Source organism: Telopea speciosissima, chromosome 4, assembly GCF_018873765.1.
Source record: "Telopea speciosissima isolate NSW1024214 ecotype Mountain lineage chromosome 4, Tspe_v1, whole genome shotgun sequence".
Lineage (NCBI taxonomy): Eukaryota > Viridiplantae > Streptophyta > Magnoliopsida > Proteales > Proteaceae > Telopea > Telopea speciosissima.
Window position 1 is genome coordinate 45,415,249 of NC_057919.1, and position 72,089 is coordinate 45,487,337.

The following is a 72,089-nucleotide window of genomic DNA, read 5'->3' on the forward strand; positions in this document are numbered from 1 at the left end:
TTCGGGAATTATCATCCTAAAAGTGACAAAATAACAAAAACTATGTCTATTGCTTGCACGACAAGGACCCCACACATCTGAATGCACTAAGGCAAATAAAGAAACACTATGGGGCATAGAACGAGAGGGAGAAGTAGTGCGGTGATGCTTACCCAATTCACAGCCCTCACACACTAATTTATTTAAAGACTTAAACTGGGGAAAAAAAACTTGTAACCTAGATAAAGACAAATGGCCTAGCCTACAATGCCATTGAAAAGAAGACTCTCCACCAACAATAGTAGCTGCAGCTAAAGCAAATGGGGGCAGCAGCATGCAAATAATATAGTCCATCTTTCTCACACCCTCCACCAATCGTCTTCCTCATGTGAAGATCCTGAAAAACACAGTAAGAAGGAAAGAAGGTTACCAAACAATTTAAACTTTTAGTAAGTTGACTAACAGAAAGAGGGCTTAAAGGGAATTGGGGAACATGTAAGATAGAAGAAAAAGAAACATTAGAATTAAAAGGAATAGTACCATGTCCGGTAACAGGAGTAGAGGAACCATTGGCCACAATAACAGGAGGGGTATGAGAGTGAGGAGAAATAGAGCTAAAAACAGACGATTTACTAGTCAAGTCAGCGGAAGCCCCCGAATCAATGATCCAGGGCATAGAAGTAGTGGAAAAAAGAGCAACAGGTGTACCTGCATGAGCTAGAGTGGCAGCAAGGGTGGATGCCCCAAAAGTGGAAGTGGATGACTCCAGACTCTTGATGCCACGCATGAGTTGTTGCATCTCATCACGGATGGTGGTAGAAGAATCTCCCATAGTCGAACCAGCCTTAATATCACTAGGTGTAACAAAATCAGTACCATCTTCAGAAGCTGCATGATTGGCTAAGTTTTGAGCCCATTTAGGTTTCCCATGCTTGGACCAGAAAGTATCAATAGTGTGATTTGTCTTCCCATAATAAGAACACAATCAGACTGCTTTATCAATATGCTGCCACCAGAAGTACGACCACCAAAGCCAGCTCCTCTACCTGAACCACAACCTCTAGTAGTAGTGAAAGCCAAATTTTCCTTGGGGTTAGTTTTAGGCTTGGAACTAGGAGAAACAATACGCTGCAGCCGAGAAAAAGTGTCATTCAAAGTAGGGGGGACAGATTCACCGGCCAACAGATGTCCTTTAACAGCCTTAAGACTAGGACTTAAACTAGCCAGAAACTTAGAGACAAAGTACTCATTCCTTGAGCCTTCAACTTTTCAATGTCAGTAGTAAGAGGCTAGAAAACGTTCAACTCTTCAACCATGCCCTTAAAGGCACTGTAATAGTCTTGGAGAGGCTTGTCTCCTAACTGAAACTGAAACAATTTCTCATAAAGATCGAAGATCCATGTCATACTCTTCTCTTGAGAGTATGTCTCCTTGAGGTCATCCCAGACTCCCTTCACCGTGGTGTGAAACATAACATTCGCAGTGACATTCGGCTCTATGCTATTCCATAATCAAATTAAATTAATAGCATTCTCCTTATTTCAAGTGCTGTAGTTTTTAGAATCAGGTTCTGGAGGAGGAGAGGTAATGTAGCTAAGCTTGTCCTTAGCTATTATGTAAACCCGGACAGCCTTTGCCCACAATAAGTAGTTGGAATTCTCCTTCAACTTTATGGATGTAATCTAAACATTAACATTGTCGTGGAGAGTCTTCAAATCAGCCATAGTAGATAAGCTTCAAACAATCAATAGAACAAGCACACAGGGTAATCAATTCTGAAGTAATAGAAGTAAAGGATTAGCAACCAATAACAGCAACTCATAATAAAGGACAGCCAAATGCAGTAGGAAAAGGAGTAATAGGTAGCAGCAACCCCACACTAGACAGCAGCAACACCACACTTGATAGAGGCAGCCAAGGCAGGGAACAAAGCAGAATTGATGTCAGGGTTATTGGGTGGAAGAAGAAAACCTTCAATCAAGCAGCACCATCAATCGAAATAGATTACAATAACCCCTAGAAGCACTAAGCATCATATAGAAGCAGGCTTGAACCATAGAACATCAAACCAAACCTTCCCAGAGAAAATTGATTATTGTCAGGGTTTTATTCTGACATCGATTTCAGCAGTCTTCAAAAATAGTTGAGGGAGAACTCCAAGTGGTCATCAAATAAGGTAGATAGCAGTAGAAATCACTCCATTAATTCTTCAAAGGAGTGGAATTACATCATAGAAGGGGCAGCTATAGGTGGCTGCACACCACAAGCATAAATCGATTAAAGAAAACCAGAAGAAGATCGTGAGAAGGTACTCCAATCTGATTAGATAAGCTCTGATACCATGTTATAATACCAGAAACTGAACAACCAGATTAGAGAGAAGAGAAGAGAAGAAAGAAGAAGGAGAAAGAGGAAGAGAGTACAAACCCCAAGATAGAGGGGACCTGCAGTAGAACTTAATGTTCTATCGCAGGTCACTTAATGTATTACTTATAATAAAAGGTGTTTTGGACAAAACTACCCTTACATCAACTTAACACTAAAAGATAGATATAAAAATAAAGGAAAACCCACAAAGATCTATTTGCCCTTACAACTATTGACTTCAACAACCCTTATGACAGTTCTACCCTTGTACCCATATTACAACAGGTGGTCATAAAAGGAGGAGGGTGATGGGTAGGGCTTGGAGGGCACCACCACCAGCAGCCTAGGGGGTGGGTCGTTGCAATAGGTGGTGGGTGTTCGAAGAAAATGAAAGCGTGGTTTGGGGTAGGGATGGTCAACTCTTCGCTTTAATATGCAGGTTGATTTGGATAAAGGGAGGAGGAATGTGGAAAGATAGGAGAGGAGCCATGAGAAATATGAAGCCCCCAAACCCGAGGCCACCACCAAGCAGAAGGAGTGTCATATTGTTACTTGGATCTGAGAGGTTCCTTCTTACTTCCTCTATTTCAATTTGATTTTGTTTCCATTTTCATTTACTTAAGCCCCATCCTTCTAGTGTGTTCTTCTCAGCCTTTGAAGTGTGGTCGTCGATGGTGGGCTTGGAGAGTTTGGGGTGGTGGATGATGATGATGATGTTGTGATGGTGTCTCTGATTCTGCTTTCTCCACTTTAGTGGTGGTGGGATTGAGGGTTAATTCCATGGTTGGAACAAAGGGTTGTAGGGGTCTCAGTGGAGGTTCAGGCGATGATGAGAAGTGGGTTTACAGGGTGGAGGTTTTGGTGAAGGTGCTCGAAGGAAGACGGGTGATGGGTGGTGCAGGGAATGGGATTATGTTGCAAGGAAGGGAGAGGCAGGAAAGTGGGGATAGGATCAGGGGTAAAATTGTCAAACAAAATAGGTAATGGAGGGAAAGACACTATGGTGGCTAATTTTGTAAACCTAAACTCAATGTTGAACAATTTTGTTAAGTGAAAGATAAAGTAGATAGTTTTGTAAAGAGAAACTAAGAAGTTTTTTTTTTTTAATAAACTTAAACTCAAAAGTGACTAATCATGTAATTTTCCCCTTTTTTTTTATTTTGCAAAAGTTAATTTTGGTAGCTATTGATGATGGTGGTGATTGTTGATGCCAAGGTTATTGGAGCAGAGGGTGGTGGAGCAACAAAGGCAACTCAAAAGAAAGGGTGAAGCCAATACCAAATACAATAATCAAGATTAGCCCTGATACATAGGAGGAAGACCAAACAGAAAAAAAGCTGACAAATAGGAGAAAATCGAAGGAAGTTCACCAGGGAAGAAAGTGAAAACCCTTACAACAACCGTAACTGCTTGGAGCAATTTGAATGTGGGGTAGAGAAGCCTTGATGGTTAGTACCCAAGCTTTATTAATAGAGTGAATGAATATCCTTGAATTAATGAGTAATCCCAAAGGGATATATATACAAGATACACATTGTGAGATTCTAGATCTCCATAAAAAGGAAACCCAATATTGGGTGATACAAATTATTCAGCCATAACCGATTAGTGTAGACTTCCCATAGTTGGACGGATCCATATCACATGTATATCACATGTGATGATAAACCAAGAAAGGAAGGTAGGATCGGTGGTGATCTTTCTCTCAATACACCCCCTCAAGATGGAGAATCGGGCAACCAAATCTTCAGCTTGTCACGTAGAGATTGAAAATGGGTATGGGCCAACGGTTTTGTTAGAGTGTCCACAATTTGATCCTGAGAAGAAATGAACTGGACTTGTAAATGCTTCTTGGCAACCCGATCACAGACAAAGTGAAAGTCGACTTCAACATGCTTTGTACGAGCATGAAATACCGGGTTTACGGACAAGTATGTGGCACCAAGATTGTCACACCACAGAATTGGAGGGCCATGAAGAGGATACCCAAGTTTAGTAAATAAGGACTTTAGCTAGATCAGTTCAGCTGAGGCATCGGCTAGAGCTTTGTACTCAGCCTCCGTAGAGGAATGTGCCACTGTATGCTGTTTGCGAGATACCCAAGAGACAAGATTGGGTCCAAGGAAAATTGCAAAGCCTCCAGTTGATTTTTGATCCGACCCATCACCCGCCCATTCAACATTAGTAAACGCTTGTAGAGAGCGAGATGGGGTGCGCTCAATCAGTAACCCTGCCGTTTAGGTGCTTTTCAAGTAATGAAGAATGCACTTTACTAGCTGCCAGTGGTCTTCTGTTGGAGAGTGCATGAACTGACACGCATGATTAATAGCAAAAGATACATCTGGCCTTATGAGGGTCACATATTGTAGAGCACCCACTGCCAACCTGTACTTGGTGGGGTCAGACATCGACACACCCCTTGAATTAGAGAACTTTGTAGTTGTGGCCATCGGTGTTTTCACTGGTTTACAATCCACCATTCCTGTGCGTGTCAATAGGTCAAAAATATATCTTGATTGGGTCAGAACCAGCCCCTTAGCAGTGCGATTGACCTCAATACCTAAGAAGAAATGTAAATCCCCAAGATCCTTGATGGAGAACCCCTGAGAGAGATGGTGTAATAGAGTGGATATCATGGATGGGTCACTTCTAGTTATTATAATGTCATCCACATAGACAAGAATGTAGCAGGTCTAGCTAGCTATGTGGCGAATAAATAAGGAGGTGTCTGTCTTTGAGCCATTGAAGCCCAAACTAACCAAAAATTCTGACAGTCGATAGAACCATGCACGGGGTGCCTGTTTGAGACCATATAATGACCAATGCAGTCGGTAGACATGATTTGGATAGTCAGGATCAGTGAACCCTTGAGGTTGGGCCATGTAGACTTCCTCATCTAGTGTACCATGGAGAAACGCATTTTGTACATCCAACTGACGAATGGGCTAGCCATTGGATACTGCAATAGATAGAACATACCGAATGGTGGTGGGTTTGACAACCAGATTGAAAGTTTCACCATAGTCCAAACCATGCTGCTGATGAAAATCCTTCGCAACTAGGCGCGCTTTGTAGCGCTCAAGAGACCCGTCAGCCTTTTGCTTTATCCTATACACCCATTTATTGCCAATGAGATTCATCTGAGCAGTGCGGGGAACAAGAGACCATGTGCCATTTCTCAGTAAAGTATTGAACTCCTCTGCCATGGCCTTACGCCATACCAACACTTTATTAGCCTGTGAAAAAGAGGTTGGTTCAATAATAACTGTAGTGGCATTTAGTGCCTGTGGTGGTCGCCCATGAGAGCGGAGTCGCATTGGGTGTAGAGAGGCGGGCTGTGGTGGTGATGGGTCAACTGTGGGAACCGGTATTGGTGGTGGTGGTGGTGGGTGGTCCATATAGAAATCAGCCACCGGTCTGGTGCACAAAGGGGGAGAGGTCAATGCCAGGTTAGGAGAGGGGAGAGGTTCAGTGCCTACGGTGGTTGGGGTGGGGGAGGCCAGTTCATGATTTGGTGGAGACGGTTGGGTGGGTGAGAGTGGCAAAGGCTGCAGTGGTTGGGGTGATAATGGTAAGGGGGGGATCTCGCAGCCGTGGTAATGGAGGAGGAATAAGTGGAGCTCATGCCCATGGTTGTGTGTAAGCGGGCATAGAGCTAGGGGAAACAGGGGGAGGCGATGTGGAGAATGGAAAAGACGTTTCGTCAAAACGCACATGACGGGCAATTATGAACTTAAGGGATTGAAGATCAAGGCAGCGATAACCCATATGTGAAGGACTATAACCAAGAAAAACACACGCCGATGACCTATAATCCATTTTATGTCAATTAAAGGGACCGAGATATGGATAACAGAGGCACCCAAAAACTTTGAGAAAGCAATAATTAGGGCGCTTATGAAAAACCAACTGAAAGGGAGAAATTCCAAAAGAAATCGATGATGGCATGCGATTAATTAAATAGATAGCGGTTTCAAAAGCAAAATTCCAATATTTTTGAGGCACAGATCCATGAGCAAGAAGGGAAAGGCCAGTCCCAACAATGTCTCAATGACGTCTTTCAACTACACCTTGTTGCTCATGCGTGTGTGGGGCAGGAAGACAGAGAGAAATTCCCAGTTTTGAGAAATAGGTGGGAAGGGAACGATACTCACCCCCCCAATCAGTTTGTAAAGCTTTAATCTTCCTACCAAATAAACGTTCCACATGAGCTTGGAATTGCGAAAAAATGATGAAAACATCAGACTTACGGACTAAAGGGTAAAACCAGATATACTTTTTGTTGTCATCCACAAAAATAACATAGTAACGATGAGTAGAAATAGAGGGAGTGGGCGAAGGCCCCCAAACATCACTAAAAAGCAAGTCCAATGGAAATAAACTATGACTAGGAGATGCAGGTAAAGTAAGACGACTGGCTTTGCCTAACTGACAAGCCTTACAAATTTTATTAAAACTAGAAGGATGAGAAGGTAAATTATTTTTTTGAAGCATGACTTTTAGGAGACGCTCATTTGGATGTCCAAGACGCTGATGCCAAATATTGAGGGAACCACGAACAACAGAAAGGGCAGATGGTGAGGACTGAGAACATAACACATATAGGCCATCCTTACTCGGGCCAGATAGAAGTGCTTCCTTGGTTACCTGATCCTTCACAGGAAAATTGGATGGGTGAAACTCAAAGAAAACATTGTTATCCTTACAAAATTGCTGAACAGAAAGAAGGGATTTAGAGATGGTTGGAACACGTAAGACATTATGTAAATAAAATGAACGAGAAGACAAAGAAGGGATAGAAGTACAACCAACATGCGAGATCTGTAAACCCTTACCATTACCTACATGCAGCTGATCCTGTCCATGATAGTCATCATACTGAGATAGAGACTGAATGTCAAGAGTGACATGGTGTGAAGCACCAGTGTCGGGGTACCATGTAAAAGCGGTTGATGGATGTGGGGTGGGTAAAAGTGGAGGGTTATAGGGTGCGGGTGGGCTGGGATATAAATAATGGGCGGATGGGTTGGGAGTAGGTTGAAATGGATAAGGGGAGGTGGTGGGGTATTGGGATCGATAGAAGCATCGATCAGTGGAGTGATTCATTCTTTTACAAATGGAGCACCAGAAATGACCATAACCTGTAGGGAGAGTGCCACAGCCACAACCAAAATCGCAACCACCATGATCACCATGCCCACCACGGCCTCCACGGTTTGGAGAGCTTAAAGAAACGGGGTTGCCTGGTGGGGTGGTTCGCTGAACATTGTTGGCAGTGATAGGTGTTGGACTTATAGGAGCATCAGTTACAGTAAGCTTCTTCAAAGACGTGCCATGAATGAACTCATGACCCAATAGCATGGAATGAAGATCATCATAACTAATCAGATCCATCCGAGTAAGAAGTGAGGACACCATGTATTGAAATTCAGATCTGAGTCCCTGATAGATGTGAAGATTGAAGGAGCTTGGACGCAGCGGATGACCAACAGCAGATAGTTCATCGACAATTATTTTTGCACGTTGCAGGAAAAGTGAGACTGACTCATCAGGCTTTTGCTCAAGATCATTCATGGCCATGTTTAAAGACATCAAACAGCTCTCTGAAGGAGAGGAGAAAGCCGTTGATAATGTGTCCCAAATTTCTCGACTGGTTCACTTGCCAACAATGAGGGGAAACACCTCCTCAAAGAGGGAGGAGACAAGCAAACTGCGGATTAAGTAATCCTGACGACGCCAGGCAATGGTTGCAGTGGGGTCTTCTGGACAAGGAGTAGACCCATCGACATGCCTAAATAAATCTTGACCATCCAAGAACGGTTCAACTTGAGTTTGCCAAAAAATTTAATTTTTGGAAGTGAGTTTGAGCGAGATATAATGATGGGCATGGTGTAGAGAAGGAGTGGAGAGGGAAGAGGGAACCTCAACCGTGGCGAGAGGGCTGGTGGCTGAGGCCGGACTGAGTTCGCCTGCCATGAAGAAGAAGATAAAAAAAAAAATTAGAAAGAGCTCAATGGAGCTGTTTTGGCTCTTGATACCATAATAGAGTGAATGAATATCCTTGAATTAATGAGTAATCCCAAAGAGATATATATACAAGATACACATTGTGAGATTCTAGATCTCCATAAAAAGGAAACCCAATATTGGGTGATACAAATTATTCAGCCATAACCGATTAGTGTAGACTTGCCATACTTGGACGGATCCATATCACATGTATATCACATGTGATGATAAACCAAGAAAGGAAGGTAGGATCGGTGGTGATCTTTCTCTCAATATTTATATGGATAAAGTTAGTGAAATTTGATCTTCCGAGAACCTTAAATTATGAATGTAGGGTAGAGAATCTTGGGTGGTTATTTGAGGCCAGATCTGATTTCTCTTTAACGGTATATTCAATGTAGGAGAAACGACTGGTGATTGAAGGAAAATTGGTGGATGGAAGAAGTGCACAGATCTGTCTCAAAATTCTGGAACAATGATGGTGTCTTCTTCTTTTAGTGGTAAAAATTTTTTTCAGAATATGTTCCTTCTCCACATGACAAGAAAATTTAAACTCCCCCCTAACCCAAAAATATAGTGGAATGTAACGCTCAACAAGATTTGTCAGCTTTGCACCATCTTGTGGTTCTGTATCCTTTTAAGATACTTCGTTACTTTCTTGTTTGGAATATTTTCCTTTCACATCCTATTAGTCATCAAACTCTAAATTATATTATTGCATTCATGTATTCTAAAGCTCGGAATTGTTGCCAGGTATGCTAAAGCTGGAAATTGTTGGCAAGTTGTACAGCAAGCCTAGGAGAGATGAATAGAAGACCTAGTTTTGTAGTAGAAACCTATGGGATTGTAATAGATGGTGATGATGTGTCACAATGAGTGTGTGTGTGTTCCTTACTATTAGATCACATCCACAAAGATCCAAATAAACCAAGGTTTAGATCATACCTGAATGTGTATGAAAGCACAGTGGAAGAAGGATCAATAGCTAAGCTTATGGTTACGAGCACACGACAAAGCTCAACGATCTCTACGAGTTTCTCCTTAGAGAAATCCACACCATAAATCCTTGGGCAGCAGGGATGGAAACCCAAAAGAAAAACATAGAACTTGAAGAGAGGGAGAGAAAGTGTTTTCTATCAACTGCACTAGGGTTTTAGGCTATCTTAGATATATAAAGCCAAAAACCCTAGACTTCCCCTTTTAGATCCCCACTGGGATTCTAACAGAGAGGGGGGAGAGGAGTTGGTCACTTAAGTGACCGCCTCCCTCTCCCTTGTGCAGGTTTGGTCGGTCTGCCCCTTGTGGGCAGTCTGGACTGGGCCCGTGGCCCATATCATGTTACATCTTCCACTCACCCACATAGGGCGCATAAGTTTGAGTATGCCTTCAAGTTTCTCTCTTTCCGTGTTTGTCCTTAATGCAGGAAATGGGGAGTGCGACCTGACGAGATTATACAGTGTAGGAGTACTATATCAAACTTCTATCTAGCCAACATAGTACATCACTCACAAACAATCTCGAAATACCCCAAACGATCCAATTACACCAGATCTAGCACTCTCGACCCGTCATGATGAGCAGTGCTAACCCTTTGTATGCAATGTACTCATGACTATGTCGATCACAAATACGACAAGTCGCCTGAGCAATGAGTCACAAAACAAAGGTGTAATATCATATGGTTTTCCCTGAGCCCTTCATGTCAACCCAATTATCCCCAACAGCTTTGCCAAACATTTCCCACTGGACCGCATCACCCATGATTCTAGGGAGAACATCAAAGTAGCGTCATTGGATGTCCTCCTCATGACATTGTCTCAGGTGATAAGGGTACTGTGGGATTAATATAATCCACGTGGCCTACACAATGACGAAGTAGGGATCCATTCAGTCACTCTCACTATTCGTCGGTATAAGCACATGCAGTATGATATGCATGCTATGGCGCAACTCCCACTGAGGTGGGTATGTCACTCATAAAAATATAAACGCCACGCGGATCTTAGTCTAGTCGCTGTTTCAAGTGCCTAACTTGAGTTTCTAGCACAGTCACTCTCATGGTTTCTACTTAGAATCTCACATCTAGCTATTTAACAGGCTACTTAGAAGTGTGGTATCTTCCAAGTTGGACCAAGTAAAGGTCTCATCTTAGCTCCGACAAAGGTGCTGGCAAGCACACATGCTTATGGGCTCATCTCGCTTGTTATCCTCAATCGCCGAGGTAAATCACCCATGTGAGTGGGTCGATTCAATGCCTGGTGACATCTTTACAATAATGAATGTATACACACAAAATTGCTCAAACAAATATATACTCATTAATACATGTAAGAGGAATACTAATAAATGTCCATCTATAAAAAGTGTTCCGAAAAAAACACATCATATCCGCTTAAGTCCCATGTTCCTAACATGAACTAGGAAAACATCTCTTGAAATGGGCTTTGTCAAAGGGTTAGCCAACATATTGCCAGTGGAGATGTGCTGCAGAACAACTTCACCTTGTACGACCATATCTCGAATATGATGATACCATATATCAATGTGTTGGCTCTACCATGAAACTTGGGGTCCTTCGCAAATGCAAGCGTTGTCGTGCTGTCACAATGTATAAGCACAACGTCGTCTGAGTGAGCAGAAACACTAAGTCTCTGCAAGAACCTTCTAAGCCAAACGGCCTCTTGAACTGTTGCTAAACATGCAATGCACTCCGACTCCATTGTGGATAGGGCAATGTAGGCCTGTTTCTTGCTACTCCAAGTAACAGCTCCACCTCCTAGGACAAATGCATAACCTATCACGCCCCCATCCCAAGCTTAGGAATAGGCACAGTCAAGAGGGTGATTAGGATGGCACACATCATCCCATTTCCTACCAGGATCAATGACACAGTGTCCTAATCCATAGTCAATAGCCAAGGACCCACCCAAATAATTACAATTTAATAAAAAGAAGGAATATTACATTAAAAACAGAGTTAATACAAGCAATAGCAATAAATATATAGCAGTTACTATATGTTTAGCTGGCTAGGTGATACAATAATAGTCTAACACTGTTTGCTGACTAACCATGATGTAACTACTCAAAAGAATTATAAGTTATTGCAGATAATGTTCATAATGGGCACAAAGCCCCATAAGGATCAAAAGAGGGGACAATCCCCAACAATATCATGGCCCGTAGGCACAATCATCATAGGGGCAGCCGTCGCTATGTTCTTCTGACACAGCCTCAGGTTCCTCCATGCCAATACTATCATAATCTGTCGGCTGTGCCTCTAGACCAGCCAGATAGCCACCATCTGCATCAAAAACTAAAAAGGTGTGTACACAGGGGGTTAGCTCCACTAAGTCAGTGAGGGGAAAGGGGAATGCACAAACACACAATCACACATAGTCCATGATGCATGTAATGTTAAATAGATTTTCCACCTAACAAACAATCTAAATTGGGGTTTATGCTACAATGATAACTCGGGAGACACTGTGGGTTACTTAACTTATTGCTACAATGAAACCTCAATTATCACCAGGGAGCCTATGCCTGTAAAAGCCATCTGGCCACCCAATGGCAGACCCTGATGATCAGTGGTCATCCCTGACCTGGTCTCCCTCCCCCACAGGCAACAAGGAGCCTCGATCACCCAACACCCCAACACCTAAACCCCTGTTGTTAAGGGTCGTAGCATGGGAAGGTAAATCCTAACCGCAGATATACTACATGCAAGTCCTATCGTCCCGAGAGGTATTCCGGGTGCATCAACGTCCCATTCCATCTAGTACCCGGGTACCAGCACGGCACGGTGCATACAGACCAGGATGGCAATCAATAATTGTCACGCCCTGATTCTCGAACCACCAGAATCTATGATCAGAGCGTATAAATATGCTCCCATACTATCGCCAGGATCATAGTTGCAGTAGTTAAGCTAACTCATCCACACCGCACAAGACATGAATAATCAGGAGAGAATATAATATAATTAAATCAGAATAATGGAAGCTAAATGATAATATAATAACGTAACGATCAATGTTTATCCCTGTTCTATAATCCACCACAACATACTCGGAACCATGATGACATCCCATCAGGACTTATGTATTACATAGTATATACATAATACATTCTTCATGATGGGATCAAAATAATGAAATAGTTAGTATCCAAAAGAAGTAAACATCCAAAAAGGGGCCACCGGCCCAATCTCTCAAGAAGCTACTCTCCTAAGTAGCAAGTCTCACAGTAGCAATCTGGTCCATGCTCCCCTTCCTCAGGGCCCACCAATCCTCACCACTGCCGCCTTCAGGGGCCATGGGCTCTGAGCTGCTTGGCTCCACCAAATCTGCATCATAATCTAAAAAGAAGTTTCCACGAGGGGTGAGCTCCCCTGAGCCCAATGAGTAAATCTAATCATGCAAAGGGTTAAAATATGCATGGATGATAATGTTATGATGCATGAATCAATGATTACATGTGCACCTAACTCTAACCTCTAAGTCAGGTATAGTGCTACTGCAACACCCTAAGTAGTATCCCCGACCCCCCATCTCTCACAAATGGCCTATCCGACGATGTCAAACCCGAGTTACGTAGGGAGCCTACCGGTCCCGGTCCTCGTTCAAACTCGTCGGTCCCAGTACCTCAACCAAAATCGCTGGTTTACCCAGCAAACCCCCAAGGTTAACCCCACTACCACGGTTCCGATCCTTGATCGAAATCACCGATCCCAGTCCTCAATCAAAATCGCTAGTTTCCCCGTGGGGGGTCATCCAACACGTAAACCCCTTTTGGAGAGGGTCGTAGCACTGGGTACTCAATGCCTAGCCAACAACATCTACTGTCTAGTGGTGTACATACACTATACATATAGATTCCATCATTATCAGATCGCACAACATTGTCATTCGCAATATACATCACTATACTCTCAATCAAATATCACATCATAACAATTATTGAAAGTAAAGTGCATCCTAGTGTCTACACTCAACATGGGAGAGTCTCCATTATCAAATAATAGATTTCCGATAAGTAAACATACATGTACGTGTATGGCAATCATATAATGAAATGCAAGTAGGTTTGGGTATCCGATTTCCTCACCTTGAGAATCGGTTCGATTGAGCCATGAGTGATCCAGCGGCTAAAATGTGAGTCAACCCCCATGTTTGGGTGCCCTAGATGCACAAAAAGACACACAAGAGACTAGTGCTAAGGGCCCCAAAAGGGTAGGAATCAATAGGGGTTTAAAAGTGTAAAAATTATAAAATGGTAGGAACAAATTGGTAAAACAGTAGATGCATTTCTGGACTGTTCCTACCATTTTCTCCTACCACTTTTCACTGAGAGAAAAAGGTAGGAAGGTAAGGCTTAAAAAAGTAGGAAGGGCACCTGGGCTGCTCCTACCATTTTAGCCCGATTGCATCTACCTTTTTACATAAACAAGTTTATATTGAAGATTTGGGTTGGGGCTTTGGTTTCATGGCTGAAAAGGATATGTCCTAGGATCATGCCATACAAATCTTAGCTAGAAATGTTACCCTAACCTAGGGTTTTAGATCCTATCATCAAAAGGGTTTATAAATCCAAGCTCACACATGAGATGGATGATAGCTTTGGGAGCAATGAACCCTAGCTTATCTATCCTTGTGCTAGAGTTGGCATTGATGGTTTAGGTCACCAAATGGGGGATGGAAACATTCACTTACCACATCAAAGAGGTTTTTAATACCTTCCATTAATGGTTCCTCCAATAGATTGGTGAAGCCATTAATGGTAGGACACCACCCACAATTTAAGAATATAGGAATTAATGGAGATGAGAGAAATGATGGAGGTTAGGTGGGGGACTTACCAAATGGGGATGGTGAGTGAGTGAATCCTCCTCCCTTCCTCTCTTCCTTCTTCCTCTCCTTTCTCTTCTTCTCTTCTTCTCTTCCTTTCTTCTTTTCCCCCAAATCGATTTAGATTTAGTGTGAGATGGGAATAGTGGTTTTTGACCTTATCTATCCTAAAAGGTCCCTAGGGCATGTTTGGTTAGGCGTTGGTCCTTAGGTCTAAATGCTCTAGGGTCTGTTTGGTTGGACACCAAATCTTAGGTTCAAGTTCAAGTTATTGGGCCTCAACTTTATGAGGCCCACAGGCCATCTCTATCTTTAATTAAAGGGATGATACACATCCAAGCCAATCAATTATCTTGCTTTAAATGGAGTATAAGAATAATGGCTTACTCCTAGTCGTCGTAAAGCGGTACATCGAATCGGCCGGGCCCCGCGGGTCTGCCTGTGGAGGGTAAGCCAAGAACTCTCCTTTGTTGACAAACTTCCCCCTGTCCTCATCGATGAACCTATCCTCGATGACCTCCCCCGTCTCAAAGTTAACGATCTTATGGGACGGTTTGAGTATCATTGCCCATAGCTCCCTGGAGTACACTGCCGCCGATTCTACACAGGTTTAACCAGACCGGTTAGATCGGGCTTTAAACTGGGGTTTGGGGCACGGATTTAACAATAATTATCATAAGCATTTCTGGGGTTCCGGTACCGGCACACCCGGCACCGTAACCCGATACAATAAAGTAAAGTAAACATATCCATATTTCATCAATTCGTATCCAACATAGTTTATATACAAAGATGCAACATGATAATAATGGATGTAAGCATAAGCATAATCATATGGCCTATATAATTTATATATATATATATATATATAACAAGCCCAAACATCACCCAAAATCCACTCATAGTTTGCTTGCTTGTTGTTCGGTGTATTCAGTAAGATTTACCTTGGTACACGCACTCCCGTACAAGTTACAAAATCTGAGGATGCATGAGAACAAAGTTAGAAGTGTATAGGTGAGTCCTATGAGGGGTCCCCATAATTTATTTGAAGTTTAGGTCAAGACAGCACGGGCGGATGCAGGGACGGAGGCAACTAGGTGAGTCCGTTCCTGGCTCCGTCCAAGCATTCAGTGAAAAATAGATGGAACGGATTCACGGACGGAACTTCCAAGTGAATCTGTTCGTGCATCCGTCCAAACCCTGAGACATTCTCGAGAGCGAATGGAGCTACGGGCGGAGTTACCAAGTGAATCCATTCGTGGCTCCTCCCAAGCCAATCAGCTAGGTTATAACGGATGGACCAACGGACGGAATCACGACAGTGGATCCATTCGTGGATCCGTCGAATCTCTCTTTAAGATTTGGAAAGATTTCCATCTCTAGCCTTCCACTCTTGAGACTATAGGGTCCTTAGGGTTAGGGAGGTGAGTCCATTCCTTCATTGGGGGTCCAAAACATCTAGCCCTTCATAGGACTTAGAGGATTTTAAGGGATTGGAACCATCTCCGGGTTTTCCTAAACTTAGGTTTAGGTCTTTATGCTTTGAGAAGCAGTTCAGGCCACCAAAGCCATGAAGGCAGCAAGGGAGAGAGAAGTAGGTCTCAATTTAGGAATTAATGAGGGATATTGGGTTCCCAAGAGGAAACCCTAAGCTGGGAATCGATCCCAAGGGGATCCCTAAGCTTGAAAATGGAAAAGAGGGGGAGAAGGGGAGAGCATTCACCTTAAGGATGAGCCAATAGATGGCTTCCACCTCCATAACTCCCTCCAATCTTCTCTTCAAAGCCTTCAAAGCTCTCCAAGCTTCCACGGTTTGGGTAGGTAGGAGAAGTAAATAAGCCATAAATGGCTAGGCTTTGCTCTTATAGTTAGCTCCCACTTAGGGCCTGTTTGGCTTGGGGCTTTAGGATTAAAACTCATTTAAATGCCAACTTAGGCAAGTGGGTCCACCTAAATAGCACACACACAATTCGAGGAGACCAAGGGTGGGGTCCACCTTGTCTAGGTGCCTAGGTAGGATGCCCAGGGCACCGGGTGTGGGTCCCACAGGAGGAAAACACCCAAAAGTCTAAAATAGTACGGACGGACTAACGGACGGAAGCAGTCTTGTGAGTCCGTTCGTGCGTCCGTTACTGCTATAAAGGGCAGAACCCTAAAGAAATTGATTGGGCTTTAGCCCATACTTTAAGGCCAATAAGGGGAGGGTATACTAACATTCACAAGGGCAGTATCTTACCCCTCAACCGTCACAACGTGTCCTTTGTGATTTTGAAGAGTTTCCCGACCGCAATGCTAAGCTCATCGCCGAAAGAGGTGTCTAAGTGTGGGGACACATGAAATGCCTTTCGGTACTCTTCACTCCGGGGACCCGTGCTAGGAGGATGGTTGACAAAATCACCGTCAATAAATCTCCCCCACTGCCAGTTGAGGAACCTCTCTTCCACAGGCAGGCCTATGAACTGGTCAATAATCTTGTGGCTAGGTTTGACCACAAGTGAAAACAACTCACTAGCGTACACGGCACCAGAATCTACATGTCACAAGAGAGAGAAATTATAATTAATAGTAAATCTGGGCGCGGATGTAACATACCCCGAAGTGGACTTGCATTCATCTCTATCACTATCCCAATCAGCATCACTATTGCTCCTTAGTCTCAAGTCTGAACCACTAAAGGTGAGCGAGAGGTCTATAGTCCCACGTAAGTATCAGAGGATTCTCTTCACTGCCTGCCAATGAACTAGTCCTGGGTTGCTCTAGCAATGGCTAACCATGCCAGCAGCAAAACATATATCTGGACGCGTGCACATCATTGCGTACATCAGACTACCTACTCCCGCCGCATAGGGTATTTTGGATATTTGGTTTCTTCTTACATTAGTCTTAGGGCACTGGTCTAGACTCAAAGTGCATGCCTTGTCCATTAGAGTGTCAATGCGTTTTAAGTTGTTCATAGGGAATTGCTCCAGGACTTTCTTTATGTAAGTCTCTTGAGACAGACTAAGAAGTCTCCTAGGGCGGTCCCTCACAATCTTCATGCCAACCCAAAGTTGGCCTCACCCATGTCCTTCATCTCAAAAGTAGGACAACCACTCTTTAGTGGCGACAATCATCTCAATGTCATTCCCAGCCAACAAAATGTCATCAACATATAAGGATAGAATAAGGAATCCTGCCTTGGACTGTTTAACATACACGCAGTGGTCCTCTTCAATCATGTCAAAACCTATAAAAGTAATGGCATGATGAAATCTAGTGTACCACTGCCTAGATGATTGCTTAAGGCCATAAATGGAACGTTTGAGACAACATACTTTACCCTCTTGTCCCTCCTTCTCAAAACCCACGGGTTGAGCCATAAAGATCTCCTCGTCTAGTTCTCCATTGAGAAAAGCAGTTTTAAAGTCCATTTGGTTGAGCTCCAAATCCAACTTTGTGACAATGGCTAGAATGAGGCATATAGAGGCCATTATCATCACAGGGGAGAACGTCTCATCGTAGTCTACACCCTCTCTTTGGGTATATCCCTTCACCACAAGGCGTACTTTGTACTTGTCAATTGAACCATCTACCTTGCACTTGACCTTCAATATCCATTTTTTTCTGATGGCTTTGCATCCAGGTGGAAGGTCAACTAACACCCAGACTTGGTTCTTACTTATAGATCTCAACTCATCATCCATAGTAGCTTGCCACATTTCCTTAGCTGGAGAGGAGAGTGCCTCACATATTGAGGCTGGCTCACCCACATCCCTTGGAACACAGATAAGGGTGTCCCCCTCAATCTCAAAGCGATGATGGGGAACGTGTCCATGTACACTCCTACGCGCAAGGGGATCTTGACCAGGTTATGCGCTTTCACTAAGTGGCGTACTCCTACTGGGTTGATGATCACTCTCACCCTCTCTGGCGATCTCATGATGAGTTATTGATTCCTCACCCTCTCCAAGAGTAGGTGAAACATTTTCATTAGTCTCTATTTTAAAGAGATCAAGATCTTTGCCAGTGTCACTAATACTAGGGAAATCAGTCTCAAGAAAATCAACATCGTGGGACTCAGTCTCGGTCATTCCTCCATCTTGATGTTCACCACACATTATATAGCCTTTTGAGGTATCAGAATATCTTATAAAGATATTCTTTTTAGCTCTAGGACCAAGTTTCCCAAACTTATGGGAGGTACTATGAACATATCTTGCACACCCCCATAGTTGCATATACCCCAAAGCGGGTTTTATGCCTTTCCACGATTCATAGGGAGTGGAAGGAACTGACTGTGATGGCACGCGGTTAAGGATGTAGGCAGCGGTCAAAAGAGCATCCCCCCAAAAAAATATTGGGAGGTTGGTCTGCGCCATCATTTATCTAATCATACCCAATAGTGTTCTATTCCGTCACTCTGCTACGCCATTTTGTTGCGGGGTGTAAGGAATAGTTAGCTGTCTGGTGATTCCTTTTTCCTCACACAATTCTTTAAACTAGTCTGACAGATATTCGCATCCTCGGTCAGTGCATAGAGTTTTTAAACTCCTGCGTTATTGATTCTCAACCTCTGCTATAAAGCGTTTGAAGCAATCTAATGCTTCATAGCGATGAGCAATCAAGAAGACAGAGCCATATCGCGAATAATCGCCTATGAAGGTAAGGAAATAAGAAGCCCCATGACGTGCCTTCACATTCATTGGTCCGCAAATGTCCGAATGGATAAGCTAGGGTCTGGGTTGCCCGGATTACCTTTCCAGAGGGCTTCCAGCGGGCCTTACCAGCTAAACATGACTCACATGTTGGTAGGTTGATTTTAGCGAGTGGGCCAAGAAGACCTTCTCTAGCTAACCGTCTCATCCTATCTCGACCTATGTGTCCCAGTCTAGCATGCCATGTAATTGATTTCGAACTAATATCAGTATTAGTTACAAAAGACAAAGAAGCAACCACAAGACTTATCAAATCTACTTTAATAAAACCATTCTCAAAAAAATATTGTCCAAAATAACTACCATCCAAGCGTATCTCAAAAGTATCAACATCAAAAATAAATGAATAACCTAAAGTCAAAAGTGCAATAACAGAAAGTAGATTATGCTGGATTTTCGATGCGTATAGCACATCATGAAGAAGCATGACGTGCCCAATGCGCCATGTGAGCTGATAGGTATCAACTCTTCGAACTGCTTCACATGTGTCATTCCCCATATAGATATTTTGGGCGCCATCTGAAATCTTTCTATAATCTACGAAACCCCCTCGATCACGCGCTATGTGTCTTGTTGCTCTTCTATCCATAATCCAGTCAGATTGGGTTTGGGCAACCAAAACATACGTACACACAAAAGTACAGAGAGAGAGGGGTAGAAATGGTACCTTCTTCGCTTCAGTGCAATCACGAGCGAAGTGCCCCATCTTCTGGCAGTTATAGCACTTGACCTTAGTGATGTCTCTCTTTCCACCTTGCTTGCCACGTTTGCGCTTAGAGGATTTACCTTCATTTGGTGCAGCGTTCTAAGCCTATCCCTGATTCATTGTGTTCCATTGTCTCTTGCGTTTAGACCCAGAAGTCTTGCGCTGACCCGCTTGGACGACAAGGGCATGTGATTGGGTCGCCTCTAGGCGCTCCGCCTCTAACTCCACATGAGCGGCAATCTCATTGAAAGTTTTGACACTGTTGTTATGTGTGAGAACCACTTTCATTTGGGCCCAAGAATCAGGTAACGTCCTTATGATGGCTTGAACCTGCTGCTCATCGCTAAGGTGTACCCAGCATCACCTAATTTCCAGGTTATGTCTTTTACAACCCTAAGGTGTTCAACCATGTTGTGCTTGGGATCCTTCTGGTACATTTCAAACTTTTAGGACATGGCCCACTGTTTGTAAGAAATAATTAATCATAAGGGTACGGATCAATCGTAGCTACGAGTCGAACTCAAGGAGATGTACACCACTCTATCTTACTCACTTTAAAGCAATGCAAAATGAACCAAATTAAAGTGTTAAATTAAACTAATTAAACTAACAAAAATTAACGCATCCTAACTCACAAGCATCTAGCGAATTGAATTGGCGTCCTAACACACAAGCATCTAACCTATCAATACTAATGTGGATTCGAAGGAATAAATTGAAGCCACACATCACAACCACATAAAAAAAAAACAAAAGAAGAGATTAGAGAGGGAGAATGAGACTAAGAGATTAGAGCTATAAAACCCGAAGGTGCTTGAATCGGATTGAAATTGCTTGCTTCTCATACTTGAAATGGCGCTACCAAATCTGAAATTAAAACAGAAATAATTAAATTAAAATCCTAACATAATGCATAATGATGATAGTAAATAAAAAATAAAACCCTAAAAGCATGATTGAATTAGAGAGGTAAAGAATGAAAATAAAAAAAAAAATAATGGAGAATGAAAATTCCTAATAGAATGGAGGGATTAATGGAGATAAGAATACTAATAAAATAAAACTATTTGAAGAAGAAAGAGGTAGAGAATAAGAAGAAGAAATTAGAAACTAGAAGAATTAAAAGGTTAAGAAGAAGAAGAACATAAAAATAAAAATAAGAAATTGATACTCCCTTCTACCAAAGTTAAAAGTGCATGAACTAATTAGGCTTTGCATGAATATAGTTGAAGAAGCTTGAACACTTGAACAATCCTTGCATGGCTTCCTCTTCCAAGTCTCTAATTCTTCTCACTAGAATTACCTAGGCTAGAAAGCTTTAAAACTAAACTAGAATTAAATTATTACAACCCAATTGAAGACATAAAGTTAAAGCATGAATCAAAAGCATTACAAACGTGGAATTGAAATCATAAACTCAAACTCGAACTTAGAAAGCCAAAAACTAGAAGAAGAAAAGAAGAAATTTCACTAATTAATTGAACAAGTTTACAAGCCCAAGGCTATGGGTATTTATAGGGAGAAGGGGAGAGAAGAAGAGAGCAAGGGAAGAGGGAGAGGGGCTCCACGGTTTTGGGGCCTCTCTCCTTCTAAAAAATGTGGAGGAGAGAGTATCCAACAATAAGGGAATATTCCCTTCTCCTTCCTTTACAATAAGAGTTGATCCCCAAGAAAAAATAGAAACTAAGAGAGATAAGAATCTTAGCTACATAAACCTTCTATTTTTCAAAAAAGTAACTTTCTAATTCTAAACTTGTGCTTCCTTTTCTTTGTAGGAGTCTTCTCCAAGCAATGAGATCAAGGCATCTTTGACTTTTCAACCTTCCAAGGATGAGAGAATCTTCTCCAAAAGCAATCTAGCCATAGTAAAATTCTAAAAGTGCCCTTGGAAAATTGGAAAGAGAAAGTGATGACTAGGTTTCCACTCAACAAATAATACAATACCCATCATGTCCTCTAAAAATTGTGGAGCCTTGTGTGAGAGGAGAGATTTTAGGAGAGAGGGAAGAAAAAGCGAAAGAGATAAAATAGAAAAGAATAAATAAATAAAGATATGGGAGAGAGAGAGATAACGTGGGAGGGGGGAGATAAAATAGGGTGGTGAGAGCCGTGAGTGGTGGTGTGTGTGAGAGAGAGAATAGGAGGAGAGGTGGAAAGGAAGAGATGGAATGTGAGTGGTGTAAAGGTGAGAGAGAGAGAGGCCGTGAGTGGGAGAGAGTTGTGGAAGTTTAGGAAAGAGGGAAAGAGAATTGTGAGTGGGATGGATTATCTCCTCTCTTTTTTTTTTTTTTAATTTCTTTTTCCTCCTATCTCTCCTACTATTTCTCCTTTCTTTCTTGCGTAAATCCCACTTGGCCGATCCTTGCTTGTAGCCCACTTTCTAGTCAAACTTCTAATTTGAATATGAAATTCCTCCTTTGTCCTTGGTTGCTTCAATGAGAATTATTCCCATCCTACCCTTGGTCACATGTGATTAGGTGTAGGTCCCATGTGGCTTTTCTCTCTCCTCCAATAGTGAAAAAATACAAAAAGAGGGTAAATGCTTGAGAGGATCTCAACCCTTGATCATAATTGTCTTCCTTGATGCCAAATATAACTCTCCAAAAATTCAGACTGGCTCGGGCTTGCGTTTCAGCTCATTTCTGGCCCATTATTCTTTTACGGCCCAGAAACGATAATTGCTTGCATGGAGGCCGAAAAGGATGCGAAATTGAATTCCTTCACGTCCATCTTGCTCAAAATTTAGCTCTGAACACAGCTATGCAAAAATATTGGACAGCTATACGTGTGAATTTGGAGATGTAGCCCCCGATAGTCCAGAATAGCAATAAATAGCCCAAAAACCTGAAAAGCACAAGAAAGCGCCGAGTAACTCTGTCCAGTGTGGTAAAATGTATGCTTTATGCCCTAAGATTTCACACATAAATGTATTCATCAGATTCCCCCACACTTGAACGTTACTTATCCTCAAGTAAACAAAAACAAAAAATGAATCTAGAATGTAGAAATCCTAACTCACTTTCGTAGGAATCACGGTTGCACTTAGTATGTGCAACAAGCCTTTGAACCCCTAGGTTACTCCTAGTGGACGAGTTGTGTCTCGTGGGTGTTTGCAATGAATATACACCCAAAATTCAATAAGAAAGAATGCTGCAAATTTCAATCATGGCATAAGTAGGAAAGTGCACATAATCCCCAAAAGTGCTCAATTAAAGATAAAGGAGCCAAAGGTTCCCCCATACTTGAATTTTGTCACCCCACATCAATTCAAGCAACAAGCATGCATCAAGATTAAGGGATCTCCTCATATTTTCTGAACACTACTCACCTTCAGGTAAACCACTCATAGCATCGATGGAACCAAAGACTTAGGTTTTGAGCATTTTTTACCATACTTTCTTTTCAGGCATTAAGGCAGTAGCTTTTCTTTCACAACAGTAAACTCTATTTCTACTCCACTACTGTTCTCTGAATGACATGGTGGAGCATACACCAGACACCCAAGTACTTGGTAGCTTCGCTTTTTGCATGTATCTATAAAGACATTGAGACATTGATGCAAGAGTTTTTTTTTTTGAGTTTCCTTCCAAGGAATTTCGAACAAGTCACCCTGCTTCCTGAGGCAACAGTGCCCTGTCTAGTGCCAAGGAATTCCACTTTCATTTCTTTCTTCTTTTTTTTCTTTCACTTTCACTTTCATGCCTTACCTTGCCACAACAAATTGGTCTCAACTACTAGCCAAAAGATCAAGGGATCCATAAAATACATAGAGAAATCTAGCCATCAAACGAAATAATACTCATATTTTTCAACTCAATCCCTCTCACCGGATACAAACCAACTATCGTCCTTGAAAGGGATTTTTTTATTATTTCGCATGCTACGACACCTAATTCCCTCTTTCTCTCGTTTCACAATCAAAAAAAAGTACACACAAAACCAAACTACCGTCACAATCAAAATTTACAAAATTCACCAATTAAGTCCTAAGTCCAACACACACCCCCCCACTTAATTTATGCAATGTCCTCAATGCATGCAAAAAAGAAAGAATAAGGACAAGGGAGGAGATGAGGGGGCTTACTAGATATAATCAACAAAGAGGAGCATCAAGAGTCATGAGCTCTACAAAAAGTGCTAGGGCCAACAACAGAAATCTCAATCCATGGCCGGTAAGTGTAAAAAGAGCTTCAGAACCAGAAAATACTCGACCATGAATTTTAGTAAAGCGAGAAATAACATGAAAGTTAAGCACAAATGATAAGTACCCAACAGAAAAATCTGTCCACATGGGACAGTGGAAAATGGAGGCAGTGAAAAATAGTCCATGTAGACATATCCTCCCATTCCCTCCCATGGTCAATACAAAATGCATGTTATTATCGCAAAAACCAACCAAGAATGAATTGCAGTAAACATTAAAAGGATCATGAATATCAGTAACCTCATCAAGATAAGCATAAAAAATGGGAGGTTTACTCAAATCAATCTGAGCAATAAAATTATCCTCCCCTTGCAAACTTGGTTTGCCGAATAAGGGTCACGATAATATGCTTGAAGAGCATCATGACTAATACTGTCTTCCTCAATAAAATCATCAAACCTAGGAGGTTTGGACCAATCAACATACGGGACAATCAAATCTTCAAAATGACAATTATCTGGGTTTTCCAAAGAGAGAGAGGGAGATCGAATTTCCTGGGTTTCTATGCTATCATGAAAATCTAATTCTAAATCAGTAGAAACACTAGGCTCACTAAGATCAGGAATTTCAGGCAAAAGTTGGACTTCCCCAGGTAGCTCATCAAACTTCGCTTCACTAACATCTTCAGGAGACTCAATCTCAATAAATAAATCATCTTGAAAATCATCTTATTGGGAGTGACTCTCATTAACTTCAAACTGGGGTGGTGGACTTTCAACATCATTAAACTGGGGATGGGGCGATTCTTTCTGAACTGGAATCTAGTAACATGGATTAGGTTCAGGCTAACTAGGTAATTTACCCGTTTCCTCCTCCTGCATCATGGTGATCAGTTGAGAGACTTGCTTCTCCATGTTATTGTGGCTTGTCATGAGAAGGGCTATGCGTTTATCTAACTCACTTATTCTAGCATTCTCACCCATTTTTTGAAACTTAGGGGGTTGTTGATATGGTGCAGGGAGAGGTGGCTCATTGAAATCCAATGGAGGGTTGGGCATTGGAGGACCAAACCGACCATGAAAATTACAATCCCTATAAAGATTAGGGCATCCTTTCACAACATGGATAGTCTGGGGGTGCGATCAATCAAAATTTCCTAAAGGCCTATAGTTGGGTTGGGGAACAAAATTATACTGGGGTGGTGCAAAGTTATTCTCTAACTCACTACTTTGGGCCATCCTAGCCCGTTTAAACCTTTCCCCCAAAGTCATATGTGCCTTAGCATGGTTTCACCTTTCCCCCAAAGTCATAGGTGGAGGTGCACCTCCCATTATTCCAAACATGCATAAACTAACTACCTATCCAAAATTGAGGTCTCCCTAAAACTTTTTTTTTTTTTTTTTTTTCGGTTTTAAAAAGAAAAAAATAAAATAAAAGGACTAGGAGAAAAAAAAATCACTAACAACAAAAGCACTCACTTTGTTGCTAACCTGTTATCAAAGTTGGTCACTTCCAAAGATAAGTCACATGTTAATCCACCCAACCAAGTCAAGATGCAGCCCTATGAGGGATACCAAGATTGGCTGGGGTTGGGCATATGAAAAATTTTAGATTGAGCGCACATTCTTTGAAACAGAAGAGAAACAAGATGAGGTTTTTTTTTTTTTTTTTCCTTTTGAAAAAGAAGAGGAGAAAGGGAAGAAACTAAAGCATTTTGAATTACTTAAAAATCAGAAAAATAAAATGGACAATAATCTCCTTGGCAACGGCGTCAAAAACTTGTTTGCAGGAAATAATTGACCGCAAGCGTATGGATCAATCGTAGCAACAGGTCAAACTCAATGAGATGTACGCCACTCTATCCTACTCACTTTAAAGCAATGCAAAGTGAACCAAATTAAAGTGTTAAATTAAATTAATTAAACTAACGAAAATTAACGCATCCTAACTCACAAGCATCTAGCGAATTGAATTGGCGTCCTAACACACAAGCATCTAACATATCAATACTAACGTGGATTCGAAGGAATAAATTGCGGCCACACATCACAACCACATAAAAAAAATCAAAAGAAGATATTAGAAAGGAAAAATGAGACTAAAAGATTAGAGATGTAAAACCCGAAGGTGCTTGAACCGGATTGAAATTGTTTGCTTCTCACACTTGAAATGGCGCTACCAAATCTGAAATTAAAACAGAAATAATTAAATTAAAATCCTAACATAATGCATAATGATGATAGTAAATAAAAAATAAAACCCTAAAAGCATAATTGAATTAGAGAGGTAGAGAATGAAAATGAAAATTCCTAATAGAATGGAGGGATTAATGGAGATGAAAATACTAATAAAATAAAACTAATAGAAGAAAAAGAGATAGAGAATAAGAAGAAGAAATTAGAAACTAGAAGAATTAAGAGGTTAAGAAGAAGAAGAACATACAAATAAAAATAAGAAATTGATACTCCCTTCTACCAAAGTTGAAAGTGCATGAACTAATTAGGCTTTGCATGAATATAGTTGAAGAAGCTTGAACACTTGAACAATCTTTGCATGACTTTCTCTTCCAAGTTTCTAATTCTTCTCACTAGAATTAGAAGCCTAGACTAGAAAGTTTTAAAACTAAACTAGAATTAAATTATTACAATTCAATTGAAGACATAAAATTAAAGCATGAATCAAAAGCATTACAACCATGGAATTAAAATCATAAAATCAAACTTGAATTTAGAAAGCCAAAAACTAAAAGAAGAAAAGAAGAAATTTCACTAATTAATTGAACAAGTTTACAAGCCCAAGGCTATGGGTATTTATAAGGAGAATGGGAGAAAAGAAGAGAGAAAAGGGAAGAGGGAGAGGGGCTCCACGGTTTTGGGGCCTCTCTCCTCCTAAAAATCGTGGAGCCTGGTGTGAGAAGAGAGATTTTAGGAGAGAGGGAAGAAAAAGAGAAAGAGATAAAATAGAAACGAATAAATAAAGATATGGGTGAGAGAGAGATAACGAGGGAGGGGGGAGATAAAATAGGGTGGTGAGAGCCGTGAGTGGTGGTGTGTGTGAAAGAGAGAATAGGAGGACAGGTGGAAAGAAAGAGATGGAATGTAAGTGAAATTAGGAAGGAGGGAGAAAGAAACGTGAGTGGTGGAAAGGAAGAGATGGAATGTGAGTGGTGTAACGGTGAGAGAGAGAGAGGCCGTGAGTGGGAGAGAGTTTTGGAAGTTTAGGAAAGAGGGAAAGAGAATTGTGAGTGGGATGGATTATCTCCTCTCTTTTTTTTTTTTTTAATTTCTTTTTCCTCCTATCTCTCCTACTACTTCTCCTTTCTTTCTTGCGCAAATCCCACTTGGCCGATCCTTGCTTGCAGTCCATTTTCTAGTCAAACTTCTAATTTGACTATGAAATTCCTCCTTTGTCTTTGGTTGCTTCAGTGAGAATTATTCCCATCCTACCCTGGGTCACATGTGATTAGGTGTAGGTCCCATGTGGCTTTTCTCTCTCCTCCAATAGTGAAAAAAATGCAAAAAGAGGTAAATGCTTGAGAGGATCTCAACCCTTGATCATAATTGTCTTCCTTGATGCCAAATATAACTCTCCAAAAATTCAGACTGGCTCGGGATTGCGTTTCGGCTCATTTCTGGCCCATTATTCTTTTACGGCCCAGAAACTATAATTGCTTGCATGGAGGCCGAAAAGGATGCAAAATTGAATTCCGTCACATCCACCTTGCCCAAAATTTAGCTCTGAACACAGCCATGCAAAAACATTGGGCAGCTTTACGTGTAAATTTGGAGATATAGACCCCGATAATCCAGAATAGCAATAAATAGCCAAAAAACCTGAAAAGCACAAGAAAGCACCGAGTAACTCTGTCCAGTATGGTCAATTGTATGCTTTATGCCCTAAGATTTCACACATAAATGTGTTCATCACCCGCAACCTTGTAGTTGATGTACCGCTACATTCTAACTTAACCTGGTCCCACATAGACTTGGCAGTCTCGCATTTCTTATACTGACCGATGAGATCATCGTGCATCGAGCTTAACATGATAAAGCGAGCACTACGGTCTCTCTTAAACCAAGCCTCATAGGCTTCCTTTTCTTGACGTTGACGGGCGGTAGTACCCTCATCAGGTTTAGCCATTTCAGAGGTTAGGGGTTCAAGGTAATCTTATTCATTAAGTAAGAACTACATCTTATGATGCCACATGTCATAGTTGGTTCCATCCAACTTGTTGCCTTGGTTAAGGTCAGCAACAACGTTCTTGGTGGCCATCACTAAAATGTGCAAGGGAGGACATTTAGTATACATCCACACAAAAAATAATTTTTGTTCAAGAAACCCTAATTAAAATTAATGGTTCCCTCTTCCACATGGTGAGACCGAAAATTTTGCTAGGCTCATAATCAAATCTCACAGTGCGTGGATTTGGGAACGTATAATTTTAATTGATTTCGAATAAAAAGTTTGGAGGAAAGGACATTTCCAGACCATAATTTAATGCGTCATACATCGGGTGCGCAAGGGACTCACATAAGAGACCCAAATTGGTACTTGAAATGATGTGCCGAGTCGATACAAAATAATGATACGCAGTGCAGTAGCCTCCCTTTACATGACTTCTCAAAAATTAAAATATTAAAAATTACAACCAACTCTTTACATTCAAGAATCCTACTACATCACTACTGGGGAGCACCGCACTCTGTATCATGTCCAGTACCAACTCTATTGTACATACATCAAAACATATCCCTTATAACAAGCACAATTATTCCATCTTATAAAACATAGCATTTAGGGTTGCATGTGATGGGGTTTGACCTCTTACCTGTATGGTGTGAGTCAAATAAAGTCATACCACCACGGGAGGATAAAATTATCAGTTTAAATTTGTAAGTACATAATAGTAAAAATAAAAAATAAGGACAATTAAAACCAATTAGGCATGCAATCACAATGAAAATCCAATTATAGAAAAAGTAAGAGGGTGGGTGAAGAGATTCCCATTTCATCCATCTCCTTCCCAAAAAATCCCCTAAAAACAGATCCCAAAAAAAAACAATTTTGCTCACGGGTGCGGCCAAAACAACATTGCTGCAAAATTTTTATTTACCGTAAGGTTTTAAACCCTTTATGCATAATCATTACTCCCATAGACGAAACAAATTCACGGCCTGTAATCAAAAATTTGCTTTTGACTTTTTCAAACAAAAATCTTAAGCAAAAATAAAAACTTTTGTAAAAACAGTGATTGCTTTTCAATGCTTTTGAAAAGTAATCATTGTGAAAACCCTTTTTTTTTTTTTCTTCTTTTCCTTTTCTTATTTCTTCTCAGTTTTTTTTTATTTTGCTTGGCAGCAGCTGCTTGGCCTAGCCAGCGGCTGCCGCCATGTGCACCCCCAAAGGTCCGTGGCATGCCTAGCTGCACACAGCCGCGGCAGCCGTAGGCCACGGCACTGCTGTTGCTGCTGTGCACAGCTAGCGTGTGTTCGCCCTGCACATACCCGAGGCAGTCGCAGACCGCGGCCTGCAGCTGCTATGGGCGTGAGCCAAGGGCAGCGTGTAATGGGGAAGAAAGAAAAAAAAGGGAAAAAAAAGAGGGGAAAGAGAGAAATGGGGGAGAAGCATGAGCTGCGCTCCATGGGTAGCGCTCATGTTCCTTCCAAACCAAAAAACTCTAATTCTATATCCAAAAAATAATAATCTCTTCCCCATATAGGCGAACCATAAACCAATAGCTCTGATGCCATTATTAGATCACATCCATCAAGATCCAAATAAACCAGGGTTTAGATCATACCTGAATGTGAACGAAAGTGTAGCGAAGAAGGATCAATAGCCAAACTTATGGTTACGAGTACACGAACAAAGTTCCACGATCTATAGTTTTCTTTTTAAAGAAATCCACACCACAAATCCCTGGGCAGCAGGGATGAAAACCCAAAAGAAAAACATAAAACTTGAAGAGGGAGAGAATGTGTTTTCTATCAACTGCACTAGGGTTTTAGGCTATCTTAGATATATAAAACCAAAAACCCTAGACTTCCCCTTTTAGATCCCCACTGGGATTCCGACAGAGAGGGGGGAGAGGAGTTGGTCACTTAAGTGACCGCCTCCCTCTCCCTTGTGTAGGTTCGGCTGGTCTGCCCCTTGTGGTCGGTCTGGACCGGGCCCTTGGCCCATATCGTTTTACACTTACTTTCTTCGTTTCATGATGTGCTCTCCATCAGGCCGGAGAGAGAGAGAGAGAGAGAGAGATAGAACCATGTGCGTACAAAACCAAAATATCTTGTTCATGCACAACCAGGTTGGAGATGATATTCCAAGAATTCTTTGGGATTTGAGTAAAGATCTCGTCCTCATTTTCATGATACAAGCATCAAATGTCTTTGAGTCGTGCTAAGATGATTACTGTGATCCTTTAAAAGGGAGAATTATAAGTTCGTTTCAAATGTTTCTTATTTTGTCTTACTATTGCAAGATGAATGCTTTCTTTCAGTTTCTTATCTTGGCATGTTCAATTCCATTCCTATAATTGAATGCAATAGGAGGATTTTCATTTCATCTATTTTATGATTTCTTGGAGGTCAGCATTTCAGAAGAGGTTTATTTTGTCTTGATCAAATATTTTAGGACCGAGTTTTTCTTCAGTCATGGTCAAGAGAATCTCCCTTGATCGAGGCGCTTTGATGAATAGGAGAGGATATCTCGCAATAGTGGGGGGTGGGGGGGTTATGTTCGGCCATTTATAAATAGGAAAGAGCATTTTCATTTGCTTAATTTTATGAGTATTTCTAAAATCCAATTTTATTACTTATCAATAGATGAAATGCCATATATATCCCTTGGTCAAAGAATGTGCATAGACTCCTTATTATATAATGCACAATCAAATACAGTCAAAAGTATAAGCCAACTCTTATGACTTTTTCTTTTTGGTAGAAAAGAAGGCTATTCATTCATGTGCGCCAAACACCAAACTAAGGGAAACAAAATACATAAGACAGAAAGAGAGAATGATAAACACAATGTATGGATATACGATATCCAAAACCAAGGAGTGGAAATTAACCCAGTCTCACATGCCATGGACTGGGTCATCCAAGCTACGGGATGGTGTACAACCACTTCCCTAGAGAAAAAGCTGAAGATACAGCTAAAAGTAAACGCATGTACATAAGTGCTAAAAGAGGGGCCCCATATGTGCCAAGCAGATCAACGTCAAACGTCCATGCATGCTGATACACTGCCACAACTTACATTCGAACAGACTTGCCGGATCAACAAAGGTTTGCTGGATTAACGAGTGGAGCTTCGTACGACTGCAAAAGGGCCACCAAAAAGTGTATACAACCAAGATCATTTTTTACATGATCCACTTAGTTACATACAAAAGTGTATACAACCAAGATCATTTTTTCCATGATCCACTTAGTTACATACAAAAGTGTATACAACCAAATAGTTTTCTCTTATGTTAAAAGCCCATTCTATCAAATCATAGGCATGGTGTTTCTTGAACCATGCTCATATGAGCAATTTGACTCAAATGGAATGGAATCCATTTCCAACACCAACTCTTTCTCATAAACACTCATTCATCATTTCATATCTATAATCAAATAATTAATAGAGGTTAGGATTTGCATATTTTTCACCTTTGTAGCTAACCGTTGCATTTGTCCTTTGCTTCACTTGGTTCCTTTGAGGTTTCCAATTCAGGTTTGGATTTCTTTCTTTTTGAGTACTTGAGGAACCTACACAATAGTTAGCATAGAAACATTTTTGTCCATTTGATACCTACTTATTCTAGGGTCCTTGCCTATTAGTTCTCAAAGAACATTGTGCCTTAATATGCTCAATTTTGCCACAACCATACAAGTAACTTTAGGCTTAGTTATAACCTTTTTCTTAGGTTCTTCTAGCTAATCTTTGTACTCAATCTCAAAGGTATTAGAGACACATTTTTCTTGATTCACCATGCCATTTAGAGTGTTGGACCCTTTCTCAAAATTTTCAAGTGAAGATTTTAACTTTTCCACTTTTTAACTCAAGGACTCATTGTCCTTTTTCAAGGATTCAATTTCACAATTGCCCCCATGAAGGGCAGTAGTGATGTGTGCATGTGCTAAGAGATAAATGATACCCAAGCTGCTAAAGAGGTATAGTTGATGAAGAACAAAGCATGTTGATTGGAAGAAGAACTTGTGAAGATGATCTTCTGCAAAGAATATGATAGTCTTCCGTATACTTAAAGAATCAAAGATCTGAAAGCTACATCAAATGGAAGATTCCTTCAAGTCAAGGCATTAGGATTTTATCTGATTGAAATATCTTTAAGATCTTAATGTGCATGACCAATAACATGAGAAATGCCCAAAGAATGACATAAAAATAGACTTAATGAAAATACCAAGAAGCTAAGTGATTTGACTTAGAAGAGTGTCTACGTTTGCTGTCCACGGGCATTAGTCAACAAGGATGGATGACCAAGCTTTAAGTGGCAAAATCAAAAGTGTAAGTCTAAACTCATAGTATTAAATTTTTAAGTGTCCGTGAATGACCTTCATGGCCATTTGTGCATGTCCGAGAGTTTAAGATTGTCATCTCAGACGGACAATACAACGGTCTTTTGTGCCCATCTTCTGTGGAAGCCTGAGAGTGACCTACTCAAGTCCCCATAGCAGTGGTCTTTTGTGACTGTCGTATGGTCTTCCATGCGATAGTAATTTAATGTTGCATGGTTAAGAATCCGAAGAGTCTTTGACTGTCTATTAATGACCACTTAGTCTATAACCACTTAAATGAAACTCTTAATCATCTATTCACTGATGTTGAGGAGCTCCAATAGCTAGTTTCTCTTAATAATCTAAGTTAAATATTGGAGACCTAAAATTAGCTTAATGCTACTAATTGTTTTGATGTTTTAGTGGTTCTCTAATAGCTAGTTTCTCTTGAAAATGAAAGTGGAACTCAAAGTTCAAAGGAGTAGCTGAACTTGACTCTAACAACTAGTTCAACAGCTAGTTTGTTTTGCTTATAAAAAGCTAAAGTCATTTGATTTCATAATCAATCAACAAGAAGATCAACAAGACTACAACAATCAACAAGTGTGAAAAAGAGAAAAAGATCATTTTGAGCTGCTAGAATTGAGCTTCACTGCCTATATCATGTTGAGAAAGTGTTGTTGTGTTGCTTGAGCTGAAGTGAAAGATCATCTTGAAAAGGGCAAGATCTGAGCTTAAACGTGTAAAGTGATTTGCAAAATCATCTTATTGTTAATCATAAATATGCTGAAAAGTTTACGGTAATTAGATTGAAAGAAGAACCTATGTAAAAAATATAGCCTATGTGGCTTGGTGTAAAATTCTTCGAGCTTGTGTGGCTTGGGTACATAGCCTGTGGTTGTGTGTAAGGATTTTTGATACTTTCCTAGGAAAATTATCTATTAATGGACAAATCCTTGATCTGAGATCAAGGTAATGGATGTAGGATAAGTTGGTCCGAACCACTCTAAATCTCTATGTGCATTTGTGGTGTGGATTGTCTCTCTCCTTCTCTCTCTCATCCATCCTCTACAAGCAAAATGGTAATAACCTCCATGAATCTACCTTTGCTTGTTGTCTCTTTATTTTCTCTTGTATACTGTTGTGTGATGTTCTTAGGGATAGTTTTAGGTTTGGGATTAATCTGCCGCAGTTTGTTTTATTGGGAAACAACCCAATTCACCCCCCTCTTGGGTTGCTTTCAATCCTACAGTTTGTCCAACTGAAGATTATTGTAATGCTTTAGTAGAGATAATCTTCCATGACATAAATCATCATTCTTGATAAGAATAGAACCTCTTTGGCTCTTCCACCCTTCCCTCGGTCTTAGTTTCTCTTCCTTTCCAAAACAATGAGAGCCCTCATTGGCTTCTCCAACGTGAAGCCCCATTTTATGGCTAATGTTGAGATCTTAGATCTCAACTTCTCCCTTTCCAAAGTCTTCCTTGACTTCCTTTCTTAAGATCTAGGGTGTGACGCCCCAATCCCAAGATAAGGGAAAGTGCAGCCCTCATGGGCAGAGGTTGTAAGATCTTAGTATTTATCAATTCAAATCACATTAATAGCATAGTATAGAAGAAACTCATGAACTTTTCATTAGGACTATAAACCAAAACCGGAGTGTGATTGTCGGTAGAAGTACAAAAGCATTTATAGTCCTAAATAAAAGCATGTTTTTCCCCACTTGATGACATTCATTACTTACAAGTATACCCTCCCCAATGTAATCAAATGCCTCAAATGCCTTTACAAACATGTACAACAACTTGTACAAAATAAACAAAAGAAACAAAAGTGAAATGATACTATCCACTCCTCAGAAATCGCCATCTCCCAATGCTAAAGGCTTTGTAAAATTGAAAGTTCACGAGGGGTGAGCTACAACAATCTAGTACGTAAGAAACATTTTAAAACAATCTTACCGCTGCAGATAATGTTAGATAGATTGTAATAAAATGAGAGATTAAATAAATATTTTGTTATTTTGGGAAAAGTGTTTTAGTCCTACATCGGAAAACTACAAGAGTTATAAATGGTATTTATTATATTACCTTCTTTATCTCTTGAATTAAACCGAAAAAGGGAGACATTCTACGGTGTATATGCGAGGACGGCGTAGTCGTCCGCACACGTGCACACTCATGCGCACGCGCGGTGTGGGCAGTGGGCTGTAGAGGATATGACTGTTGTGAACAGGTTCATCTTTGGTTTAATCTGGACCGTTAGATCGGATGACAATCGATCTAATGATCTAAATACAAAATGAATAGATATGTCTATTCATAAGAAGAACACAACACTTCTATAAAATAGAAGTGTTGTGTTCAAACGAATTATCTCTCTCTTGCAATTCAGTATCTCTAAAAGAGAGTTCTGTGTTTTATTTTTGTTGCTTTGTTGATTCCTAAAGGTGAATTTGTTGTGTGGGACAAATATCTCCTTTAAAATAGTGAGATCGCGTTCAAAGCAGTTTGAAGTTTCATTTTTCAAACAGAGTTTTTCCTAACAGATAATGTGTATATGTATATAAATACTGTCAGTTCATAATTCCATTACCATTTAATAATATTATCAATGTCTCGCTCACGTTCCTTTTTGTTTCACCTTTATTTTTAGTCTTGAAGTCCCCCAACATATAGTCGTCCCCATGAATCATCCCATACCCACACTCATGGTGGGTAGGTCTCACAATAAGATCATTTCACAATACATCATAAAGCCATAACCACACTCATGGTGGATTAATGGTCACAACCACACATCTGCCATAACTACCTCAACTGCCACATTACCCATATCCGTACCCTCCATGCAATCCCCCGTCCACATCATGTATGCACCTATGGTTTTTCTATCTCTAATGCAATTCCCCCATCCACGTACATGAGGTATCACTATCATCTCACTCCATAAAGTGAGTTATCTCTCTCTTTCTCTCACTCCATCCCCTTGGTCAAGTGAGGTATCCTTCTTTCAAAGTTCACACACATAAGCATGTATCAATAAATCACATTGTTAGTTCTTGGAACTACCCTTCCCAATATAATTATCAATTTTCTTGATGTCACACTGTTTTACACCAGTGGCCAAGTAGCGTTTCCATTACAGTACCTCTCATGCCAATATTCAATCTCATTTACATAATCACATACTATTCCATTAATTTACATTGTCATAAGAATCATCTCATAATTTAAGTTACATTAGTAATATTATTAATTATCCATTCACCACACAATGGTAAGAAAATCCAAAGTATTTCCCACTCACGACTACTTAATAATTTCTTGATTGCTCCCGCTTGAACCTCGATTATCCCAGCCACGCGTCACCTGTATTCATACAATCATAAAAATGCATTTACCAAAAAAAAATACAATCATAAAAATGTGTTACAATACTTCAAGAAACTAGTGGTTCATTCCCAATGGACTCCTCTCGCTGTAACAATCAAAATACCAAAACAAAGCTAATCCGGGTTCCTCTGCTAGGCTCGCTGGCTCACAACCGGATATGCTGTCGGCCATGTAGGCACAGTTGGGCTTGCCGGCACCTACACCGGAAGTTTCTGTTTCCCAAAATGAAAATAGACAAAAAGATTTCATTTGAACAGGGTTCGCCGGTACTTTGTCGGGTCACCGACAAATTCTGCCGGACTCACCGGATCATCGAGAATTGTGGTCCGAGTCAGCAATGCAGTCAAGGGTTTTAGGGCTTAACCTCAGGCTTCTTACCCAAATCCCCAACAATGTAGGTATCATACATTAAATCCCATAACCTAACATGCAATTGGTCTAAAACATGAAATGATTAAAGATTTAAGCATGCACAATCAACGAAGCATTTATACCTTGTTTCTATTACGTGATCTCATATGGGAGAGATTCTAGGGTCCATATCCTTGTAGTTATCAATCTCTAGTCTTTGAGATTGTATCAATCTTCCTTTTATTTTGTTTTTATTTCTTTTCTTATTTCAATGGGATTCAATCCTTTCTCTGTATTGTACTATAAAACAGTCTCACATGTGATAATAAAATGATTCCATTCAGTCTCTCAATTCTAGATTTATTATGGTATCAGTCTAAGCACGATCCAGGGCTCCTTCTTGTTCGTCTCCTACTGCAGTCCTTTGCTTTGCTGCTCGGCATCCAGTGCCCGTCTTGTTTCTCTCTTTCATTATGGCCGATCTCCTTACCAAGCCAACCGATCAATTGGCCACCATCCCACTTGATCAGTCTTCTCCCTTCTACCTGCACCACTCTGACTGGTGGCCTTCTCGTTTCCACTCCCCTCGATGGGGAGAACTACCCCACATGGAGTCGTGCGATGCACTTGGCTCTCTCTGCCAAAGACAAATTAACGTTTGTGGATGGCTCTCTCCTTAGGCCGACTGCCCCGCCTTCTTACGTTCTCTTATGGGACTGATCCAATGTCATGGTTCTTTCTTGGATTCTCAATGTCCTTGACAAGAACATCTCTCACAGTGTCATCTACATTGACTCTGCTCATGCCGTTTGGACGGGGCTTAAACAACGTTTCTCACGCAGCAATGCCCCGCGCATCTTTCAACTCAAGCACTCTATCGCCACCATTCAACACGACACAGATTCCCTCTCTATCTACTACACCCGTTTGATGATGCTTTGGGATGAACTTACTTCCTACAATCCCGTCCTTGCCTGTACTTGTGGTGCGCATTCCACCCTCCACACCGCTGTTCAACAGGAACAGGTTTACCAATTTTTGATGGGTCTCTCTGACAGTGCGGTGACCATTCATTCTCAGATCCTCACCATCGAACCCCTCCCAGATGTCAATCAGGTGTATCACCTCCTTCTACAGGAGGAGCAGCAACGTGCTCTGACTGTCACCGTCGCCATTTCTGACACTGCTGCCATGACCGCACCTCGCCCTTCTTTTGCCCCAAGCAAGACTTTTGGCAAGGGGCGTCCATTCTGTGATCACTGCAAGGCTTATGGCCACTATCGCAGCACCTATTGGCAACTCCATGGTTACCCACCTAGTTAGCCATCTCGTACCAATTGGTCTACCCAGGTCTCCAACTCGCGCCGCTCATCCCACGGTCCTTCTGTTGCCGCCACTATCGCCCCTACTACCGAGGCTTCTCCGCCCGTCCCCGGCCTGACGTCGACTCAATATCAGCAGCTCCTATCACTCTTGGGTACGGTCCACACCCCTTCTGCTGCCAATTTCGCAAGTACAGAGGCTTGTTTATCTGCTTCAGGTATGTATTCTTCTATATGGATTATCGACAGTGGGGCCAATGATCACATGACCTATGAGTTTTCTAGTCTGATTGACCCTATCCCTCTCCCCTTTGCCAAACCGGTTAGGCTTCCCAACGGCAGTACTTTGCCTATCACTCATCGTGGTTCCCACTCCTTAACCCCTGACATTCTCCTACATGACGTTTTATACGTTCCATCTTTCCAATTTAATTTAATTTCTATTTCTCGCCTGACTCATTCTTTGAATTGTGTTTTTTTGTTTTTCCCTTCTTTTTGTGTTATCCAGGACTAGTCAACGAAGCGGCTGATTGGGACGGGAACGATGCATGATGGACTTTATCACTTCACCACCTCCCCTCCTCCTCTAATTGTTTCCTCCGCTGCCCGTGCGCCCTCTTCCGCAGTCTGGCATATGCATCTCGGTCAGCCGTTTCCTGACCATCTCTCTCATTTATTTCCTTTGATTTCAAACGCTTCTAAGCGCCATGCAACCCCTTCCCCTGTGATGTTTGTCATCTTGCTAAACAGACTAGACTTTCTTTTCCAATTAATAGTAAACGTAGTGCTAAGGCTTTTGATCTCATACATTGTGATATTTGGGGAGGTTATCGCACTGCTTCATATTCTAGTGCGCATTATTTTTTAACCATTGTCGATGATTTTTCGTGCATTGTTTGGATTTATTTAATGCGTGCTAAATCTAAAACTTTTACACTTCTATGTCATTTTATGCCATGGTTAAAACCCAATTTCATTGTGCCATTAAAAGTATTCGCACTGACAATGGAAAAGAATTTTTATCCCAACCCATGCTACAATTCTACACCACACAGAGTATTTTTTCACCAATACTCTTGCATAGGCACCCCTCAACAAAATGGTGTTGCCGAACGTAAGCACCACCATCTTCTTGAGGTCGCCCACGCCTTACGTTTTCAAGCTCACTTACCCATCCATTTTTGAGGGGAATGCATCCTCACTGCCGCATATTAATAAACCATCTCCCCACCCCCAATCTCAATGGTAAAATGCCTCATGAGTTACTTTTTTGACGTCCCCCTACTTATGACCATCTCTGCGTTGTTGGTTCCCTCTGTTATGCTCACAACCATGCTCTGGGTCGCACTAAATTTGAACCCTATGCCATCCGATGTGTCTTTGTTGGTTATCCATATGGCCAAAAAGGCTATCGTTTGTATAACCTTACCACTCACTGCATTTTTGTTTCACATGACGTTGCTTTTTATGTGACCGTTTTTTCCATTTCCCCCTTCCCCTCTAGACATTTCTGTCGCCCTCCTTCCTCCCCCCTCCCCCGTACCTGTTCTTCCCTTACCCCTCCCTAACTTTCCACCCCCTTGCTTCCCTGCGACTGTTCTTGCTGCGCCCACCCCACCCCCAGCGGCTGTTCCACCTTCTCTAGTCTCCACCGTCCCTACCCCCACCCCCTCTCCCTCTCGGTTCCCCCTTCCCCCTTCTCCCATGACCATTTTTTGATTCGTACTTTTCCTTTCTCTCTGCTCTCTCATCTGAGCATGAACCCACTAGCTTCATTGAGGCCATGACCCATTCCCACTGGCATCCCGCCATACAGGCTGAAATACATGCTCTTGAACAGAATAACACTTGGTCTTTGCAGCCTCTACCTGCAGGTAAGAAACCCATTGGTTGCAAGTGGGTCTATAAAATCAAGCACAAGGCGGATGGCACGGTTGAGCACTACAAAGCCCGTCTTGTCGCAAAGGGCTATATGCAACAGGAAGGGCTTGATTATACAGAGACATTCACCCCTATTGCCAAGCCTGTTACCATTCGTAGTCTTCTTGCCATTGCCGCCATCCATGGTTGGCACCTTCATCAGCTTGATGTCAACAACGTCTTCTTCCATGGTGATCTTCATGAGGAGGTCTATATGCGTCTTCCTCTAGGGTATTCTCACAAGGGGGAGACATACTTCTGTAATTGCACAAGTCTCTTTATGACCTCAAACAGGCATCCTGAAATTGGTTAGCGACCCTCACCCGGGCCCTCCTTGACGTCGATTATCACCAGTCCTGAGCGGGCTATTCTCTATTCACCCATTCGGTTGGACTCACTTATACTGTTGTGCTCATATATGTTGATGATATTATCGTTCCACCACTATTCAGGGTCTCATTGATTTTCTTCAACAACGTTTCCACCTTAAAGATCTTAGACAACTTAAATATTTTCTGGGCATTGAGGTTGCTAGCAGTCCGGCTGGCATCTTCATCAACCAACACAAGTACACTCTCGACATCTTATCTGAGTCTGGCTTGCTTGCGGTGAAACCTGTTCCCTTCCCTATGGAATAGCACCTTCGCCTTGACCCTGATACAGGTCCTCTTTTGAACGATCCAGCCCAGTATCGTCACCTCATTGGCCACCTCATTTACCTCACCAGTACTCGGCCCGATATCACGTACTGTGTCAACACACTCAGCCAGCACATGCAAGCGATGCTGCTCTTTGCGTCCTTTGGTACCTCAAATCCGGACCTGGTATAGGTTTGTTCTTCTCGACCAAGAGTACCCTGCAGCTCATTGCTTTTTTGGATTCCGATTGGGCCACCTGCCCTACTACACGTTGCTTGTCACAGGGTACCTTACTTTTCTTGGCAGTAGTCTGTTATCCTAGAAGTCCAAGAAGCAAAGTACAGTTTCCTGCTCTTTTGCCGAGGCGGAATACCACTCCATGGCTAGCGCCACTTGTGAGCTCGTTTGGCTCCATAGCCTTCTCCAGGACCTTGGTGTCTCTCATTCAACGCCCATGCGCCTCTATTGTGATAATCAGGCAGCCCTCCATATTGCCGCCAACCTTGTATTCCACGAGCGCACGAAGCACATTGAGATTGACTGTCATGTCGTACGGGAGTGCATTTAGCCCAGTTGCCTCTCTACAGCCCATCTTCCGTTCGCCATACAACTTGCCGATATCTTTACAAAACCTCTTGGACGTGATCCTTTCCATAATATTCATTCCAAGTTGGGCGTTTGTGATCCACACGCTCTAACTTGAGGGGGAGTAATACGTGATCTCATATGGGAGAGATTCTAGGTTCCCATATCCTTTTAGATATCAATCTCTAGTCTTTGAGATTGTATCAATCTTCCTTTTATTTTGTTTTTATTTCTTTCCTTATTTCAATGGGATTCAATCCCTTCTCTGTATTTTACGATAAAACAGTCTCACATGTGATAATAAAATGATTCCATTCAATCTCTCAATTCTTGATTTATTAGTTTCTAACCACCACCAAGCCCTAAATCCAGAAATCTCTCCACTCTCTTTGAATCTTCTCAATCCTAAGCTGAAATGGGGTAGAATGCAAGCCAAATTAGCTCACGCAAGTCACAAACTAAACCCTAAGCTTCTAAGTTTAAAACCAAATGAGATTTGATAGAGATTTACATCTAGGTTTCTCCCAACATCAAATTGTTTAGAGATGAATGGTTCAATCTACTCTCCAAGGTATTAGGAAGCTTTCTCCTCAGCAATCTTGGCCAAGAGTTGACCATTACCATGGATTTTCACCTTGCTAGGGTAGTTCGAACTCTCCTTATTCTCTTCTTCTCTTCTCTCTTCTAAGAGTATATGAGTCAATCTAACTCTATCCATCCCATAAATGAATACATACGAGTTTGTTTGAGCCAACCCATAGTCCAACTTAAACCCAACCAATTCCTTTCTTCTCTACTCATCCCTCAAAGTCTAGGTTGAATCAGCACATGGTCTAATTCAAGTGAACCGAATTTATGGCCCATCCTGCCATGCCTAATTAACTCATGAACTATGAATTCAATCAATAATTATTAGCCTATATTATCAATAAATTAACCTTATTTCTTATTTAACTTTACATAGAATTGGTTAATACAATCAAGTTTATCATTACAAGGTATAATACACAAATCAATATCAAGTTGACTTAATGACATAAACACACCTCCAACATTCATGACCCCTCAGATCCTGCACCATCGTCTGAAACTAGAAGTTTCTTTGCTCTTCTGTCTCCTATATGAAAATTAACAGGGGTCAAAATTCGAGGTATTACATAGAGAAGACCTTCAGTCTAGGAATATAGGTAGTGGAAACAGCTGAATAAGCAGAGTCACCGAGGAGTTGAAGCAGAGCTCCCAAAGTTGGGAGGTTTTCTCATCGCCCTCTACCTGAATCCTATGATTCTTGGACTCAAGCTTTCTTGTTTATTCGGATTTGCTTCTTGATCTTATCTTTGGATAGTTCCTTCGTCCTTTTAGCTTCTCGAGAGTAAGCGAATGCATCTATTAAGGGATTTTTACTTCATCTTAGCCGTCAACTGAGAGATACACTTATGATATCTTGCATGTCACTGATCCATCTCCCCAATGGAGTTGTTCACGGAGACAGTGGGTTTTCAATGGCTGTTCATTATCTTCAAGCCGTTATGCGCAGCATTAATGAGCTTGTGCAGGCTGGATTTTTCTTGTAATTGAAGGTTAAGAGGCGATTTGTGTGTTATCTACTCTATTCATTTCTTTATCCTTCAGCGGCAAATCAAACGCTAGTAAGTTGCTTCACCTTCCACTTTATTTTTCTTGCGAATCTGGAATTCTTTGAAGCATGCCTGTGTTTTCCAAATTATATCCTTCTCCTGGAGATCGTCTAGTAGAAATCAGAGTTTATTTTGCACCTATACCTATTGCATGTTATTATCATCATGAGATCTATGCTACTTACTGTTTGAAAGACATTGGTGAGAGAGGCTTCGCTATTGCACTAGGCCTATTTATGTTTGGATCCACCAGGATGGTTGTCAAACCTTCATTATCCCTTGCTTCATTCCTTACTGTGAGTGCTCTTGTGGCATTGTCGTGTCGAGCAACTGGTTCTCCCATGGCTTTTCCTCCAAATAACTCCACACTCTCATCTTTTGCTCTTGGTGAATGCTCTGGAACCAAAATCTTTTAAGATCAGATTTGTAACACCCCCAAAACCACCCTAGCAGTTTAAGGACATTGACGGTCCACAAGGTCGTTTATGTCAAGGAGAAATGAACCGGAGTAGAACCAAAACACAAACACATGTCTAAAATATATAGATTAAGACTTCAACTAAAGTAGGGTAGTTAAACTAAGCTATTACAATTTCTAAATTAAACTTAAAATTTTAAAATAAAGGTTACAATCCCCAAAATTAAATTAAACTCAAACAAATGATAAGCTCTTCTAAAATTGAAAGAAAGTGTAAAGTTTCTAATAGTAGTTGTCATCTTCTACTCCAAATGTTTTGTCCTCTTAGACCTCCTCCTCTAGTACATCCTCACATCCAGGTTCGCATTCATAAAGTTGTTCATCTGAAAAGTGGTGAGGGTAAGCTTTGGGAAAAGCTTAGCAAGTAAATCCACAACAACTATACAGGTGTGAAAACATGCACAAGTAATACAAAATGTAAAGACATACAATAATATGTATATATAAATAAAAAAAAAAACAAAACAAAATGATCATAACCATATTTGCTTATCACCACTACTGTAATGAAAAATACATTTGACAACAATCAACGAAAGATATATCGAAAGAACGTAAAATAATAAACACATCACTCCCTAATGGACTAGTGTAAACTAGTTACCATACACTGGTCAAGGCCCTCATGATAGCGGCGTATGAACTCCAGTTATGATCAACTACAACACCACTGTCCCCTCTCAACATTAAGAAACTAATGGAAAAATTAGTGACCAAACTTGCCCCAGACCGAGTCAAAGCCCCTGAAGGTTTTACCAGCAATCCCCTCCTAGAGAGTTTTTTATCATCTCTCTCTTTCTAGTAGTCCATATAGCTCCAATAAGGGTAAGCCCGTAACTTAAAAACTCGTCAACTTATCTTTACCCCAACATATTCATCAATGTCTCGGTAAGATAAACAACAAAATAACAATAAAGGGTTTGCTTATAATTTAAAGCTAAACATCCAAGTTCAGAACTTAGGGGTCATGACTCCCCAATTCCACCCTAACACATGCTATCGAAAAGAATGAAAATAAAGTTTGAAAATAGTAACTTTCATCAACATATCAATGTATAAAGTGAAGAACAATAATAGAAAAGATTGGGCACAATCTTCGCAATCACTTATCCAACAATAACATCAATGAAAGTAAAAGGTAAACCCTATACAAAATTAGATTTTTATGCATCATCCAAAAACATCATGCATTAGGTTATAATCATGAAGAATCATTCATAGACCTTCATCATACTATCAACAAATAAGCATTAGATTCATTAGTCTATAAACATGACATTATTAAAAATTCTGCACACACATATGTGAATTAAATCATAAGGAAATCACCATTCCTTGCAAGTAATCATGTGTGAATAATTTAATTGAATAAAAGCATGAATAAAATATGTTTTTGGCATGATAAATCTCAATCTAAAACTAAATTCTAGATTTAAAACAATGTTCCAAAATAAATTTTATATGTAAGAAAATAACAAGTATAATGGTTGAAGATCTACTCACCTTGTGTGAAGCAATTAGGGTTTCTATAAGTGACCTCAAATCAATGCTTCAATAATGTTGATATATGTCTTCCTAATTCAGAACTACTTTAATGGAGTCCTATGATTAAGGTAATGATGAAATCAACATCAATATATCGCATAAACTCGGATTTGGAAAACACAGATTTTTGACAGAATGACCTACTTTTAGTAAATCAGTGATATCTCTCTGTTCCAATCTCCGTTTGGGATGATTTAAGTTGGGTTGTGAAGATAAGAGATGAGGCTATGTTTTATTGTGAAATAAGATTTTTTCAATTCGACTTAAAAAATGGTCGAAATTGGATACCAAGTTGTTGGTTCTGCACAATCTGAATCTCCTTCTTCTCCGTCCTCCTTCTTCTCTCTTCTTCTTCTTCTCTTCCTCTAAATAGTCAACTAATTTTCCTCTCTTCTTCTCTCTCTCTATCTCAAATTTATGATAAAGAGAATGACGATTGAGATTTAGCTATAGGGCCTAACAAGAAAGAAGGTGGGAATAATCCAATTTTGTCTCTAACTACATCTATTTACTTGCCCTCCAATGAAAATATTTTAAAAAGAATCTTGACTTAAGATTTTCAAATTAAAAATTTTAGATTAGGTAATTTAATTTTTAGTTAAATTTTTTTTTTTTGTTGGGATTTTATTTTATGAAGACTTTCTTTCTCCAAGTTTGGGTTTCTAGCCAATTCGAGATTGCCACCTCACCTTTCCTTATCAATCCATAATACTTTCCTAGCTAAAATCTAAGACCTCCCAAGTTAGAATCGTGGAAGCCCATTTTAAGCCCTATAAAATTATAAAAATAAAATATTTAATTGCTCCTCTAATAGAACCTTAGACCTCTAACAAATTGAATTAAATGTCTAAGCACTAAGCTAGGTTACTAACTGTGAATTATTTTTCCAAATCAAATTATATATGTTATAAATAAAACCCTAATTCTACACTTAGGCAAAGAATAAACTCAAAATGAGGGTGTTACACTAGGGCACACTACTTACCGTGCATGCATGTGTGCTCCTCCAGCTAGTCCAAGTTCCTACACTTCAGCTTGCCCTAATCTTGCATTAGATAAAAAGACCAAATTACCCCTAGTTCAAAATCAAGGTATTACAATTCTCCACCCCTTAACAAAATTTCGTCCCATTATGTTGGGATATTACAAGTTTGCTGCAGAGTTCTCTGCTAAGCTGGAATTACGTAGCATACAAGTCCCTTCTGTGGAGGTCATTGATCAAGTCCTCCATCAGGCTTGTTCCAACTTCCAGTTCTCAATCATTGAATGGGTGCATGATAAAGCTCATGTTTCTGCTCTTGAGATCCGAGCTATGTTCAATCGTGCAGGACATCCTAGGTCCGTCAAGGTGGAAGAGATTCATTTGGTTGATCAAGCTGCTGATAGATTTATCATCAAGCTTAAGTCTACAAGAGACATGAATGTCATTTTATTTGCCCAACCCTGGATTTAACTGGGCCATCTGGTGGTTCTTCAACAATGGAACCTAGATATACCAGTTGAACAAGTCGTTTTCCCGATGGCAATTCTATGGGCCCAGATGGAGAAGTTACACTGGAAATTCTTTGGAAAAGAGATCTTATCTTCTATATTCTCTAAAGTGGCAGGTGCTTGGAGTTGGAATGCCCTACTGGAGTGGTGAGTTCTAGTTACAACCTAGTGGCAAGATTAATTATTCCCCTTTCTCATGCTCTTACATCAAAAGTCATTGTCAAGCTGGGTCCTGCGGGCTCTACGAAAGTTGATATTTTGTTTGAGCATCTTCCTTCCCAATTGTGCCCCAACTGCATTCATATTGGACATATTGGAGAGGAATATTCATTTAAACCCAGGCTCGAATACTTGAATGCTTTAGCTAATGCTGACCCCTCTGCTAAGTTGTGCCTTGTCCCTAAGGTAGTGATCCCGCCTCGCCGTCTCAGTCTTCTTTCTAAGTTGTGCAAAGTTTATGATGAATTTTTTTTTGACTGATTTTGAGGCTCCCTCCAACAATACGGTGAACAAAGGGAAGGTAACGGTGGATGATTCTCATATGCCGTATTCTGAGAAGCGTAAGACCGAAATCCTCCAATCTATCATTAACATTGCCCATACTTTTCGGATTGAGCTTCCCCTTACCACTACCAATACCAGGAAAGTCATGCTTGACCTGCTCAAGAATAACAACCATGTTATTCCTGTCCATGCCCCTTTCCAATCAAACTTGAATCACACTGAGATCAACCCCTTCCCGGTGATGCTGAGAAACCCATCCACTCCCTCTACAAATTCTGCATTTTGCACTCACAAAGTGCACAACACTCAGGTGGGTACCATTGCTTGTATGTCTACTGCTGCCCTGCAAAACCAAGGAAGATATTCGACTGCCAACGTAGATGGCTTAGTTACCTTACAAAGTTACCCTATCAAGCCAGACTCTCATCGAGCGCCTATAAAAACAAAAGCCTATCCTGATTGAAGAAGAAGACCCTCTTGCTTTGCAGCTGTGCACTCCCAGGTTTAATGAGAGCTCTAAGATAAGCAAGTTTGACAAGGATTCTGACATGAATTTGGACTATGAGGCATTGGTGGCTAGCCGTAAACAGCCACCCGGGGGGAAATGAAGCTACTTGCCTTGAATTGTCGTGGGATTGGTTGCCCCGCGACAAAGCGGGAAATCCGCCAGCTAGTAAATAAGCATAGACCAGCAGTGTGTTTCGTATCTGAGACTGTCCAACACTAATCTGCGTAGTTTCTGTAGATCACTCAACTTCACTAATTTTGAATGTATGCCAGCAACTAGTGGAGCAGGAGGTCTATTACTTATGTGGTCCAACAACATTACCTGTAATATTTTGTGGAGAAGTGATTGGTGTTTGCATTTCCAGCTATATCTAAGTGATCTTAATCAATATTGGACTTCTACTTTTGTTTACTTGAGTTGTTCTGATCAAACTGGAAGAAACCAACTTCTCTCCCTCACATACTTATCATCATTTATTGATAACCCGTGGGTTCTAGTAGGAGATTGGAATTCTTATTTATGCCCTGAAGACAAGGCCGGGGGTAGACCTATCACTCAAAGTCAGATGCAGCCATTGAATGATTTCATTAATCAAGCTTGTATTGTTGATATTCATCTTTCAGATGGGATAACAGACAATTTGGAGATAGAAGAATTGAAGCAAAACTTGATAGATACTTTGTGAATGCAGAATGGGTCAATCTATTTCCTAATGTTAAGGTTACTTCTGAGCTTGTTGCAACATCAGACCATAAGACCATTATCCTCAACACGGATAGTACTCCTAATCATTCGGCAAGACCATTTCATTTTGAAGCCTTTTGGTTGACGGAGCCGGGGTATCAGGATGTCGTGAAAGCTGCTTGGGATTCCTTCTCTGCTAGTGGTTCTCCCTCTTATCAGGTGTGCAAGAAATTATGTGCTCTACAATAAACTCTTAAGAGATGGAACAAAAATCATGTTGGGAACATCTTTCAAAATATGGAAAGAGCAAAAGCTTATCTAGACACCCTCTACAACATCAGGCCCTCACAAAGAAATGATCAGTGGTTTTTGGAGGAGAAACATCAAATTGCTATTATTAGGAAGCTAGCACACCAAGAAGAAATTCTTTGGCAACAAAAATCTAGAAACAATTGGATTAAGAATGGCGATCACAATTCCAAATTCTTCCATCTCACTACCATCAAGAGAAGAGCCAGGAACACAGTAAGATTTATCAATGTAAGAGGAGTGACTTTCACAGATAACCAGCAAATTGGTTTGGCTTTCCTAGACTTCTATAAAAACCTTTTTACTTCCTCCAATCCAGTCATTGATGATACTTACTTTGAGCCTATTAGAGGGAGAGTCTCTTAGGAAGATAATTATAGGCTTTTGAGACCAGTCATAGAGGAAGAAATTTACAATACTGTTCGGAAGATGCCATCCAATAAGGCACCTGGTCCAGATGGCTTTTCTGGCATGTTTTTTTAGAATTCCTAGTCTGTCATTGGTAAGGAGATCTCGAATTCCATTTTGAAGTTCTTCACTTTGGGTACTTTCACCTTATCTCTCAATCACACGTACATAGCCCCTATTCCAAAAGTGGATCATCCTTCCTCAGTTTTTGGAGTTTAGGCCTATCAGCTTATGCAACTTCATCTACAAAGTAATTTCCCGAATAATTGTCAAGCGGTTGCTCCCCATTCTCAACAAGATATTTTTTTCAGTCAGAATGGATTTATCAAAGGTATAGTCAGGATAATGTTCTCATCTGCCATGAACTCCTTCATAAAATCAAAAAAACTAGGAGAGGCAATAAGGGTTATTTTTCTCTCAAGATAGACATGAACAAAGCTTATGACAGAGTTGAGTGGAACTTCCTGAGAAGCACTCTTTCCAACCTCGGATTCGATCAGACATGGATCCAGAGAGTTATGTTTTGTGTTGAAAATACACAACTGGGTATCCTTCTAAATGGATCCCCCTCCCTTTTTTGAAGCCAACCAGAGATCTTAGGCAAGGAGATCTGCTCTCTTCTTATTTATTTGTGCTCTGTGCAGAGGTCCTATCAACAAAATTGGCTATCGCCCTTCAAGAAAGCAGAATCAAGGGTCTATAAATCAAAAGGGGGGTGAAAGGTTGTTTCATATGGAATTTGCAGATGATCTCATCTTTTTTGGAGAAGCTTCAATAACAGAAGCAAGAGCTCTTAATGAGGTCCTGGACTCTTACTGCAAAGCTTCTAGACAGGCGATCAACCTCAACAAACCCACGCCTCAGTGTCAGCTACTAAGAGACAACTTAGAGAATTTTTTCAGATAATCCCCACATCCTCCCTTGATACGTATTTAGGGATTCCTTTCATCAATGGCAAGATCTCTAAGCATCATTGTGCAAATCTGCTATCCAAAGTGTCTAAGAAGCTATAGCACTAGAAGTTTCAATATCTTAGCCCGGCAGGAAAGACAGTTCTGATTCAATCTACTCTACAACGATGCCTCTTTATTCTATGTCTTGCTTCAAGCTCCCAGCATCAGTTCAAAAATCTCTGGATTCAGTCAGTAGAAGCTTTTTCTGGTCCAATGGTAATAGTTCATTAATGCCAACTATATCTTGGAGCACCATCTATCTGCCCAAAAGAAATGAAGGATTAAACATCAAACTTTTTGCTCCTACGAATATAACTCTTTTAGCTAAAAAGGGGTGGGAACTGTCTTCTCCTTCCTCATTGTGGGTGAGACTCATGAAGGAAAATTACTATCCTACATTGACCTTTCTTCGAGCCAACTGTCCCACTACAGCTTCTTGGGGTTGGAAATCTGTGTGCTTCTCTCGAGATCTTCTTCGTTAAGGTGTCTTCCATCAGGTGGGTAATGGTCGAGATATTAACCCATGGCTCGATTATTGGATACCTTCTTTCCCCCTTCCTCTGCTCCTTACCCTCGCCCTCCTCATGCCCCCTCTCAGTCAATTTTTTCATTAATCCACACTCCCAACCTTGGATTAGAGAGAGGGTCTTTCAGTGGTAGCCCCCTGACGTGGCCTACAGAATGCTCACTATTCCCATTCTAATTTTCCATTGCAATGATCGAATCGTGGGGCAGGGCACTTCTACAGGAAAATTTTTGGTTGCATCGGCCTACAATCTTGCTATCATTGGAGATCTTCAGCCATTTGATTCTATGTGGCTCAAAATCTGGCACCTTCCGACAGCTCCAAAGATCCAACATCTTATATGGAAAACCCTCCACCAAAAACTCCCTTTGCCAGGTCTCCTAAATCTGAGAGGATAAATCAAAACCCATATTGCAACATCTGCCAGCAACACATTCAGTCTTTCTCCCATTTGTTTTACAATTGTGAACCAGTTGAGAACATTTGGCATCAAATAAGACTGCTGAATTTTTTCTCTAACCATGATATTAGATCGGGAATCATGACCGGGTTGAACACTCCTTTCAAGCTCAATAGGGATAAATGGATCAAAGTTTCTCTTTTCTATGGAATCATTTGGCACATTTGGAATGCGTATTGGGCTTTAATCTTCAGGCAGGTTCCTTTCAATCCTACAGCTATCACTCTCAGGGCTATTTCTAGTGCAAAGGATTAGGTCCAGAATTATAATGAGCCTCAAAGGAGCATGGTTAGAATGGTGAGATGGATCCCTCCTATAAATCCTTTTTTGAATTTCAACGTCGATGGTGAGAGTCAAGGCAATCCGGGCAATGGTGGAATTGGCGGAGTGTGCAGATCCTCTAATGCATCTTTTATATGTGGTTTCTTCCAAGGAATTGGGTGGAACTTTGCTTTGGTGGCTGAAGTTATGGCGGTTCGTGTTGCTCTTAGGACTGCTCTTAATTTGGGCATATCTCTTTTGGTGATTGAAAGTGACAATCTTCTCGTGATGAACATTCTCAACGATCACACTCTTGAAATCCCTTGGAGAATCAATCCTATCATAATAGACTGCAGAACTTTGGCTATAGGTTTTCATTGTATCTTTTTTGTGCATTCCCTTCGTGAATCTAACTTGGTTGCCGACAATTTGGCCACTCTTAGAGCTACCTCCTAGGCTTATCTTTTCTGGTACGATTCCCCTCCCCCTTGTATCCTCCTCCCATTGTATTCTGACTTGTTTGGAACATTGTTCCAGCGTTAATAAACTTCTTTCACCAAAATAAAAAAAAGGTATTACATAGAGAATCCTCTAGATTAGGTTTCCTCTTTTTATCCTCAATAGCTAAGTCTCTAGGTTTCATTCCAAAACAAAACTCCTCCCTTCTCAACATGATGGAGCCTTTTATGACACCTTTTAGGTTCTAACCCCCACCCCAATACAAACTCTTCCCTTCTCAAATCCAGCTTAGTATCCTAAAAACAAGTGATATTCTCCTCCAAGACCTAAAACCTTAGATAAGGCCCCTTGGTCTTCCTGAAAAGGTGGAGGCTATCCCTCTTCCTTCAAAATCATGACTGTCTCTCCTAATATGGCTCCTAGCCTTATCAGTTATAAGATCAAACTCCCTAAGATCTCATACTTCCTAACCTTCCCTAAAAATTGGCCCACATTCCTTTAACCCCAAGTGCGCTTTAAGGTATTTGAAAATTGGTAACCTTTAGCAAAAAAATATTGGGACAATGGTTCCCTTAAGGTTAAAAAAATCTTGCATGAAATAATTATTGAAAAAGCATTCTCAAACCATTAGAAAATATTGGAAAAAAATAACTTTTCAATCATAAAACCTAGGTTCATTGGTTTTGACCCGATCAACCCTATTAGGGTATTTTGGTAACTTTACACCATGACACACTGGGAGTGACAAAACAAGGGGTCTACAACATGCCATTAGGATGCCGACATTTTCCAAAATATCCATGCAGTATGCCGTTAGGCTGCCAAACTTCTATTAAGGATCCGATAGACACTCGGTTAGTGTCATAAAGTCCAATCATTTCAAAACCATTGGTTTAACCCATGAAGTGGTCAAGGCCTTGAGAATTCTCCCAGTCACATAGTAGGAACTATGGTTGACATTATCTCTGTTTGTGGTATGTAGGCAACCTGGACAAGACTTGTCCGGATTCGGTCATATTCATCATCATGCGCACATGAGTCATCTCATCACACACACACACACATGCATTCTTCTATGGTAGTCACTTGAACATGAAACTTAGAAGTTTAGGAAACAACTTACGACAGTACCTACTCAAAACTCCTCCCCAATCTTTTGGATTTCCTCAATTGAATACTACTAATGGAAACAGGTTATGCAGTGGCTTGTGAATTAAGTGCATAATTGAAACTAAAAGAGAAAGAGATAAACTAACCTATTTAATTTGAAACAAAAGGGCTACTAGATGTTTTTATAATGCTTGCATGTGGAGTATACGAACAAACACACACTCCTGGATCTCTCTTTAACACTAGAATTTTGAGTTGAACAAATATGTGTTAGGAAATGCCCCTCTCCATATAATAAGTTTTGATGATAACAAACACATGAAAAATACTGACATCAAGTTTAAAATGAATGATTATTTGAAGAAGCCAAGTCTTGGAAGTAAATTGAAGATCAAAAAGGACTTGAGGAACTTGAAGATTGAAGAGCATCACTTGAAAAAAACATAATCAAGTAGGAATTGAAGAAAGAAGAAATTTAAGAACTATAAATACAAAGATCAAGTACCTACTCGTGTACATTTAGTTCTAGATTAGAATACATTTGAATAATGTATTTTGTATACACACACCATAAACATAAGCATGACTTAGAGACATTAGGAGATGTCTCTGTATCCCTAAAAATGATCATAGATTAAGTTGGAACAAGTTGAACAAAAGATCCCCAAAGTCAAACTGCCAAAAATAAGGTAGGGAACCTAATGGTCGACCGATAAAACAGGATTTTTATAAAACATATAGACCAACCATAACCGAAAGTTTGACGGTTGTTGCCGTTAGATCGACGATCGATCGGGATTTGACAGTTGCCTGATGGATGACCGGTGATCAACCGTCAGACCTCCAACGACTATTTTTGACCAATGGTCATATTCTAACAGTCAACCGTCCGCAGTAATAATATAGCCGTTAGAGCTTTATTCTCAACAACTTTTTGAGCATCAAAGTGACTCTATAAAGGCATCATTTACTCTCCATTAAGTTATAACCAACTACCATACAAACAAGTGCTTTATTGTAGAGAGTACAAATCAAAAAATTGTATTTTGGCTTGAAGTTCATCATTCACATTCAATTCTACTTCACAAGAACTCAAACATTCAAGTCTTCACATCTTCTCCTACTCGAATCATAAAGAGAAGTTGACTAGGAGAATCAAGTGCATCATTATTCATTATCATATTGCACTCACACAAGGAGTAAAGTATTACACTCCTTGATAGGTAATATCTTACCACTCTTACTTGTATTTGTTCTTTAGCTCTAAAGTTTGTGAACTCTAGAATAGAGCAAGCATACATATCTCTATGAATTTTCCTAATTTCTCTGAATACTAAATTACTATAGTATCATATATATTATTATATATTTATATTATTTATATTATAGTATCATAAATATAATATTAAATCTTAACCTTAACTTACATAATACATAACTTAACTTAAATTTATATTTATATATTAATTTGAATTTGTTGAGAATTAGGGGTAGTTTTGTCAATGCTATTTTGTGTCTTTGGGGTTCTATGGAATTTTATATCTTTTAAGTCTTTATTTGTTAAGATGTAATAGGTGAGAGCTTAGGGGTAAGTTTCTAATAAACCCCTAACTAGCTTACCTTAATTAGTTTGACTTTATTATTAATAGAACCCAAGGCCTGCGATAGAAGTTATCTTCTTCTATCGCAGGTTGCAGTTTTCTTCTCTCTCGACAGTGTGCTTCTCTTCCTCTATTCTCTTCTTCTTCTTCTTCTTCTATCTTCTGCTAGTTAGTTAGTTCTGATTTCTAACATGGTAACAGAGCTATACTGATCAGTTGAAGGATCTTCTTTCATCTCCTTCTGCTGATCTCTCTCTCGATTTTTGTTCTCTGGTGTGCAGCCACCTATTGCTGCTTCTTTTTTTGTTGATGGATTGAAGACTCCATATACAAATGAATGGAGTGTTTACTTGTGATTGTAGTTACTGATTTGGAGACCATCCCTTGAAGTTTTGATTGAAGGATGGAAAGTTACTATTTTCTAGAATTCCTAGTTATGTTTCTATTTTCAGAAAATAGAAACAAGAGATTATCTTTTAGATTTGTGTATCTTTTGGTTTTGATTTTTTTAGGGTTGCTTGTACCCACCTAGAGGAAGACTCGACCTATTTTTTTATCCAGTTCTGGTGAATTGATGGAGTGCTTTTGGGTTTCTTCTTTACACCTGCAGATGCTTTGTTTTCTAAGCACTTTCGAGCCCTACAGTTTGCTTCCCTATGTCTATTTCACTTATTTGCTCAGGATGATTTTTTGGGATTTCATTCCCCTATCCAAGTACTAGCTTCGATCTCTTTTTTAGGCTTTTTCACATTGCTGGTTATATGTTCTGAAAAATCTCTCATATTACTGCCGAAAGTGCCCTATTTTTTTTTTTTTTTTGGTTCTTCTGTTTGGATGGTTCTACTGGTTCCAGGCTTCTACCCTGCTTGAGATTGGGCCTCCTTCTTTATTTTTTGTTTTCTCTGCTGCCTATTACAATTCTGCAACAGTTGGTGACTTGTTTGTGTATGGTCATTGTCCCCTTTGTTGGCTAGTTTTTTCCTTATGGTACTTCTATTTGATTGGTTTTATTTTTCCCTTTTTGGTGCTATGGGAGAGAATAAAAATAATCCAGTGGTTACATCTCAAACTGACAATGTAAATGTCACTATTACCTCTATCAAGCTAAAAGGGAGTTTGAATTATTTGTTATGGGCTCAAGCTGTGAAGGTTTACATTATGGCCAAGAAAAAACTTAAGTATCTTACCTCCGATCCACCTACCTCTGATTCAAAAGATTATGAGGATTGGATGCAAGACAATGCCATTATTTTTATTTGGTTATGGAATAGCATGGAACCAGAGATTGCTGCAAACGTGATGTTTCACACCATTACTCAAGGTATGTGGGATGATTTGAAGGATATCTATTCACAGGAGAAAAATATGAATGGAGTCTATGACTTATATGAGAAACTTTTTCAGTTGCAGCAGTCCAACAAGCCTCTCCAAGACTACTACAGCACTTTTAAAGGCCTTGTTGAGGAATTAAATGTTTTTTAGCCCCTCACCACCGATATTGACAAATTAAAAGCACATCGTAATGAATTTTTTGTGTCTAAATTTCTAGCTGAACTATATTCTGATTTGAAGTTTGTCAAAGGACATATTCTTGCTAGAGAAACTGTTCCTACTCTTGCTGACACGTCCTCCCACCTACAACGTATCTCTTCTGCTGGAAAAACTGACTCAACTCCCAAGGATAATTCTGCCTTTGTGGCTGATCATGGACGTGGTCGTGGACGTAACTCAAGGGTAGGACGTGGTGGAGGTTGTCGTCCCACTGGTGGTTGGACAGGATAAGCCTTTTTGAAAGTGTACTCATTGTGGAAAAACTGGTCACACGGTTGATTTTTGTTGGGACAAGCATGGCAAACCCGATTGGGCACCTCAATCTGCCAATCATGCAGCGTCTGGAGGAGGTAGTGATGGTGTTGCCCATAGTAATTCTCCATAGGTTTCCCTACCAGGGAGTGGTTCTACTACAACTCCTCACCGTGATGATCTCTCCTATATATTACAGCATTTACAACACTTGGAGGCACCCAGTCTTACATCCACTAGTCCCTCGTCTTCTTCTGCAACTCTAGCTCATGCAGGTACACCTGCTCTTCTTACCACTACTACTCCATCCTGGATTATTGACTCTGAGGCTTATGCTCATATGACTGGTGAATCATCTTTTTTTACCACTTATTCACATACACATTCCTCTTCACCTATTATTCTTGCAAATGGTTCTTCTACTCCAATTTCTGGGCATGGTACCATCTCACCCACTCCTTCTATGAGTCTCTCAATTGTGTTACATGTCCCTCAGTTACCGTTGAATCTTCTTTCTGTCAGTCAAATAACTAAAGCTTTACATTGTTCAGTGACTTTCTTTCCTTCTTATTATGTTTTTCATGATCTTCACACGAGGAAGAAGATTGGTGGAGGGTGTGAAAAAGATGGTCTCTACTACCTTGACTATGGTGCTTCTGCCTTGTCTGCCACTGCTGCTTCTGTTGGTGGGGTGTCTCCGTTCTAGTGGAATTGTCGTTTAGGTCATTTGTCTTTAGTTAGGATAAAGTTGTTATTTTTTTCGTTTAAGTCTGTGTCTCGGTTAGAGTGTGAAGCCTGTGAGTTGGGAAAACATCATCGTGCCTCTTTCCCTTCTCGTACTATGGCTCATAGTTTGTCTTTATTTTCTATAGTCCATTCGAATATTTGGGGTCTTTGTCGTGTTAAGAATCAGATTAGTTTCATGTATTTTGTCAGTTTTGTGGATGACCATTCTCTTCTCACATGGTTATACCTCTTGACGGATCATTTCGAGTTTATCTTTGTATTCCAAAATTTTTATAATGAAATAAAAACTCAGTTTGGTTTGCCTATTTAAATGTTTCGTTCTGATAATGCTTTGGAGTATGTTCAACTTGATATTTCTGTTTTTTGTGTCTCTCATGGAATGATTCATCAAACTAGTTGTTCCTACACTCTACAACAAAATGGGGTGGTGGAACGTAAGATTAGACATTTACTTGAGGTTGCGCATACTATAATGTTCCATATGCATGTCCCAAAGCAATTTTAGTATGAAGGGGTGCTTACTGCCTATTACCTGATTAATCGAAGGCCTTCTTCTGTTCTTCCCGACAAGTCCCCCTTTTCTATTGTTTTTCCTGGTCAGCCCAGTTTTCATTTACCTCCTCGTGTTTTTGGGTGTATTTATTTTGTTCACAAACTACATGCACATTCTAATAAACTCTCTCCCCAGTCCACTAAGTGTGTTTTTCTTGGATATTCTTGTACTCAGAAAGGGTACAAGTGTTATGACCGTGTCACCCATAGGTATTTTGTGAGTGCTGATGTCACCTTCTTTGAGGACCGTTCTTATTTTTCTTCCTCCTCCTCTGTCTCTGAAGATGATTGGCGTATTGATACTCCTCCTGCTATCCCTGCTCTTATCCAATTCCCTACACCTCCATTGTAGATTTATCAGCGGCGTGACAGGACAGTACCACAGGAAGAGGTTCCAACGGCTCCACCTATTTCACCACATCTGCCAACTTCTTCATCTTTGAGACCTTCTCTCCTATTGCTAGGCGAATTATGTTCACCTACTTATTTCTATGGCAATTAATTTTGATTAGCCCTTGTTTCAGTTGGATATTAAAAATGTCTTCTTGGTAATCTTCATGAGGAGGTGTATATGGAGCAACCTCCTGAGTATGTTGCTTAGGGGGAGACTAGTACTCGGGTGTGCAAATTGAAGAAAGCAATTAATGGGCTCAAACAATCACCCAGAGCATGGTTTAAGAAGTTCAATGCCACAGTTGTATCATGCGGTTTCTCATAGTGTTACTCTGATCATTCTATGATTGTTTGTTGTCATGGTGGCAAGTTGGTTATTTTGGTTATATATGTTGATGATATTATTATTCTGGTGATGATGTGTCAGGCATTGCTGAGGTCAATGCTTACTTACAACAAAACTTTTAGACCAAGGATTTAGGTGACCTTCACTACTTTCTTGGCATTAAGGTTGTGAGAAGCAAGAAGGGTGTCAGTCTTTCCCAGAGGATGTATGTTTTAGATCTTTTATCTGATACTAGCATGCTTGCATCCAAGCTAGTGGATATTCCCATGGATCCTCAGAAGTTTGGTGTAGATGATGGAGATCCCCTCAAGGATGTGCACCAATACAAAAGTTTAGTTGGGAAGCTGATTTACCTTACTTTCACGAGACCAAACATCTCGTTTGTTGTTGCCATTCTGAGCCAGTTTATGCAAACTCCTTAGAAGGCTCACTGGGATGCTGCCATTCATATCCTTCGTTATTTGAAGGGTGCTCTTGATAAAGGGCTGATTTATCATCCTAATCGACATATGGATCTGGTTGCTTATTCTGATGCAGACTGGGCTAGATTGACAAGTGATCGTCATTCCACTACTGATTATTGTACGTTTCTTGGGGTGTAATCTTATCTCGTGGCATAGTAAGAAGCAGACTACTACTGCGCTGTCAAGTGCAGAGGCAGAGTATTTGGGCTATGGGTCACACTACAGCTGAGTTGATGGGGCTCAGGTCTCTTCTTCTTGAGATGGGATTTCCTGTGCCTACACTAATGAAGATGTATTGTGATAACCAAACAACTATATATATTGTTAGTAACCCTATTTACCATGAGCGGACTAAACATATTGAGGTGGACTGTCATTTTATTCGCGATGCTGTCTTGAAAAAGCTAGTTGAGACTCCATTTGTTTCGTCTTCAAATCAACTAGCTGATCTCTTCACCAAATCTTTGTTTGCTCCTAATTTTCGCACCTGTTCTCACAAGCTGAGCATGGGAGACCTATATGCTCCAGCTTGAAGGGGAGTGTTGAGAATTAGGGGTAGTTTTGTCATTGGTACGTGTTTTGGGTCTTTAGGGTTCTATGTAATTTTCTATCTTTTAAGTCTTTATTTGTTAAGATGTAATAGGTGAGGGCTTAGGGGTAAGTTTCTAATAAACCCCAAATCAACTTACCTTAATTAGTTTGACTTTATTATTAATAGAACCCAAGGCCTGCAATAGAAGTTATCTTCTTCTATCGCAGGCTGTTATTTTCTTCTCTCTTGGCAGTGTGCTCTTCCTCCTCTATTGAATTTCATATTCATTTTTTTATTGTATTTTCTTCTCTCTTCTATTTCCTCCAGGTGAATATTCCATAATATATCTTTTTCATGGGTTGAAGCATTGCACTAGTCTAGACCATACTTAGACTATTGTAAGGACCCTCTCATCCTTAAGATTTTGAATTGTATTAATCTAGACTATACTTAAACTATTACAAGGATCCTCTTGTCCTCAAAAGATTAGATTCTTCTATCTTTAAAAGATTGGATCCTCTTATCCTCAAAAGATTGGATCCTTTTATCCTTACAAGATTGTAAAGGATCCTCTTATCCTTGAAAAAGAGTTGTAAATGTGATATTTTTTTACCTAGTATATTGAAAAGAAAATACTAGTGGAATTCTTTCAAGTGTTGAGAGAAGTGGGTGTAGACTTACAAAGCCGAACTACTATAACTCTTTGTGTCTCTTCTAATTGTGCAATTGTTTATTTACTTATTGTGAATTGATTTAATATAATTTCGCATCATACATTGTAATTTACAAACAATCGAAAAAGAGGCAAAATCTACTAGTTATAGCCTATTCACCCCCTCTAGATTATTTCATAATATATACATATAAGGCCAACGAATTACTTTGGGGTGGTAGGTTTTGCACAATAGAACTTTGTGATTTACAAACATTGACAGACAATCAGAGATTGAGTGGAAAAAAAAAACTAACTAAAGGGGATAATTGGCCATACTTGGTAGCTATTCCGGCAAAATCTAACCACCTTCTGCAAATCCACAAGTGGTCTCTACAAATCCCCTGTCTCAATGAAGAGGGCTATCCCTTGTTGTTCAAACTCCAAAGCTGAACAAAACCAAAAGTCTCTTGAAGTTCTCAGAAAAGTAGCTTGTATTTTAACAACAACCCACGAGGGGAAGTGCAGAGAGGGAACCATACACCACAAATATTATTGAGAAATTGGGGCCCTTGAGGAGCTTTTGGGCTGCTACAATGGCTGTCGGAGATAGAGAAAAGTAAGGGGTTACAGGAATATCAAGATCGAGGCTTATGAGTTTCGAATCATAAAGGTATTCTATGTATGATATGAGTTTAGAACTTTTTTTTTTTTTGTGGTAAATATATGTGTTTAGTACTTAGGTTTATAAAATATACAGATTTTACCGTATATAGATTATGGAAAAAGGAAGTGCATGATGCCAATGTGCTATTGTGCATACCCCCTCACATATCACATACCATCCATGGATCCCACAGCTGTTCTCCTTATTAAATGCCCACCTTTACTATTCGTCACCCTCGATCCCTGCTATTGGTGTACAACTACTCTTTGGCATCATATGAAACCCTATCCCATAATGTATTATTCGAAAAAATACACTTTTTTGAGTTTTTTTTTTGTTTGGTAGTTTGGTACGAACTTGTTAGGAATTATAGGTATGCAATTACGCACAAGTATATTTATCATGTAAAAGATCGGACGGTAGCCTAAGGTACAACTTTTACTATGTAAAAAATCGGATGGTGGACTGAATTACAACTATCCTATTTAAAGGAGGAACCTCGACCACTAAAGCAATTGAGTAGTATGGAGCAGCCGAGAGCACAGGAGATGGTGAAGAGGGAGCAGAGCTTTTGGAAGCTCTGGGTATGGGTGGGCTGGCACGTTGTTCTCTCTTCTCTAGGAAATGCTTTGCCAATACCGCCCATGCCTATGGTTTCCCATCGTTCCTCCCTTTCCTTCCGTTTCTTTTCAGGTTGATTACAAAATTTGTAGAATATTTGAAGCCATGAGATATGTGAATCATGGAGTTTCCGAGAGCAGGAGACGGGGGAGAGGGAGCAGAGCTATGGGAAGTTTTGGGTGTGGGTGGGTTGGAAAGCTTTTATTTTTTCTGTCCTTTCAACTATGCCTTCCGACTCCACCCATACCTAGGGTTTTCCATTGTTCCTGCCTTTCCTTCCTTTTCCTTTTTTCCTTGTGATTCACATACCGGGTAAGGTCAACTCTCATGATCTTGATGACAATGCCTTAAAATGGTCAAATTTTATCACTAATTCTTATTAATGAGTAGCAGAGTTGGGTTGATTTCAATTCTATGTTGTATAACAAATTTGGAGTAGTTAAGATCCTTAATTTCTGATTGATGTAATCAGCCATTTTCTGTTCACATCAGCTGGGCTTTTTATACATTTATTTCTGCTTTCATGTATTAATCTGTTGAAAGTTCTTCTCTAGTTGGTTTTTCTTTATAGTTTCATATAGACTGAGTGGTCGCATTTCTCATTTAATTCTAGTCTTTGTTGTCTTGTTGAAGGACCAACCTTATTTAATAGATTTAATGTTGAAATGTGATTACCATAATATATGATTGTTTACTTAGAAAGGGTTCTTTGCTAATTGATAGATGGGATTAGGCTATCCTTTTGAGCCTATTACCTCTTCTTTTGAAAGAAGAAACTGAAATAATTGTAGTAGAATGGACGAATCTTGATTATAAGGGGTTTGTGCTCGATGAGTATCAACGCTATGGATTTGAATGATTTACTTGTCGAAAAGGGTAGAAGGTTACCATGCATCAATTGGAGAACTTGAGGGATTTTATTACTAGTGTTGAGGACTGATGAATGATAGTTACATGGTCAATATGCATCTTACTGTTAATTCTCCATTTGTTGTTAGCATTTTGCTTTTTCACTTTTTGACTCTCTGAGGATGTTCATGTTAATTATCTACTGACAAGTCATCAGGGAGAGGTAAAAATTATTATATGGAAATGCTTTGGTTCCTATACATTGCTCCCATGTCTGTCAAGCAGTAGTCGTTTAGAAAAAAGATAGCCTCATGTTAGTAGCAAGATCAAATGGTGTTTCAACTGTCTCACCACTGTCTGCATTTCCTTGGGGTAATGTTTGATGTGTATAATGCCAAGTATGGAGCCTTTAAAATTTGATTGACTCCCCCTTTAACTCATACTATCTTTAGCGTGATGCACTATTTGTTCCTATGGACTAAGCATAACAACATCAGATTGCCAATCACTCTCAATCCTAACAAATGCAACTGCCCCTGCAATGTCAGATCAAAGGTAAGATTCAAATTGGTTGTGCCATTTAAGGAATCTGTACCATCCATATTTTAGAATCATAGAATCTTGTTGAAGCTAAAAAAAAATGCATGAATGAAATTTTCGCCGCAATGTTTGAACACTGCTCTGATTGGATTGCATATTGCACTTTGCTAGACTTCTGGTAGGATTTTCTATGGTCAGGGAGGCTGATTGAATTGAGCTTCTTCTTACCCAAGCTGGTATTGAATTGGTTCTTGTAGAAGCCACTAGAGTGGTGATCTTGGCGATGATGAACATCAGCAAATTACAGTTGCCAACAATGGTGATCTGATAACAGAAATCCTCCCATGGTCGCCAGTAAAATCTCTCTTCATGTTAAAATTCGAGTCTAAACACTGGCTCACTCTCATCTTCAATCAATAATTCATCCACAGCCATTATCTTCAAAATTGTCCATTTGTTTCTAGTCTGTGTTCTAGTTTGTTCTTGCTCAAGTCTTCACTTGTTATGAATCCAGAATTTAAGTTTGTTCCACTTGATGGTAATGCAAGTCATGCACCCATTATGTCTCTCACCTTTGTAAACAACACAGCAGTTAATAAAATTCAGCAATCTTGCAATGGTCTTCTTTGCTGTTGTAGATATAGCTGGATAGAAGATATGCAAAACTATTAGACATATATAACCCAACCATAGAGGAACACACAATACTTCTACTAGAGGCAAAAATATGTTTATCATAAGCTTAGCCTGTGCCCTTTGATCCTGTCTAATCACCTCACTATAAAGTTGTTTATTTTCTATGTTGTGATGCATCTCCTGAGACCTATCAGATAGAGATTTATTCTTCGGACATACACATGTAACATAGGTTATAATCATATAGTATATATATAGGTTGTGTTTGGTATGCATTCTTGGAATGCATTCTAGGTCGATTTCGCATTCTCAGATGATAAAAATTGTATAGAATGCATACCAAACACAGCCATAGTTTATGATGATTTTTTTTTTTTTTTTTGGGTATGATGGATGAATGATTTAGTAAGGTAAATTAATATGAAAATCAAGTGGGGTAATACCCAGCAATATTCACATCTACTATCACAATTGCCCCAATTGCAAGCCCAACAAGTTCTCCAATCTGCAATAGTCACAACCAAGCAAAGTTAAACATTGAATTTGTAGATAACCTTAAAGAAGTTATTATGGACCCTATGATGTTTAATTTGTTATTTTAAAATATGGATGAAGGATCGTTGGTTAGTGGAGCATCAACTGTAGTTTAAGGGTATTTTAAACATTTTATATGCAAAGGGGTTTCATTTACGTAGTGTATTGTTCAAACAAAAAAAAAAATTTCTCGTTTAAAAGAGTACGTACCTAAACGTTAAGTTGAAGCTTTCTTCAACCTTTGTATATTGAGCCAAGAAAATGTAAGACGCAGCGATTGATTTCAATAGCAAGTCCCATCCTATCAGAGACCATTGAATCAAAAAGAGTTCAACAAAAAAGTCATACAAGGAATTGGTTTCAAGAAAATGAGGATTGGGAAATCAATGTAAAGCTCAAGAAATTTCGAAGACTTATTATGGTTCATGGCTGCTGGGTTTAATACCACTGTCGTTAGTCATTAACAAAATATAGAACCAGAGAGAGAGAGAGAGCACGAGGGAGCAATAGAGTTTCACCCTAGGAGACAAGAAAAATGTCACACCCCAAACCGCCCCCTGGGAGAATTAGGTAGATGATGCAAATTGCATGTTAGCAATCCGCCAAATCCTACGGATCTAGAAGCAGTTAATCCATTCACAGAGGTACACATCCACTTTAATACATCATGTAATACTTAGAGTGCTGCGGAAATCTATATTTGCATTAAAACATTTAAAAGAAAGTGTAGCAGTACAGGAAATGAAAATATATACAATACTGTATTTGTTCATTCCCTCTCTTACACCCACAAAGAAAACGGTAGTACCTATTTGTATCACATACAGTTTTTAAACAAAAGAAATATATACAGGGCAGGGTAACCCAAACCCCAAAAAGAAAAAAAGCTAAAAAGTAAAATGGGGAGAAACTCCGTCAAAAACAAAAAGGAGTCCCCAAGACAAAAAAATCAACAATAACACCCTTCACGGGTCATCCTCAGCTATCACCAAGAACACATGCATCAACAGTATGACCTCCGTCCGGGTCCACACCAATATAGTCATAACCACTATGGCTCCTCCGGGTAATAAGTCTCCCCGCCACAGTGACATCCACCTGTAGGATCATCTAACATAAAAATATATATAACAGAGTGTGAGCTCCACCGAGCCCGTGAATGAAATATATCACCATGCATGCACATGCAATCACAACCATATGAGTCATATATGAGGTGCAGTTCATTTTATTTAATTAGCTACCTAACATCGCAACTAAAGCAGGTTAGTGTTACTACAATCCCCAATACATGTATCCTTGGTGCGGGCTTTTAACCCCTGCCCGCGATACACCCATTGAGTTGTCGGAGAGGACCAGTCAGCTCCCGCATCAATCACCAAGGTCAGCCTGACCAGCCTTCTGGGATTAACCTATGAGGCATCCATCCTTTTTATTACTTTTCTTTTCTCTGGCATATAGCCTGTAATTCACCTTTTCAGTGTAATAACATTTCTTTTCTCATTCATATGGTTACTCCCATAGGCATCCAACACCTTAACCCCTGGGTTGGCAAGGGTGTGTAGCACGGGTGATGAAACTCTAGCTCAATATGTCTATATGGCATCGTATGAATCGGGTGGTGTCAACTGCATCCCATTTTACAGGCTACCACAGACCTCATTTCCAAGCTGGCTATGGCATCTAGTCTAACAAATCACATACAACATACAATGCTCATTCATAGATTCCAGCAGTCAACACATTGTTGTTTCTAGATTTCTAGATTTGATGAAACAAGTATACATCACAATATCATTATGTTATAATTCATTTCAACATATTAGTTATGTTACACCTACATACACGATGACATTTCACTCACCTTGGTCTGGTCCTACTGGTTCAATTGTTGGTTCAGTTTCGGCCGGTGTCTGGCTGTGCACCTCAAGCATAGGATCAATTCCTAATTTAGTAACTCAAAAATGTGTTAATTAAATATTCAAAGCTGTTTTGGATAACCTAGTATAGGTCTTGGCTCACTGGTCTGACTCGGTGTTCAGTCTGATGTCACTTGGAATTCTTCGGATCTTGCACTAGGCTTTCGGGTCCATGTCCCGGTGCATCATCCAGAGATGTGGATTAGGGTGTGATTTGGTTCATAACAGTATAGTCAGCTGTACATGATCTTGATAGCCATACAAAATAGTCCCCAGGTCAGCAGTTCAGCTGGACCATCCCTGGCATGGTTACCAGGCCCTGTGGGGTCCACTTGGGTACCCATGGTATGAATATGACCAAACAGATGTGAAGAAGAATATTTTGGTCATTTACCACCTCCTCTCACTATGTAGGGCCCATTGGTGAAGGCCCACAGAGGTTGGACAGCATTACAGCCCAATTTTAATCTATGGGCGATTCACTGGGTGATTGGGCCAATCGCCCAGTGCATTACCCAGAGCCTGTTTGAGACAAAAATAGGCCTGGTTTCTTGGATTTTGCTGCATGGGCAGCCATGGGGTCGATCTGGAATGCATGTAGGGTGGTTATGGACCCCATTTGGAGTGGAATCTAATGGTTCCCATGGTTCATAGCTTGGTTCCTCCATTGGAAGCCAGGAGCTGTCCAGACAGCTCAGAGAACAGTAGCCCAGGCTGTGTTCCAGCTCAGAGCCATGGTTTGGGCTACATGCAAGGGAAGTTTTACGTGTATAATCATGGTAGGAAGCTGTTCATACCCAAATCTAAGCAAGGATCAACTTGCATGCAAGGATCCATGCCCAGGCTACTCTGCGGTGCAAGCTGGCGATGCGATCAGCACGTAGATCGGTCTCGATCTCGGCTAGTAAAACAAACTTGGAATCATGTTGTATAGCTTAGATCTTGCATGCAACAGGTTTGCATGTGAGATATGAGGCATCCCAAGGCAGTCCCCAGATGTTCTGGGCTTTCCTTAGCCAGAAACACTACCTCAGAGCAGAGATCCATAGAGATATACAGAGAACAACAGCATCAGGTAGTAAAGTTCATTACCTGAGGATGATATGAGCTACAGGAACAGAGGTCAGGCAGTAGTGCAGTGATCCCATTTCCTTTCCTCTTATTCTCCTTCTCCTCTTCTTCCTTTCTTCTTTTCCTCTCTTTCTTTCCTTTCTTTCTTCTCCACGATTTGAACAATGGCAACATTCTATTTTTGGGCTGGGGCCTGCCTATTTATAGGCCAGCCATAATTAAGGCCTGTTTGGCTGCCAGCTCCCCACTTCTAGAATGCATTTTAACCTGATTCTGGGCCGTTCTGGCAGGTCAGGTGGGGTCCACATGGTACCAGGGGTAGGCAATGGTTTCTAAAATTCCCATCTACCCCTAGAGGGTGTCCATGGTCTGTATGGGTGGTCCCCACATGTCTGGAGTCCAAAATACACCATTCAGCCACTCTGGGTGATTCACTGGGTGATTGGACCAATCGCCCAATGCATCACCCAGAGAATACAACAATGTTGTATAAGCTCTGTGCTTGCACAGGTGCTTGGCCCAGGGCTTAGGCCTTACACCAACACCACACCCAGGGTTTAATACACATCTTTACAAGTGTGGGCCCCACATTCATGGATAGGAGAGAGAATACCTGGGGTTTATGTAGTACATTAAACCGTGTACAATGCAACTGCATGGGGCTGCAATCCACCTTTTGGTAGGTATGTAGGAGGACATCCTCAGAGGTTCAACTACTAGAGTGATGCTCCACAATGTGTTTGGGTGACTTGTCAGAGGTCCATGTCCTTCATACAAAATTTCCAACCAGTTAGGGGCAGGCTTGATATTTCTCCCCACCAAAAAATTTCATCCTCGAAATTGGCTTACCTCGAAGCTCAAATAGTTGGGGATACTTTTCCCACATTTCCTCTTCGCGTTCCCACGATGCTTCTTCTATGGGACAGTTTCCCCATCGAACCTTGACGAATGCGACCGTACGGTTACGGAGGTTATATTCCTTTCTGTTCGGTATCTCCGTAGGCTGTTCTTCATAGGTCATATCCGCATCCAGTTGTTCAGGTTCACCAGAGAGCACATGTGTCGGGTTGTTGATGTACTTCCTTAGCATTGACACATGGAAAACATCATGGACACCTTGCAAGGATGGCGGTAATGCCGATTGATACGCTACGGGTCCCACTCTATTGAGGACTTCATAAGGACCAATAAATCTTGGACTCAGTTTGCCTTTCTTGTTGAAGCGTAGCAATCCCTTCGTTAGAGATACTCGGAGGAATACCTTCTCTCTGATCCCAAATTCTATATTCTTCCTCTGATGGTTGGCATAACTCTTCTGTCTTGATTGGGCCACTTTAATCTTTTCTCTAATTATATTCACCTTCTCGCAGGTTGCCAGAATCATTTCGGGCCCAAGATACTTTTGTTCTCTGACTTCGTCCCAACACAACAGGGGTCCGGCACTTCCGACCATAAAGAGGTTCATACGGTGCCATGCCAATGGTGGAGTGGTAACTGTTGTTGTATGCAAATTCCACCAAGGGTATGTGGGCATCTCAACTGTTGTTCATTTCCAATATACAGGCTCTGAGCATATCCTCCAGAGTCTGGATTGTTCTTTCGGACTGTTCGTCCGTCTACGGATGGAAAGCCATGCTGAGATTTAATTGAGATCCCAGTGCCTTCTGTAGACTTTTCCAAAATCTTGAGGTAAATCGGGGATCCCTATCTGATACAATGCCGACAGGCACGCCATGTAAGCGGACTATATTCTCGATGTATAGTTGGGCGAGTTTTTCCATCGAATAGTTTATCCTGATGGGAATGAAGTGAGTTGCTTTCGTTAGTGCGTCCACAATCACCCAAATTGCATTCATCCCTTTCCTGGTGTTGGGTAGATTGGTTACGAAATCCATGGTAATTCTTTCCCATTTCCACTCGGGAATAGGGAGTGGCTGCAACAATCTATACAGTCGGTGTCTCTCTGCCTTTATTTGTTGGCAGGTGAGGCATTCAGACACGTATATAGCTATGGTTTGTTTCATCCCAATCCACAAATAGTACTTCTTCAGATCCTTGTACATCTTTATCCTTCCAGGGTGGATTGAATAGGGTGAATTATGTGCCTCCTTAAGAATTCGGTCCTGCACCTCATAATCGTCAGGCACGCATAATCTGTCTCTGAATTTTAATGCCCTGTCATGGGCCAGTGAAAAGTTTGTGTCCTTGTGGACTCCATGCTGCACTTCCCAGTTTATCTTGGCTAGATCGGGGTCATTGGGCTGCTTTTCAATTATTTCTTCCCGGATCGACGGCCGTATATCCATAGCTGCTAGCTACATAGCCGTCCCCTCAATCATAAGGTCCAGATCAAATTTTTGAGCTTCTTCTATCAGTTGCTCGCTTACAACCAAGGAAGCGAGAGATGCGGTTTGGGATTTCCTGCTTAACGCATCAGCTACTATGTTGGCCTTTCCAGGGTGGTACTGGATCTCACAATCGTAGTCCTTCACCAATTCTAACCACCGTCTCTGTCTCATGTTCAGCTCCTTCTGGGTGAAGAAATACTTTAGACTCTTGTGATCGCTGAAGATCTCACTCTTTTCACCATAGAGATAGTATCGCCATATCTTCAACGCGAAGACCACCGCAACCAACTCCAGGTCATGAGTGGGGTAGTTCTTTTTATGTTCCTTCAGCTATCTTAAGGCGTAGGCGACCACTTTACCTCTCTGCATTAGCACGCTGCCCAATCCTGTTTGGATGCGTCGGTGTATACCACCATTTCTCCGGTGCCATCTGGAATGGTCAAAACTAGCGCTGTCTCTAATCGGTTCCTTAACTCTTGGAAGCTTTTCTCGTAAGCATTGTTCCACTCAAACTTTGCTCCTTTCTTTGTCAGCTTTGTCATGGGCGCCGATATACGTGAGAAATTCTCAATAAACTGGCGGTAGTACCCAACTAAACCCAAGAAGCTCTGGATCTCAGTGGCATTCTTTGGAGTCTCCCACTCGAGAATCGCCTTCACCTTGTCTGGGTCTACTTTGATGCTGTCTTTGGTGACGACGATGTGGAGCCAACAGACTTGAACTTGGCCAATCTGGTGGATCCAACATGAAAGTAAGGTGACTATGTCCTTTACTCTTAGAGTATACCAAAATGTCATCGATTAAAATAATGATGAACTTGTCCAACACATCATGGAACACTCTATTCATCATGTCCATGAATTCTGCCGGGGCGTTGGTTAACCCAAATGATAGTACAAGAAATTCATAATGTTCGTACAGAGTTCTAAACGCCGTCTTGTGGATATCACTCCTCTTGATTTTCAGTTGGTGGTATCCAGACCTAAGATCGATCTTAGAGAAAACTCTTGCTCCCTATAGTTGATCAAATAGGTCATCGATGCGTGGCAATAGATATCGATTCTTGATCGTCAGTTTATTCAGTTCTCGGTAGTCGATGCACAGACGCATGCTACCATCCTTCTTCTTTACGAATAGCACAGGTGCTCCCCAGGAAGACACTGTTTGAGTTTAAAATAATAACCGTAAGCATACGGGTCAATCGTACCTACGGGTCGAACACGAGGAGGTCAACCTTGAATAAATTTCCACTTTTAATTAACGCGAAGTATACAACTTACCAAATATGAAAACAACCTATATACAGAAACTACCAATTATGAAAACTAGCAAATATAGAAGCAACTAAATTACCAAAGATAACAAATTAAAAATAGAAACTAGGGCAACCACTAAGGTAATGGATGAATTAAAAATAAGAAAGTCACTTGGGAATGAGTTCCACCATGAGAATTAGGGCAGATCAATGACTAGCATATTAGGGCAAAGCATGGATACGGCCTAAGTCTATAAGATATGCGGCATGTCTCATATACGGCTAACATATCCTATGAAAACAGTGCTCACACAACATACAATGTAAACAAAAAAAAAAAATACATGAACATAATGGTGTCACAATGGATACGGCTAACGAACATGTATATAGTTTCCCTTGGAATGACATACAAGCTGTGGGCGGTCATCCATCGTAAGTCTAATATTGATCATGTCCATTAATCACATAGACAATGCTAGCCATCAATTCTTCCTTCTCTCATGGTTTCACCCACTCCCAAAAGGAGAGGTTTAGCTAGCCATGAAAGCAATGAAGAGGGAAGGAAGGATTGATGGATAAAAAGACAGAGAAATTATTAAAACTAAAATTTATAAGAAGAAGAACTTAGCTGATTCGAATAACTCCAATGAAGATGATTCCGTCACTTGAATCCCATCACTTGAAGTCGTATCCAATATTGAAGAACAAATTACCAAAGTGTATAATGAAGATTACACATATGATCGAAGGGATGGGGAAATAAAATTTATCCTAACAATGATTCTAAAAAATAATAAAATTACATATGATAACCTAATTACATAAGATCTAAAAACTAAAAATAAAAAGAAGAGGATGAGAGATCGGGTATAACGAAGAGGAACGGCACTACTACTGCTATTATCATTCTAGAATATAAAATTAAAACTGAAAAAGAAAAAAACGAAGGACTGAAGGGAGAGAGCGGCTGGAGTGCAGTCAAGATGGGTTTTATATGGGGGAGAGAGAGCTCATGAAAGGGAGATGGGAAGGAGATAGGAGAGAAGAGGTAATTTAAGAAGAAGTGGGAGAGAGAAGATATAGAAACCGAATTTACCAAAATAAAAGAGATACAATCCGAGAGAGAATCCGAGAGAGTTAGGACAGAGATTAGAGAGAAAAGATATTTTTCTCATTTTTTTTATTATATTTTTTTATCCTAAATTCCAACTTCACCAAGAATTGTTTTTGGGCTATATCTTTTTATCCTAGGTCCAGATGGAACTAACCCAAGAATTAAAGTTGCATCAATTTAAATTCTAGACAATATGAGCCCAATATCTGATATCTTTTGAAAGATTCTTGATTCTCCAAAATTATCGTTATGCCCCTATGCTTGATTTTTCTCTCTTCTTCTTCTTCTAAACTCGAATCGGCTCTAATCAAGTGACTTTCGATGTTGCGCATTGGAAAGCTAACCCGACTGAAGTCTTCAACCCTTGTAACCTGACGTTTGGCGGTCCAATTAGACATGTATTCTTCACTTTGACCAAAATGCCCCTAAACCTGAAAAATGACAAAAAGTACCCGAGTAGCACTGTTCAATGTGGTAAAATGAATGCTTTATATCCTAAGATTTCACACATAATTGTGCTCATCAGATTCCCCCACACTTGAATGTTACTTGTCCTCAAGTAAACAAAACAAAAACTAATCTAGAATGCAAAAATCCTAACTCACTTTTGTAGGAATCACGGTTGCACTTAACATGTGCAACAAGTCTTTAAACCTCTAGGTTACCCCTAGTGGACGAGTTGTGTCTCGTGAGTGTTTGCAGTGAATATACACACAAAATTCAATTTGTAAATCCATACTATAGCCAAGATAATGAATGCAGCCCCAAGATAATTTACTTTGAGATTTTCTAGATATTCCCCCACACTTGAACTTTATTATCCCACTCTGAGTTGGAGAATTATCATACATCTAACTTAGGGAGGTTTGGGGTCGGGAGAGTCACACTATTTTTCCTCGAAATTAGATTGAGTAGGTCATCAAGGCTACAAAAGATTTCAGCTTGGAACCTTGGTAGAACCTTTAAACACATGCACAATTTCAAGTTCACTTCGATTTCACTTTGCCATACATTTTCAAGTATTGAACTCAAATGTCCCTCCACTACAATTGGCTTGAATGACATGCAGGGCTTGCACCAGACACCCAAGTTACTAAGTAGTGTTGGAATAGATTCTCAGCGCATATATCATTTGATTGCCACATTGTGGCTTTAGACATTGATGCAGTATGAGTTCAAACTTTTTTTTTTTTTTTTTTTTCTTTCAACATACATTACTCCAATCCGTGCAATGTCTTGACCTCTTAAGCTTTCTAGATGGCTCTTGTAGCGTGCTTTAGGCTAATTACTCTCAAACCAGACGGCTTTAAGGAATTAGGTATAAAACACCCCTCGAGCTTACTTACTCAAACCAAATAGGCTACAAGTCAAGACTAGACCAAAGAGCAATTTTTTTTTTTTTTTGGCAATCAACTATATCATGCAAGTGTATCATGGCTCAACCTTAGCACCTAACCAAAACTCATGTAAATAGGATGACTAACAAAATCGGCTCTCTCAGTAGACAATGTACTTTCAAAGAATTTAAAATCCCTTTGATCGATATATTCCAATTCCCTCCTCAATGCGGAATTTTTTATTACTTCAAAGTGTAGGGTATTTTGGATGCTCTCAAAGTCTTTCAGAAAAGTAAACTAAAGAGG

General features: G+C 40.4%; 1 protein-coding gene across 1 annotated transcript; it reads left to right on the forward strand.

Annotated features, from left to right (window-relative positions):
• The first annotated feature begins 36,730 nt into the window (after positions 1–36,730).
• LOC122659331 lies at positions 36,731–37,324 on the forward strand. Its single transcript, XM_043854455.1, has one exon. It carries the CDS (start codon positions 36,731–36,733, stop codon positions 37,322–37,324), a length of 594 nt encoding a protein of 197 aa, XP_043710390.1.
• Positions 37,325–72,089: the final 34,765 nt, after the last annotated feature.

Bases quoted from the DNA above. Each gene is read 5' to 3' on its own strand.
- LOC122659331 (XM_043854455.1), top strand. From the start codon at position 36,731: ATGGTTCTTTCTTGGATTCTCAATGTCCTTGACAAGAACATCTCTCAC.